Source organism: Setaria viridis, chromosome 1 (genome assembly GCF_005286985.2).
Source record: "Setaria viridis chromosome 1, Setaria_viridis_v4.0, whole genome shotgun sequence".
Classification (NCBI taxonomy): domain Eukaryota; kingdom Viridiplantae; phylum Streptophyta; class Magnoliopsida; order Poales; family Poaceae; genus Setaria; species Setaria viridis.
The window spans coordinates 30043909-30112104 of NC_048263.2; the positions used below are offsets into that span (position 1 = coordinate 30043909).

A 68196-nucleotide genomic window follows, 5' to 3' on the forward strand; every position below is an offset into this window, starting at 1 on the left:
CCTGAAGCCCTAGTGGCAGGAGGTTACATAGGCCTGCGGGCTTTGCAAACTCCTACGCTCTGCGTGCAAGAAGGACGGCCCGACAGTCCAACTGGAGTGCACACAACGTCCGAATGGAAATCCATCTTCCGAAAGATGGAAAGACTAATTATCGCAAATACATTAAGATTTGTGCACGCACTCATGGCCATCTAATCCGCTTTGTCTTTCTCCTCTGCCTGCCTCTAGCCGCCGCGCTTCACCCCTGTCGCCCTCTTGCGGCCCGCCTTGGGAACGAAGGGGTGGGGGGTGGGCGAGAACGGCTCGGCGGCGAGGTCGCCGCCGGCCGTGGGTGGTGAACGAGACAGCGATGATTTAGGGTTTCAGGTTTCTGGGAGGTGGGGCTCCAATGGCCGCCGGCTTTAGAGGAGAAGGTCGGGAGGCGGCGGTAGGCTCGGCGACGGTGGTGATATGACCGACGGCGGAGGACGAGACGGCGCAAGAGCGGTGCTGGCCGGGCAGGGCAGGGTGGCCGGTGGCTGGTGGCTGGTGGCGGGCGTGACAACAAGCTTCGGATTAGGAAAAGCGGGGTAGAGGGCGGCGGTGGACAGTGGGCGGGCGGCTGGGTGGTGGAGGCGGCGGGGGTGGGGAGCTGCCCGGGGACGAAGATGAAGCTAGGAAGGAGAGGATGGGCTGATGTTGGACTGAAAGTTCACGTCCCTATCTATCCCACGCTATGAACAGGAGCAAATGCCCCGGCGATGGAGTCGCTGCAGTCTGCAGGCTGGCCGACATCGATATGAACGGCCAACCACACAGACATCTTCAGTGGCGCCAACGAGCGAGCCCCCGCTAAGCTCCTAGCCACGTACGCCACCGCGCGGCTACTCCATCGCCCCGTCGAGGCATTGAAGGACGCCAGGTCAGCAGACGGCGAGGTGCAAACCCCACTTGCACGAATGCAGACACCACTTGCAGAAACAGCTGATCCTCCCTCCGGTCGCGGCTGCACAATTTCAAGACAGACAAACGCTGGAGTCATCTGTCCCGATATGGACCTCGTCTTTTTTATGCTCCATATAATCTTGCTCGATGAAGTGGTTAGTACGATTTGAGAGCTGAATATTTCGTTGTAGGAGATTAGGTCGTGCAATAGTCAGGCGTGCTGGTCGAGTGGTCGACCAAATCCCGGGAACGTGCTGATAGTCCCCTCTGCTGCAGCGAGATATTTCCTCTTTCCTGCATCGCCTCACTGAGCAACCAGAGCTTCACAGAGAGAGAGGAGAGCGACCGGAAGGGCCAGCCGATACGCGATGCAGAAACGCGCGTTGGTGGTGTGCGCGGCGGCCGCCGTGCTCGGCCTCGCCGCGGCCGTGCTGGGGTTCGCCGCGGAGCGTTTCAAGAACAAGGCAAGTTCTTAGCAAGCGGCACCCGTCTAACTATCTGCTCCTACTCAAACTTTGCGTTCTTATTCCCTTCTCCGTGTCTGCTGTAATTAACCTGATCGGATCATGATTCAACCTCCCGGCGGCCGCGCAGGCTTTCGTGAGGTCCGACGTGTTCCGCTGCGAGTACCGGCGCACGCCGGCGCTGGGCTGCGGCGTCCTCGCCGCGCTGCTCTCGCTGGCCGCGGTGGCGCTCGTCACCGCCGCCAGCGGCTGCTTCGGCCGCTTCGGCGCTGCCGCGCTCCCGCCCGAGAGGCGGCGCGGCTGCGCCAGGAACGCGTGCGCGGCAGTCTCGTGGTACGCTGCCCTCCTCCTACACAGGCTAGAGGCTACGGCCCTCCGATAGTCCGATCACACGCTGCGCCGCGGATCTACCAGCTTTGATTAATTCTTGCTGCCGAGCTGCAGGCTGTGGGTGCTGTCGGCGGCGGTGAGCTTCCTGTACGGCGCGTCGCGGAACGCGGGAGGGACGGGGGGATTCACCGCGGTCAGGCGGCAGCCCGGGCAAAACGGCGGCGGCGGCGGCTTGGACTTCGTCTGCAACGAGCTCCGGGACGGGGTCTTCGCGTCGGCGTCCATCCAGGCCGTCATCGCCATCGCCTGCGCCATCACGGCCTACGTCGACGCCCTCCAGCAGAGGAACCGGACGCCGACGCTGGGCGTCGCGATGGGGCAGCCAAACCAGGCTCCCGTGGCTTACCCGGCTCAACCTCCGTACGATGCCTACGGCGCCAACAAGCAACCTGCAGGGACAGCTTGAGCCTGATGAGGTCGGCTCCAGCGTGTTTTTGCCTTTTCTGTGGTGCTGTGCTAGTTTACGTGCCAACTGGCTTTGTAGCGTTCGCATCTCCTCATCGTGTACTTACGACTTGCCAATTTGTAAGTGTGACTGATCACTTGGTATACGCCTCTGTTTTCAAGTTTGCTAATAAGAAAAGTGTAAATTTGAGCCAACAAGTCACATACAATACATTTATACCATCATAAACTCTTCAATGAATCACTCTGTTACATGTGTAAACCTTCATTGAATCTAATGATCTTGTTTCTTCTACAAATGCATTATTTCATAAAGTAATTTTTCTCCAATTAATGAAACAATAAGCAACAAGTCAATGGCCGAGTGTAAATTTGTTTAACCTGCCCATCCATCCATTCAAGCCCTAGAACTAGGATGGCCAATTACCAAAAAGAGAATAAAAGGAAAAGGATAGGTAGCAAATATAATCCCGTTCCCATCCTCAATGATTTTTACAAATGCCACACTTTTCAAATACCTAGGACAAGAAATTATGTAATTAAAATTATTATTGTAGAGTCTTGATTGCAACTAATTCTGCTTTTGTATAGGACAAGCAATGCCGCTTCCTGATCACAATAAATAAAAAACACAGATCAGTGGTGTGGGGAATATCGGCAAAACATTACAGGGTCTGCTTGTGGTAAGTTCCTTCGTGGTCAGTTTATTCCAAGATGAGATGATTGATCGATCTATCAACAATGAGCTAGGGGCATTTACCAGTGAGAAACTTCTGAAGGAAATTGCGTTAATAACGTGTTCTGATGAGGAACAGATGATGAGATCAGAGGAGTCTGCTAAACATATAGAGGAGAGATTAGTACCTTGCCCGGAGAAGATTGGGTTGTTTCTCTGGATAGAAAAAGGGTGATGCTGATAAGGACAAAGGTTATCTCAGAGGCTCAACAGCGGTTTGCCTTGCATGGTGACTGGAACATTGACTTGGAATGCAAAGAAGCACCTACAGTAAATGATGTGAAGGAGGGAAAGGAAGCTGTTGGGTCAGTGGGGATGATTAAGCAACAAGCAGAGAAGAAAGGGAGAATAACACCGAAGAAGATATGGGGTCCTGTTCAAGTGGAAGAGGACAAGGAGAAGGGCTGATGATGGAAAGAATGGAACGTGCTCAAGTCTTCGAGATGAAGGTTAACCTGAAAGATCCAAACCAAGGTTAATCTAGAAGTTCATGGACCTAAGTGAGTGCGGGAATAGTTTAGGTGCCCCTAGTGCAGTTCACTGATCCGCAATTTGTGTGTGTCGCTGCTCCTATACATATTATTATTTATAATAATCTAGCTCCATTCACAAGAAATTATGTCCAATGTAGAATGTCACTGCATGTTGATATATTTTCTGCATAATGCTAAGCAAATATCTGTGGAGACAACAATGCTTCGGTTATGATTCTTTTGGGCTCAGTGAGTCTTGCTTTGTTTTTTCTTCTTCCATTTATATTATTATTTGGAGTACCAACTGATGTGAGCAGGCTACTATTGCAAATATTGTTGTTTTCACCTTCCATGAAATATGTTGTGTCCGTGTCTGTTCTTCTATTGTTGATAGGATGAATGTCAATGCCTCCTTTAGTATGCCTCCATGCAATATCTGTTTATGATGATGGCTTCATTTTAGAATGGTCAATGTCTTCACTCTCTCACATTTTAAACCTATTTAATTTGATGCAGTCCCTATGTATTAGTTCTAGGTTCTTCAACTTAGAAATGTGTTTGTAGAGCTATACTGTCAAAATTTGAAAATTTTAATGGAAATTTGCTGCTTCTTTTTTTTATGTGTGTGTGTGTGTGTGTGGGGGGGGGGGGGTTATGCCCCCTTACTTAACACATAGCAAAACTATTTTGATAGAAGTCTACTTGTATGAAATGTAACTTATAATTAAAGTTTGGAATAGTTTCACTTTTTTATGATTGGTGTTGGGGATCGCCCAAAAAGATAGTCACCCTCAAGGTCGTTCTGCTCAGTGTCAATAGCACAGTCTATTAGGATATTTAATCTCGGGTAAGACCCCTTAACCTCGGATGGAAAACATAATGCTGAGAAGCAACCTTAGCCTCGCAATCCTAAATTTTGACCCGAAGCCAGGAGACATTCGCTGATCTTTTTAACTAATTAAAGTCTGACCTCGAGCAGTCGAAGCTAACCACGAGTATCGAGTTGTCCGCTATCTTGTGCAAGATCGCAGTTTTGGACCAGGGAGCAAAGCGCGAGGTTGTGCGTTTCCCGAATGCGAAGCTAAGGTGATCCGAGCCCCGAAGCTAGGCTGGCTTCGGACGTAAGGTCAAGAAGCGTGGAAGCGTTGAAACAGTCAAGACGGAATTCACGGAACTATGTGAGAGCGTGATTCCCGGAGCTATCGGGAGGCGTGAGAAGCGTGATCTCCAAAAAACTTTCGTGTAAAGCATATTCTAGGAATGTAGTAGTTGGGTAGGGGTAAATGTGGAATGTAAAGTGCCCTTCAAGATACTATAAAAGGGGAGCCCTACCCCGTTGTAAATTTTACGTTCGCTCTTTTATGGAATGAAAGTATAAGTGTTCTTCGTACCCTTTTGTGCCTGAATCTTACCGAGGTTAGCGACCCAACAACTGGATGATTAGATCTTTTGAGAAAGAAAATCGCACCATGTGTCCTTCTGTTAACTTGAGATCACCCCCTTTGTTTTGAAGACTTACTTCACGACCTGATGCTACAAATATAAAGGAGACAATATTCGTTCTATTTATCATCTACATGTTGAAGTGCATTTGAAGAAGAAAAATTCCAAACAAAAAGAAAGAATTTAAGGTACATGTCCTACCTCCACAGCAACGTTCCGATGGTGATGCAATACCTCACTACCGGACACAGTCAAATTGCCGAGTGCCAGGGGCACTCGGCGAAGGGCAGAATACCCTCGGCGAACCGTTTGCCGAGTGTAACACTCGGCAAACGGCACACGGCAAATATAGAGTCGGCAAACACTAGTTCGCCGAGTGTTTTGTGTCGGGCACTCGGCAAAGACTTTGCCGAGTGCCCAGAAAACACTCGGCGAACAATTATTGAAAAAATAAAAAAAAATCATACACGGGCGCCACTGCTCCGCCGCCGCCGCCGCCGCCGCCGCCACCATCCTCTCCTCTTCTCTTCAGGCCCCGGCGCCGGCGGATCCGGTGGAGGGGACGGGCGGGCGGCGGATCCGGGGGCCGGGGGCCGGGCGCCGGGGGGGGGGGGGGGGGCGGGCGGATCCGGGGGCCGGGGCGGCGGGCGGATCCGGGGGCCGGGGCGGCGGCGGGGGCCAGGGCGGCGGATCCGGGGGCCGGGGAGGTGGGCGGCGGCGGATCCGGCGGCCGGCGGTGGCGGATCCGGGAGCGCGGGGCGGCGGGCGCCGGGCGGCATGCCGGGCGGCGGGCGGCGGCGGGGGGCGCCGGGCGGCGCGCGGCGGCAGGGGCCTTCGGGGAGAGAGGAGGGAGAGAGGAGGGAGTGAGGGGAGGGGAGGGGGCGCGCTAGGCGAGGGAGGGGAGCCGGCGGCGGCGGAGGCGGGCGGCGGCGGCGGAGGCGTGCGGCGGCGGCGGCGGCGGAGGGCGGCGTGCGGCAAGAGGAGAGTGGGGGCCGGGAGGGGGCCGAGGAAGATAGAGAGTGGGGAGGGGGCCGGGGGGGCGGCTATTTGTTTTGTGGTGGGGGCTCTTTGCCGAGTGTCCAACGTAGGACACTCGGCAAACTTTTTTTGAAAAAAATTTATAAAATATCCAACAGTTTCAAAAAAATACCAAATTTTCACACGGACCAATATAGGTTCTCTACTGACTATACAAAAAGTTTTGTAGTCAAACCGAACTCGACCGTCACTTCGACTCTAAATTTTATCGAATCCTTCTCAAAGTTACTATTCTTCTTCTGAGATGCTTCGGTTTATAATCATCGTACATGATGAAATGTGCAAAACCTTCTCAATTTTTTTCCACAGCCTCCACGTATTATATCATCACATCATGGCAAATCTCATAATTTTCAGACTTTGATTGTTTTTTTTACAATTTAAAAATACTACTGCCACACGTTCATGGTCGTGTTTCCTGAACAAGATGTTCGAAATTTCTTTTCATTTCATGGGTTAGGTCTCAAATTGGTCCAAATAACATGAATATCATTTTTCTACTCATTTTATTCCATAATTTGAATCACTTGCAGTTCAAATTTGACTTATACCAAAAATTCCCTTGAAATGCAATTAATTAAATAAATATAGCAAATAAATTCAAAAATATACCAAATTTTAACATGGAGTACCACATGTTGTATGTGGGGAAAAATTTCATGGTGAAAAGAGAAAAAAAATTATTTTTTTGCCGAGTGTCAAGAAAAATACTAGGCAAACCCCCCTCTTTGCCGAGTGTTTTTTTTGACACTCGGCAAACCCCCCTCTTTGCCGAGTGTTTTTTTTGACACTCGGCAAAGAGGGGGCTTTGCCGAGTGTTTTTTATTTGACACTCGGCAAAGCCACTATTTGCCGAGTGTTTTTTTTTGCCGAGTGTTTTTAGCTTAGCACTCGGCGAAGAGCTTGTTTGCCGAGTGTCCGAAAAAAAACACTCGGCAAAAAGAAAACACTCGGCAAATTTAAAGTTTCCCGTAGTGCCTGTTGTTCTCAGTGCTGGCCCTTTCTTTCGTTCGTTGCACAGAGTAGAGAGTTGTAGACCTATTGCAAGTATTTGTTAGATAGATTGCATTTAGTTTAGCTGAATCTTTCATTTGATACATATATACTGCACTTCAGTGATTGCCACAAGGTGCTCCTCTGTCGACTGATACGAACCATGTTCTTTAGCCTACAATAAAAATATATGTTCAATTTTCAACGAATTTATAGATCAAACATATAAACTCTAACAAAATAAACTATGAAAATATCTTACAATCTCGTTGCTGGTACTTGTAGTTGCAGTGGTTGTGGACAATGTGATGTACAGTCCATGTCTTTCAGCATAGTTGATCTCGTTAATACCAACTTAGCTTCAAGAACATGCATGAAGCTTCTTATGAGCAAAATAAAAGGTGTCACGGAGTGCCTATGCCCCCCTGCCCCCCACCTCCCCCCAACACAAAAGAAATCATATTATTTAAAGGAGTTGTACATGCACATTGAAGGTATTGTAAAAATAAGGTATTTTAGAGAGTTCCACAACTAAATTTTCAGCTACACCTATTCTATATATAAATTATAGAAAAAGCAAAAGTTTCACTATAACTACAAGTCAACCAGTGAAAGACATGAGGTTCCCAAGGTTGATGATTACACTGGCTTTTGTTTCTTATTATCTGTGCAGTTATGTTTGCTGCTGGGAAAATCTATGCTTCAACAAGAGCAATGTACATTGTAGCAATTACATAGGTACCCAAAGGTAAGCATCTGATCATCAACCGTTAGCTTTGGTCGTCCAAAAGAAACTTAAAATTATCTTTATGCAACACTTGGTTCACTTTAATTACATAATTTGCAGTCGACCAAATAAGTGAAAATCAGTCATCAATGACGGACAAAAAAAATCAAAGGGGAGAATATAGTTGCAGTTGTATTTGCAAGCACTGTTCGATACGAGAGCCCATAAAAAATCGAAATAGCACATTAATTATTGCCGTCTGAAGTATGTCTTCCCAACTTTCATCATTAAATAGGATGAAAATGCTAAATCTAAAAGCATGGTAAATAGACACAGCACAGGATATCATACGATATTTTCAAGAGTATGAGACATTTGACGATGTTAATGAAGCCAGATAATCTCTGGATGAAGTATGTCTTCTCAGTAATACTTACTGGCTGCTATGGACGTAACATCTCCACAGCTCACAGCCCATCGAATGATCGAAACCACATCAGTTGCCCAAGCAATGAGCAGGTGCAGTGGTCAATTGTTTCTACCTCCGATCCTGTCGGTCTGCAAATGCCCCGGCGATGGAGTCGCTCTGCAGGCCGACATCGATATGAAGGGCCAGCCACACGAACATCCCAGCTGCACGTACGTTTTAAGACGGACAACGCAGGAGTCATCTGTCCCGATATGGACCTCGCGTCCATCCCTCCATCTTTCTCGATGAGATCATCCATTAGACTGATCGGTGGCTCTGTCACAGTGGGAATTGAATATTTCGCTGCAGGAGATCAGGTCGTACGTTAGTGTTATGTGCTGGTCGACCAAATCCAGAAACACGTGGAGCGAGTCCTTTTTATACCCCCAACAAGGTAGTCCATTTAGTCCTTTGCTGCAGCAAGATATTTCCTCTTTCGTGCATCGCCTCACCGAGCACCCAAGCTTCACAGAGACAGAGCAGAGCGACCGGAAGGCCAATCGATACGCTACGCGATGCAAAAACGCGCGGCGGCGGCCCTGCTCGGGCTCGCCGCGGCCGTCCTGGGGTTCGCCGCGGAGTACTCCAAGTACAAGGCAAGCTAGACGCCCGCCTTACCATCTCTGTGGTGCGCACCTTCTCCTCCTGCACGGGCTACGCCGCGCGCGCGCTTCGGGTTAGTTTTGATTCGCGCTAGCTCCGGCCTGCAGGCTGTTCGTGGTGCCGGCGGCGGTGATGTTCCTGTCCGGCGCGGAGCGGAACAAGGGAGGCATTCACCGTGACCTTTCGGCGGCCCGGGCGCAGCAGCGACGGCCGCGACTACGACATCGTCTGCGCCGGGTTCACGGACGAATCTTCGTGTCGGCGTCCATCGCGGCCGCCGACGGCGTCGCGTGCGCGATCGCGGCCTACGTCGACATCATGCGGCACAGGGACCGGACGGCGGCCACGCTGGGCGTCGCCATGGGGCAGCAATACCCGGCTCAACCTCCGTACGGTGGCTACGGCGCCAAGAACCTGGAGGGACGACAGCGAGAGCCTCATGACGTCGGTATTCCACCAGCGTGTGCGTGCGTTTGCTTTTCTGTGGCGATGTGCCGCCACTGCTTCACGATTAATTGTGTGCCGCTGTATTATGTGATAGTGTACTTCGCTAATTGACTTTGTACCTTTCGCAACTCCTCATCATGGTTATTTGGCAAATTGTAAGTGGGATTCATCACTTGGATATATTGTGTTTTCAAGTTGTTAACAAGAAAAGCGAAATTTGAGCCAACAAAACACATTAGTAACGTAAACTCTTCAACAAACCAATTTGTGAATTTGATTAAATTTACAATTTTTTGATGAATCTAGTAATCTTGTTTCTTCCACAAATACATTATTACATAAAGTGTAAATTTGCTCCGATAAAACAGTAAGCAACAAGGCAATGGCCTAGTGCAAAATGGTTTAACCTGCTCATTCATCCATTACCAAAAACGAGAATGAATGAAGGATGAAAGGATAGGTAGCAAATAATGCCCCGTTAGGCCGTTACCATTCTAAATGTTTTTTTACAAAATGTCTCACTTTTCAAATACCTAGGGCAAGAAATTATGTCATCTAAAATCATGGTTGTAGCGTCTTGATTGCACCTAATCCTGCTTTTGTATGGAACAAGCAATGCCTCTTCCTGAATAAATGAAAAAAGAAAACAGAGTGGTGCGTGGAGAGTATAGGTAAAACATTGCAGATTGTAGCAATTACATAGGCACCAGGTAAACTTGGAATTATCTTTATGCTACACTTGGATCAGTTTTATTGCACAATTTACAGTCAACCGAGTGAAAAAAAAAATCAAAGGGGAGAATAGCAAAACAGTTAACAGTTGCACCTGTATTTACAAGAACTGTTCGAATGAAAGCCCATACAAATATGAAATTGCATGTTATTGCTATCTAAAACATGTCTTACCAACTTTCGTCATTAGGATGAGCACCCGGGGCACTGGGCAACTGGGCATCAGCACCCGTCGCCTGCTCTGCCGCTACGTCTGCTAGCACGCGTCCCCGTGCGAGCGGGTCCCACCACGTGCTCGCAGCTCATCTCTTTTCTCTGTTTGCTCCCCCTGACTCGCGGTCCGCCGAGATGCTCGCGGGCAACGGGTGGAGCACGGCCATGGCGCAACGGGTGGAGCAGCAGCGAAAGCATAGCTTGTCACAAAAAAAGGGACAATTCAATCCATCGAGCATGCAGGCCTATTTGCTTCAGCTTATTCAGTCGGCTTATCAATCACCAAACAATGTTTTCCTCTCACAACAAATCAGCCATTTCAGCTTTTTAGCCGGCTTATAAGCTAAAGCGAACAGGTCATTAACTTCTTTGAATCTGAATCATGTCCGGAGAGGCTAATTGAGCCGGGATGGAAGCCCGTTGGGACAGGATTCACTTCAAGCACGACGCTGGCATCGGAGGGCAAGAGCTCGAGCGGGTTCACAGCCCCTAGGCAGCCGTCGCAGGTGGAGGCCGCATCTCACGGTGGATGAACGAGGAGCGCAGCGGCCGCGCGGCGTGCGGAGCTTGCGGCCGCCGGGCGCGTGAGGACGAGAAGAGCAGCGCGGCACGCACTGGCAGAGCCAAGGCGCGGCCACCTGGGCTGTTGCCCGGGCTCCCCGGCTACTTGCGCTTTAGGCCCAAAGGTCAAGTATAGAGCAAAAGGCTAAGTATACTTGCTGAAATTTATGATGATGATTTCTCAAACCATGATCGTGGAGTCATAAAGGGATAATTGGAGACCTATATTCTTCATGTAAGGAGGCATGCTGCCTTTGCTAATTGCAAAGATATTGCAAGTTTGTCCTAGAAAATGGTTGAAACTGAAAAATATTTGCTTTTTTCATTGGTCTACAAGCTCATTGGCATTGTTGGTGCTGGTGTCAACAGCAACTGTTGAAAGGGCTTTCTCGGCTATGAAGACTATCAAGTCTAAATCCCGCAATAAGATTGCTGATGATTGGTTCAACAACTTGATGGTGTGCTATATTGAGCGAGAACTATTCAATTCACTTGATGAAGCTACTATTCTTCGACGGTTTCAAAACTTCAAGAGTCGCAAGATGCAATTGCCTTGTAACCCTGCTCATGTGCAGCCGTAGTTACCAAATAGCATTTAGGTTTATCTTTTGTGTTTTATTATCTAAGTCTTGAAATTGTGTACTGAAAAATTATTTTAATATCTTAATTGATTTTCTAATATTATATGTATGTTATATAATATATTCATGTACATTGCTTGTCATGTTATATCGACGTATTGTCTCGCTTAGGCTCTCTAAAATTCCTAGCTCCACCACTGGCGGCACGGGAGAAGGACATGACCGGAGGCGTAGGAGGAGCAGGCCCGCGCGCGAGTGGCTGGAGCGAGGTCGTCGGAACGCGCCGTCGGATTTGGGAGAGGTACAAGTATGGGAGAGAGGGAACATTTGGGACCCACAAAATTTTGGAATACGCGTTCTGTAGCTCATCTGTTGAGAGACTCCTCTACAACACTTTGTTGCGTTGCTGCGTGGGGGCGCCTGCTGCGCACGGAACAGTGGTGTTCTCGGTCGGAACGGGTGGATGGATGGGGTGTCGCGAGTTGGCAAGATGAAGTGGGGGTACCACCACGGGCCATGGCACCACCTGACCTACCGCGGTTCCACCACACCGCCCGCGCAGTTCGTGCGTACTGTTTGTCTGTTTCATCGAGTGGGACTCTCGTTCATTTTTTCCAAAGAGGAAGTACGTACTCCTAGTTTTGTGAAATGGAAGTTTGGTTCCAAGTTCTCTCTTCGCTGCAGTCAGGTGGATTCTACTTCAGCTCGTTCGGTTAGCGTCATGAGCTCGTCCGGCAACCAACCAGAACCGGCTGGTTCATCCGGCATTTTTCCGGAGCGGATGCACACCTCCATATCTAATATCAAAGTATTGTTATTTTCTCAACTTTTTCGTAATCAACCCGTAGTCCTGAGAGTTAATCGTAGATGATTTGCAAAAAAAAGTCACTCAGTTTTTTTGTAATGGCCGCTGAGCGCGAGGACGGGGATGGAGCAGCAGTCGAGCGTCTGGCGGAGCAGCACGGCCGGCGTGGGCATGGCCGGTGCCGGGCCCGAGGGGTGGTCCTGTCGCAGCTATGCCACCGCACGTGGGGGATGGGGGTGCCGCGGCTTCCGACGAGGGCAGATTGGCGGCTTTCCCGATGGTGGTGCTGGGACTCTCCGCAGTGGCGATGCGTCGCATCGCCGTCATCCTTTGTTGGAACCTAAAACTAATCCCGACGGGGTCACAGGCATAGCATAGTGGTGGAGGAGTTCCCCCATGATATGCAGCAGATCTCGCATGGCCATAGTGATGTATACCACCACCAACCAGTGTGGATTCGCTCATATGCCCAGTAATAGTCCTCAACTAGAGGCAGCACTGGCTGATGTCATCTTCATCAGCAACACTCACCGCCACCTGCCAGAAGAGCTGCCGCTTCGACCTCAACAAGAAGCTCTACTGCCCACTGCTGCATCACCAGGAGGGCAATCCACAACTAGGAACCATATGTGTCGTTGTCAAGATCAGCGGATCAGGACTTAGACTAGTGAATTTCTTTTATGCGCGTGAGCCTCAGATGGTGGCACGGGAGACACGGATTAGACTGGTTCGGGCAAAGGGAGCCCTACGTCCAGTATCGAGGATGCTCGTGTTGCCCGCGCGGGGATTCTGTAGTAGGGGGTTACAGACGGGCGAGAGAGGGACTGGTCCCAGGTCTCTTGTGTTCGAGGTGGAGTATTGATCTTTCGAGAGGCCGAATCGGTCGATCTCTCGATGCCCCCTCCCCCGGCTCTAAGTTTCCCCTTTTATATCGCAAGGGGCCGGCCGGAGTTACAATTGGGCCCGGGTAAAAGGTAAAGAGTAAGGTGGTAAAAAGGCCTGGCGGGAAGGAGGGCAGGGGCCCATGGCGCCCGACGTACTGCCGACCCTGAGCGCGCGCCGCCGTGCATGCTCGAAGGGGCCGCCGCTGGATGCCAAGTGTCGTAGCTCCTCGCAGGTAGCTACTTCGACGTTCGTAGGTATCGGGGTAGATCATGATGAGGGGGTTTCATCGTCACCTTGCCGTCCGTTAGGGAGGACGGTGGATACCGCCGCTCTGATGATGGTCTGTAGAGGGGGAGCTCCATGCTTGTACTGCCGTTTGCGCGGGGCCCGAGGGCGTGCGGGGCCCGAGGATGGGGCCGCTCCTAGCTTACCTCCGGTCGCCGGAGGTCATGAGTACTTTGTGACGAATGGGGGCTGGCCGCCCGTACTGTAGCTCGTACAGGATGGTTGTGCGCGGGTACTTGCGCCGGGTCGCGTGGGGGGCACGGTCGCCCTGCGCTCTGCCTTCTCTACGGTGCATTTATGGTGAGGCCGACGGGGGGTCCTACCGGATTTGTCCCGTCTACGCGGAACGTATTCGAGGAGGATTCTGACCCGTGGGCCTCGACGCGCCCGACTCCCTTGCTCGGGGTCGGGCGAGGCGGAACCTTCGTGGTACAGGGTCGGGGGCTCCCGACCCTGGGGGCGCGGTCGGTCGAGGCGGAAATCCTGCGGAGGGAGGTCGGGCGCTCCCGATCCTGACGCTGGGGTCGGTCGAGGCGGAGACTTGATCACACTTTGGTGGGCCCGGGCCTTCAGGTTTGCTTCCTTAAGCCACGTATTAGGGGGCCGTTGATATTTCCCCCCGACAGTAGCCCCCGAGCCTGTGGTGGAGCAGAAGTGCTCCTCCGTAGGCTTCTTTCGCTGTTTTGCCGTCGGTTCCTTCATTATGGCACGCTAGTTTCATTTTTGCCACGCTTGAGGGAACCTGTCAGTTTGTGACCACACGTGTGGTAGCTTTTTGCGAGGCTAGCCCCCGAGCTCCTGCTCGCTGCAGGAAACCGATCGGGAGGCCAGGTCAACTTTTTGATCGTTGCCCCTCAAGCGTCCGTTCGCTAGGACGGAGGGGTTGAGCCGGGCCACGTTATCCGCGTAGGACGAACCGTGGTGCTCGTTTGAGCTGCAAACGGGTAAGTTCGAGTGGAGTCCCGATCCCCGTTCGGGGGGGGTCCGGCTCGGGCCAAGCTAGTGGCGTACTCCAATTTCCTGCCAGTCGGTTCATATAGTTCTCGGATCCATTCGATTGGATCTGAGGGCTCGTTGCCTTTCCCCGTGGAAAAACCATGAACGTTATACTGAGCGGGACTCGAACGTGAGATTGGGGCGCCCTTGGCGTTTGCTCGCCTGGGTGTTGGCCGCTAGCGGGCCCGTCCCTTCTCACCCCTTGCTCGGGGATGTCCTGGGGCAGCTGTCGAACCCGTGTTGGGCTAGCTTTCGAACCCCTGGACCGTATTGGGCCGTAGGGGCGTTTTCAGCCCCGTATCCCTTTCTTACCTTGTCGCGGGCGTTGGGCCGGTGCAGGGCGGTTGGTATGCCAGGGTCGATCGTGCGGAGCGTCGTGGGCGCAAAGCCCGGGGAGTGGAGTTATGGAAGCGCCGTCCCGCGGATCGAGGAAGATAGGATGTTTCTTCGCGGCCGATCGTGCGCGCGTTTTTCGAAAAGAAACGGGCGTGACAGGAGCGTACCTGGCGCCGCATTTATGGCGGCCGGGGCGTCGGTTTGGCTTCCCCGGTACTCTTCCTATAAAAGCTGGAACACGCCGCTCCGGCTCCTCTCCTTTCGCGCTCAAGCCTTCTTGCCTTCTAGCTCCTCCTGCGTTGCTTTCGCTTTCCTCGCTCCCGTCGCCCTTCGCCGCGCGTTTCGCCTTCGTCTTCGTCGCGCCCTCTTCCTTCCTTGGCGATGGCTTCCTGGGGAATCTCCCACTTCACCGCCAAGCGCGCCGAAGGTCTGGTGCGGAAGGGGCTCCTTTGTGAGAAGATGGCGGCGGACGAGTGGAGGCTGCCGGGGATGGAGCAGGTTCCGTCGCCGCCCGCCGGCTACGTCGTCTCGTTCGCCCATTTTCATGAGCGGGGATTCGCCTCCCCTCCGAGCCGTTTCTTCCGCGGGCTGCTCCACTACTACGGGCTCGAGCTCCAGCACCTCAACCCCAACGGGATCCAGCACATTGCGGCGTTCGTCGCGTTGTGCGAGGGATTCCTGGGGATCGAGCCCCACTTCGAGCTGTGGAAGTACTTCTTCGCGGTCAGCCTCTACCAGAAGACCGGGAAGGCCGGGGGCCAGCATCAGTCGCCTCCGGTGCCGATCGGGTGCGCCGGCATCCACCTCCGTCATACTCGCTCCAAGGAGTATATGACGGTGAAGACCTCCGTGTCCCACAAGGGGTGGCACAACCAGTGGTTCTACGTGAAGAACTACCCAAATTCTCCCCTGCCGCCGTTCACCGGCCGCACCATCGACGCGGCGCCCGACGTGTGGGCGTACGGGCCGGTGGAGAAGGAGAAGAAGAAGATCTTCGACCTCCTGCAGGCCATCGGGCAACTAAAGCGGGAGGGACTTACTGGTGCCGGTGTCATCGGCGCCTACCACGCCCGGCGGGTGGCGCCGCTGATGCTTCGGATCCGACCCCTCGGCGTCATGACCCCCGACACGCCGCCCGAGGGCACCGTCCTGGCGATAGGCGCGCTCGCCGACTCCGAGATCCAGCAACGGCTCCGGGAGGCGCTGGAGGACAAGGACGTCGAGTACCCAGTCCCCGGGCACCCGCCGATGCGCCCGGAGCCGGGCTTCGTGGACCTGGTAAGGCGTCTGGCTCACTACCTCTTCCCCCTGATGTTCTGCCGTCTTGTTGTTCCGACGTTGATCCTCTTTTTCGCTTCGCAGGGCTCACTGACCCGGGTTAAGGACTCTCTCCCGCCGGTGCCGGAGGATGCTGCACGGAGGGCCCTCAACCGCGCTCAGGCGGAGAAGGACAAGCGCCGTAAGGACAAGGAGACGGAGAAGCGGCGGCAGAGGGCCGCCAAGGAGCTCCTACGGCGGCGGAAAGGGGCAGTCGTGTCTGACGACGACGACGACGATGAAGAAGAAGAAGAAGAAGAAGAAGAAGAGGAGGAGGAGGAAGAATGGGAACTGTTTGCCCCCCGTGCGGGGGCTTTAGTGATTCGCGACGCACCCCCGCAGACGGCGGCAGGGGGTGCGGCGGCGGGAGCGCCCGTGCGGGATCCGGCTCCCCCTGGTTCTAGGGCCGGGCCTCAGGGGTCGGCGCAGCGCGTGCTCCCGGAGCCTGCGCGGACCGCTCCTCAGGGGGCGACGCGGGGCGTCCCCCGAGGGTCGGCACAGGATCCTCCCCAGAGGGGGACGCGGGGCACCCCTTCAGGACCGTCCCAGGGCACTCCCCAGGAGCAGGCGCGGGGTGCTCCTTTGGTGCCGGCGAGGGATGTCGCCCCGGCGTCGAGCCGGAGCGTCCCTCAGGGGCCTTCAGAGCCCGCCCCTACCGCAGCCTCGGATCCGGCGCGGGGCACCCCCCAGGAGTCCGCTCGGGGGGCTCCTCGGGGATCCGTGGGGGCTGCCCCCGCCACCGTGTCTGCTGGCGGGGGGCAACGGGGCGGCGACAAGCGGCCACTGCCAGACGCCCCGGGGTCGGCGTCTGGTTCCGAGTCGAAGCGCGTTCGTCGCCCCTTTACTTCGAGGGCGTAAGTTGACTCTCTCCGCAGGTCATTTTTTCTTTCTCCTTCCATATGTTTCTATTTGACGTTTATTCGTCGCCGTTGCAGCGTTTCCCCCCGTGGCGTCAGCCCGCGGCTGGCGCCCAAGAAGATGCTGCGGTCGTCGTCCTCCTCTGGGGGACGGGCCGCCGCCCCGCCAACGGCGACTGGCGGGGTTCCTGGCGTGGCCGCAGGTCTCCCAGCGGAGGTGGCCGCTGAGGGGCCGGTCGTCGGGACGGCGGCGGGGTCAGCCGCCGGAGGGGGAGCGGACCCCACTCCGCCCGCGGCCCCACCGGTCGTTCTTCCGGCCCAGGCCGCGATCCCTCCGGGCCCACATGCCGGGGAGGTGATTGACCTTGACACCGACGAGGCTGAGGATATGGAGACGGCGGTGGGCGGGGCTGATGCCCCTGCTGACGTGGCGAGGTCGGAGGCAGAGGGGGCGCTGGTCCCCGAGGGCGCGGCGGTGGTGGAGGTACCGGTGCCGGAGGGCGAGGTCTCCGCCTCGGCTTCTTCCGCGGGGGTGCTTCCGGCGGCCAAGGTGGATGTGCCCACGGAGGTGCCGTCGACGTCCGCGGTGCAGGCGCCAGAGTCGTCGGTAGACCCGGGGATCTCTGGCGTCGTGATGTCGTCGTCGGCGACGATGTCAGAGTCGGGCCCCGTTCCGCCCTCGGCTTCCTCCGTCCCCGGGGCGTGGAGAGGGCACATTCTCCGCTGGTCGTCCCGCGACGATCCGCCGCGGCGCCTTTATGCACTGGACGACGCTGCTGAGTGGCATAAGTGGCAGGTGGTGCACGGCGGCGTCGCCCGGGCTCAGGCGGCGCTAACCTCGGCGTTAGGGGCCTTGGCCGACACCGTAGTCCCTGGCAACCAGGTATGTTCGTTTCCGCCGCTTGGTGATAAGCTCTTTTCTTTTTACTTTCTTGTCTTACCATCATGCTACTTTGCAGGCTCTTCAGGAGGCCAGTCTGGAGAAATCCAACTTCCTCCGGCGGCAGCGTAAACTCTAGGAGCACTACACCGCCGAGAGGGAGCGTTCCAAGGGTCTGGCCCTGCAGCTCGGTGCTGCCCAGGGGGCCGTTCGCGACCTGGAGGGACGCGAGCAGGCGGCACTAGAGGGGGCGCGGCGTGCCGAGGCCAAGCTCCAGGCTGTCGCGGAGAAGGCCCGCCTCGACCTTGGGGAATTCCAGGCCGCCATGGAAAAGGCGCGCCATGACGCCGAGGGGCTAAGGGCAGCTGCTACCGAGCGGGCCCGCCGGGACGCCGAGGAATTGGCGCGGCTGAGGGGGGAGAACGCAACCCTTCGATCGGAACGCGACCAATTCCGTCTGCAGGTGGACGGGCTCCAGACCGCCGTGTCCCTCAGCGTCACCCGGGAACACGAGCTGCAGGCCAAGGCCGACGGTGAGGCTCTTTCTGCCTTTGTATTTCCGTGCTGTCGGCGTTTCATTTTCTTTAACTTGATGAGGTTTCCTGATCGGCTCCTGCAGAGGACCTTGCCAAGTTGCAGGCTTCGCTCGACGAGGAGCGCGGCGAACATGGCGCCTTGCGGGATGTGGTCCGAGTCATCTGCGAGGACTTCGGCGTCGCTCCGGAAGAAGGGTCGAGCTCGCTGCCGGCCCGTGTTCTTGAGGTGCGCCGTCGCCGTCGTGAGATTGCCGTGGACGCGCTTCACCTTGGTGTACGGCGCGCCTTCGGGGTCTTCGGCTCTCACTATGCCGACATTAATTTTGTCGGGATGAGTGAGGGGTATTGCATCGGCTACACCGACGCCGAGCTGGACGAGATCGACTCCGCGGTGACTGCGCCGGCGGAGGCCCTCGCAAAGCTTCTGGAGGATGAAGCCGTTCCCCCAGCCGACCCTGAAGCCAATACTGCCGGCCCCGAGGCCCCTGCCGCCGCCGACCCTGAAGCCGCCGCTGTCGCCGACCCTGAAGCCGCCGCCGTCGCCGACCCTGAAGCCGTCGCTCCCGTCGATCCTCCTGTTAATTAACTGCATCGGGCATGTGCCCAAAAGACGTTTGTATTTAAGTCAGTCGTTTCGAACTTGTCTGCGTTGGCCATACGGGCCTGTTCTTATGACTTTTTTATTTTGCTGAGGAAACCGTTTCCCTTTGTTATTCCCTTGGTTTTTTGGAAGCGCTTGGATGCATTGCCGGGTGCGTCAGTAAGTTTTTGATGAGCGAAGGTACCGTAGCCGCTGGGGCGTAGGCTTTTCGCAGTCCGATCGCAACTTGGCTGAGTACCGTTCATGCATCCTTATCTTTCTGTATCCAAGGGTTTTTCGAAAGGGAGTGGCCGGTTTTCTGAAAGAAGAAAAAACGTTTTCTTTTTGGCGGTGCCCAGCGGCTGGGGTCGGAGCCCCCGATAGCCCCCGAGGGGTGTTTGATCCTGGGGCCAGGCCAGGGTCGGATACCCCTGAGCTTAAAAGAAAAAACCTTCTTGTTTCGTGAAGGTCAAAGCTGGTAGCCCCCGAGGGGTATGCGACCTTGGAGCGAGGCCAGGGTCGGATACCCCTGAGCTTTAAACGAAAAGGCCTAAGCCAAAGTGGCTCAGGGTTTCTTTTTAGCAGAAAAACAAAACTGGTAGCCCCCGAGGGGTATGCGACCTTGGAGCGAGGCCAGGGTCGGATACCCCTGAGCTTAAACGAAAACGGGGGCAAAACGATGTATAAATTATGAACAAGAGCTATGGATAGAAGCGTCTTAGCTGTTCTATGTTCCAGGCGTTGCTGAAGATTTGCCCGTCGGGAGTTGCCAGCTTGTAGGTGCCTGGTCGTAGCACCTGTGCGACGATGAACGGGCCTTCCCAAGGGGGAGTCAACTTGTGCCGACCCCTGTTGTCTTGGACGAGGCGGAGCACTAGATCTCCAACGTTGAAGGCGCGGCCTTGTATCCTGCGGCTGTGGTAACGCCGCAGGGCCTGCTGGTACTTAGCCGAATGCAGGAGGGCTACGTCTCGTGCCTCGTCGAGTTGGTCTTGTGCGTCCGCGAGCGACGCCTGGTTTCCTTGTTCGTCGTACGCTTTTACCCTTGGTGATCCGTACTCCAAATCGGTGGGCAGAATGGCCTCGGACCCGTAAACCATGAAGAACGGGGTGAATCCCGTTTCCCGGCTGGGGGTCGTCCTCAGGCTCCAGAGGACTGCTGGGAGTTCCGCCACCCATCGTCCGCCGAACTTTTTAAGGCGGTCGAAGATCCGTGGCTTGAGACCCTGGAGTATCATGCCATTGGCCCGTTCGACTTGCCCGTTCGTGCGGGGGTGCGCAACTGCCGCCCAATCCACTCGAATGTGGTGGTCGTCGCAGAATTGGAGGAATCTTTTTCCGGTGAACTGCGTACCGTTGTCGGTTATGATGGAGTTCGGGATCCCAAAGCGGTGGATGATGTCGGTGAAGAATTGTACCGCCTGCTCGGACTTGATCTGCGCCACAGGCCTTGCTTCGATCCATTTGGAAAACTTGTCGACAGCGACGAGTAGGTGGGTGAAGCCCCCGGGCGCCCTTTTGAAGGGTCCAACAAGATCCAACCCCCAGACTGCGAACGGCCACGTGATGGGGATGGTTTGCAACGCCTGTGCGGGCAGATGGGTTTGGCGGGCAAAGAATTGGCATCCTTCGCAAGTGCGGACTACCTGGGTAGCATCCGCGACCGCGGTTGGCCAGTAGAAACCTTGCCGGAAGGCATTGCCTACCAGCGTCCTTGGCGCAGCGTGGTGACCGCAGGCCCCGGCGTGGATGTCCTGGATCAGCGCCCTTCCCTGCTCGATCGGGATGCAGTGCTGGAGGATCCCTGTATGGCTTCGCTTGTAAAGCTCTGGGTTGATGATGGCGAAGGATTTCGCTCGGCGCGTGATCCTGCGGGCTTCGGTCTTGTCAGTTGGGAGCACGTCGTGGATAAGGTACTCGAGGTACGGGGCTCTCCAATCGGTCGGGGGGTCGGCCCCCGCCGGGGGACCCGCCTCGATTTCCATAACCGTGGGGTCGGGGGGCTTGGCTTCCGCGGCCGGGTCGGGCGGAGCGGCAGCGTTTTCCTCGGGGTGGGTGTTCGGGTCCAGGATGGATGGCGTATTGCCGACCTTTCCTGGCTCGGATCCCGACCCCAAGGCTGGGCATGCCTCGCCGACCCCTACTGGCTCCGGGTAGCGGATCGAAGGCTTCAGCTGGTCGCTAACGAAGACGCCATCGGGGGCGGGCGTCCGACCGGACGCCGCCTTTGCGAGCTCGGCGGCGGCTTCGTTGAAGCGCCTTGCGATGGGGTTGAGCTCCAACCCGTCGAACTTGTCCTCGAGCTTGCGTACCTCGTTGCAGTAGGCGGCCATTTTTGGGTCATGGCAGCTCCATTCTTTCATGACTTGTTCGACGACCAACTGGGAATCGCCTCGGACGTCCAGTCGACGGATGCCCAGCTCGATGGCGATGCGAAGCCCGTTGAGAAGGGCTTCATACTCAGCGACATTGTTGGATGCAGGAAAATGGAGGCGAATCATGTACCTGATGCGCACGCCCAGTGGCGAGACGAAGACGAGGCCTGCTCCGGCGCGGGCCCTCATTAGCGACCCGTCGAAGTACATTGTCCAGTACTCCTGCTGCTCCGTTGCCGCTGGGGCTTGTACTTCTGTCCACTCGACCACGAAATCGGCAAGTATCTGGGACTTAATGGCGGTGCGGGGGACGTAGGTAATACCCTGATCCAATAGCTCGAGCGCCCACTTCGCGATCCTTCCTGTCGCATTTGGGTTCCGGATTACTTCACCAAGCGGGAATGAGGAAACAACCGTTACCGGATGGGAGGTGAAGTAGTGGCGCAGCTTCCTCTTCGTGATGAGGATGGCGTAGACCAGCTTTTGGATTTGCGGGTACCGTGACTTGGACTCGGACAACACCTCGCTGATGAAGTACACCGGGCGTTGCACCTTAAGAGCGTGCCCCTCCTCCTCCCGCTCCACCACTAGGGCCGCGCTGACCACCTGGGTGGTCGCCGCGACGTAGAGTAAGAGGGTCTCACCGTCGGCCGGCGGAACCAGGATCGGGGCCTTTGTCAGGAGGTCCTTGAGCCGGTCAAGCGCTTCCTGTGCCTCGCTGGTCCACTCGAAGCGGTCGGACTTCTTCAGGAGCCTATAGAGGGGGAGTCCTCGCTCGCCGAGGCGCGAGATGAAGCGACTCAGGGAGGCTAAGCATCCCATGACGCGCTGCACTCCCTTCATGTTCCAGATCGGCCCCATGCCGCTGATGGCCGCTATCTTCTCCGGGTTCGCTTCGATGCCGCGCACGGAGACGATAAAGCCTAGCAGCATGCCCCTCGGGACACCGAACACGCATTTCTCCGGGTTAAGCTTGATATGCTTATCCCTTAACCTTTCGAAGGCTAACTCCAGGTCGGGAACAAGCTGGTCGCTCTTCCTGGATTTGACCACGATGTCGTCAACATAAGCCTCAACGGTTCGCCCGATGAGATCTCCAAAGCACTTAAGCATACATCGCTGGAAGGTAGCCCCCACGTTTTTGAGGCCGAACGGCATCTTGACGTAGCAGTAGGGGCCGAAGGGGGTGATGAAGGAGCTGGCGAGCTGGTCGGCCTCCTTCATCGCGATTTGGTGGTAGCCGGAGTATGCGTCGAGGAAGCTGAGTGTTTCGCACCCGGCTGTCGAGTCGACTATTTGGTCTATACGCGGCAAAGGGAATGGATCCTTTGGACACGCTTTGTTGAGACCGGTATAATCGACACACATCCTCCATTTCCCATTCTTTTTCGGTACAAGAACAGGATTGGCCAACCACTCGGGGTGGTGTACTTCCTTGATGAAGCCAGCCGCCAGGAGCTTTTCGAGTTCTTCGCCAATGGCCCTGCGCCTTTCTTCGTCGAAACGGCGCAAGCCCTGCTTCACCGGTTTGGAGCCGGCCCTGATGTTCAGGGAATGCTCGGCGACTTCTCTCGGGATGCCTGGCATGTCCGAGGGCTTCCACGCAAAGACATCGCTGTTTGCGCGGAGGAAGCCGACGAGCGCGCTTTCCTATTTGGGGGATAGGGCCGCGCTGATTCGCACCACCCTTGCGCTGGAACAACCAGGATTGAGGAGGACTTCTTTGATACCTTCGGTGGGCTTGAAGGGGATCCCTGACTGCTTGGCGTCGGATCGGTCCTCAGCGGCTTCCTCAAGCTGGGCCTCCATGTCGCCCGAGACGGTGATAGCCGCGGCGTATTTGCAGCACTCGACGTCGCACTCGTATGCCTTCTGGAAGGTCGTGCCGACGGTGATGACTCCGTTGGGCCCCGGCAGCTTGAGCTTGAGGTAGGTGTAGTTGGGGATTGCCATGAACTTCGCGTAGCATGGGCGGCCCAGGATGGCGTGGTCGGTTCCGCGAAAACCCACCACCTCGAAGGTGAGGACCTCCTTCCTGTAATTGGAAGGGGTCCCAAACGTGACGGGCAGGTCGATCTGCCCGAGGGGCGTCGCCTGCTTCCCTGGCACAACGCCATGGAAGGGGGCCTTGCTAGGACGGAGACGGGAGCGGTCGATCCCCATGGCGTCGAGGGTTTCAACGTAGAGGAGGTTGAGGCCGCTTCCCCCATCCATGAGTACCTTGGTAAGACGCGTCGTGCCAATGATGGGGTCGACGACGAGAGGATAGCGCCCTGGATGCCGGACGCGTCCGGGGTGGTCGGATCTGTCGAAGGTGATGGCCGGCGCGGACCAATCCAGGAAAGTCGGGGTCGCCGGCTCGGCGGCGTAAACCTCCCGACGCTCTAGCTTGTGCCGGCGCCTGGTGTCATACGCAGCCGGTCCCCCGAAGATCATGAAACAGCCGTCCACTTTAGGAAAGCCGTCTTCCTTCTCCTCGTCGCCCTTCTTATCCTCACCGGGCTTCCGTTTCCGATCGCCCTTCACCGGGTTGCCCACGAAGAACCTCTTCATGAGGTTGCAGTCTTTGTAGGCGTGTTTGACGGGGAACTCGTGGTTCGGGCACGGTCCCTCGAGTAGCTTGTCGAAGAAGCCGGGTGTGCCCTCGGGGGGCGGCTGCCCTCGCTTTCGTTCGACTGCGGCCACGAGGGGGGCCTCGCGCCGATGTTTGCTCTTCTTCTTTTGTTGCTGGCGGTTGGAGGTGCCTTCGCCGGCGTCCTCCTCCCGCTTTGCCTTGCCTTTGGAGCGATCAAAGATCGCTCCAACAGCCTCTTCGCCGGAGGCATAGCTTGTGGCGATGTTGAGGAGCTCCTCCGTGGTTCGTGGACCTCGGCGCCCTAGTTCGTGGACGAGGGGCCGGCATGAGGTCCCTGCTAAGAAAGCTCCTATGACGTTGGCGTCGGCGACGTTGGAGAGCTCGGTGCGCTTTCTGGAGAAGCGCCGGATGTAATCCCGGAGGGATTCCTCCGCCCCCTGGCGGCAGCTCCGGAGGTCCCAGGAGTTGCCGGGGCGAGTGTACGTCCCTTGGAAGTTTCCTACGAAAACCTCCTTCAGGTCGTTCCAGTTACGAATGCGTCCTGAGGGGATGTGCTCTAGCCAGGCTCTCGTGGAGTCTGCCAGAAACAGAGGTAAGTTGCGGATGATGAACAGGTCATCGTCCGCCCCGCCGGCCTGACATGCGAGTCGGTAATCGCTAAGCCATACTCCAGGGTTGGTCTCCCCTGAGTATTTGGCCACGCTCGTAGGTTGCCGGAAGCGCGGCGGGAAGGGCGCATTCAGGATGCGCGCAGAGAAGGCTCGAGGTCCAGCTGCTCCAGGGCTCGGACTGCGATCCTCCCCGCTGTCGTAGCGTCCGCCACGGTGGACGTGGTAGCCACGGTCCGCCCCGTCCGCCCTGTCCGCGCGGGAACGTCTCCGCGCGTTCAGCGTGTCACGGGCGTCGCGAACGGGACCGACACGCTGGTGGATGGATCGGGCCTCGCCTATCGCGAGTGGCGGTGCTCGCTGGGCGGTCGCAGCCGGATTTGCCTCTGGAAGGGGTTGATGGACAGATTCCCCCCGTCGCTCCGGGGGGGGCGCCTTGGGTTGCCTTACTAGCATTCTGGCCGCGTCATCGAGACGCGGAACTTTCCGCCTGCTGGACGGCAGCGCACTCGAGTAGGTTACGCATCTCCTAGCGCGCCCGTCGCTCCTCAGGCGTCGCCGGCTCGGGGAGCTGTCGGAGCAGCACCGCCGCGGCGGCGACGTTCTGACTGGCACGGGCAAAGAGCGGTGGACGCTCTCCATCCGCACAGATGCGCTCCTGGACGTCGCGCGCCCGTTGTCAAGCCCCTCCCTCGTGGTGGGGGTGCTCTTCTTCTCGGCGTGCGCCCATGTGCTCGTCCGGCAGTAGGGAGCCCTCTGGCGCCCTGGGTAGGGCCCCAGTCGTAGCTGTGGCGCGCGAGGGGGGAGGCCGTTGCCTCCCCTCGGCGCCATCACCGTTGGACCCCTCGGAGTGCGCGTCAGCCATGAAGCACTCGCGCGAGGGGTCAGGGTTCTCGTTACTAGAGCTAGTGTCGGAGGCTGCCCTCGCCACGCCTACGAGCTCGTTGCTCGCGGGCGACGTGGCGAGGGACCGCGTTAGGAGGCGGCCCTGAGCCCCCGCGGCGTTGCGTAGCCCGAAGGGCCATCCTTCCGGTGAGGCCCTTCCGGCTGGTGTCCGGCCTCTCGTCGTCGTCGTCCTGGCGGTGGTGCCGAGGGCAGCAGGACGAGCGGGCAGGACGTGGACAGGGATCAGCTCGATCCCGTTCCCGGTGGCCAGAAAGTCCAGGCTCCCGAAGCGGATCAGGGAGCCCGGAGCGAAGCTGCGGTCGCGATTGGCCATCTGAGACTTGGTGATGTACGCGCAAAGGTCCCCTACTTGGCGCGCCAACTGTCGTTGTCAAGATCAGCGGATCAGGACTTAGACTAGTGAATTTCTTTTATGCGCGTGAGCCTCAGATGGTGGCACGGGAGACACGGATTAGACTGGTTCGGGCAAAGGGAGCCCTACGTCAAGTATCGAGGATGCTCGTGTTGCCCGCGCGGGGATTCTGTAGTAGGGGGTTACAGACGGGCGAGAGAGGGACTGGTCCCAGGTCTCTTGTGTTCGAGGTGGAGTATTGATCTTTCGAGAGGCCGAATCGGTCGATCTCTCGATGCCCCCTCCCCCGGCTCTAAGTTTCCCCTTTTATATCGCAAGGGGCCGGCCAGAGTTACAATTGGGCCCGGGTAAAAGGTAAAGAGTAAGGTGGTAAAAAGGCCTGGCGGGAAGGAGGGCAGGGGCCCATGGCGCCCGACGTCCTGCCGACCCTGAGCGCGCGCCGCCGTGCATGCTCGAAGGGGCCGCCGCTGGATGCCAAGTGTCGTAGCTCCTCGCAGGTAGCTACTTCGACGTTCGTAGGTATCGGGGTAGATCATGATGAGGGGGTTTCATCGTCACCTTGCCGTCCGTTAGGGAGGACGGTGGATACCGCCGCTCTGATGATGGTCTATAGAGGGGGAGCTCCATGCTTGTACTGCCGTTTGCGCGGGGCCCGAGGGCGTGCGGGGCCCGAGGATGGGGCCGCTCCTAGCTTACCTCCGGTCGCCGGAGGTCATGAGTACTTTGTGACGAATGGGGGCTGGCCGCCCGTACTGTAGCTCGTACAGGATGGTTGTGCGCGGGTACTTGCGCCGGGTCGCGTGGGGGGCGCGGTCGCCCTGCGCTCTGCCTTCTCTGCGGTGCATTTATGGTGAGGCCGACGGGGGGTCCCACCGGATTTGTCCCGTCTACGCGGAACGTATCCGAGGAGGATTCTGACCCGTGGGCCTCGACGCGCCCGACTCCCTTGCTCGGGGTCGGGCGAGGCGGAACCTTCGTGGTACAGGGTCGGGGGCTCCCGACCCTGGGGGCGCGGTCGGTCGAGGCGGAAATCCTGCGGAGGGAGGTCGGGCGCTCCCGATCCTGACGCTGGGGTCGGTCGAGGCGGAGACTTGATCACACTTTGGTGGGCCCGGGCCTTCAGGTTTGCTTCCTTAAGCCACGTATTAGGGGGCCGTTGATATTTCCCCCCGACAATATGCATAGGATGATAACGAAAAATCCACTGGAGCATGTCGCTGCTGATCTGCACAGGTACTTTTGAAGTCATAAGAATTAATGATAAGAGAGGTAAATTAATGATAAGAGGGATTTTCTTGCTCCACTTATTTTGTAATATGATTGAGGAGCTTATCGTGGTCACTCGAATACTGTGGTACTTCTTGGGAGCACACTTTATGATCACTCAGGTGCAGTGCCTTCTCTTCTACAATTTGTGTTTGTCTTAGTACCACGCCCTCTCTCAAATGCCTAACAATAATTATGGTTTTTTGTTATGAAGGATTTTAGCCCAACTAATGGACAATTAAATCTTAAACATGATTTGTCCTTATAATTTGAAATTTTCAGCCGCAAGATAGTAGGTCGACTGCTATACTATCTGAGTAGATAGTATTTTTGAAGCACTTGCATCGCCAACCACCTCGATCATGGTGATTTAGCAGAGTTTGAACTTGAATTTTCAAACTTCAGGAAAAAACACGCACGAAGATCATATATATGACTGTTTGTTTACCTCAAATGAACAATTTTTTTAAAAAAGGAAGTGCACATATTTTCATCTACGTACAACTAAATGTGATCAAAAACTAGCGTAGCTCAGCTTGGTGTGGTGGAACATGCCTACCAGAGTTTGAGTCTTCGACTCGGCACTGGTGCTACATTTTTCTAGATTTAGCGATGTGCCTGTCGACAGCGAGGCACCAATGGTGACTTCGTCAATCTCGACGATTTGCCGGCTCAGTCTTTTGAAGGTGCTCATAGGGGTAGAGTTGGTGTGTATTCGTAGGGGCGAGTGTGCGTATATGTATATGAGCATCTGCATATATACTGTGTGATTTAAAAAAAATACAACTAATTGTGATGGCTAGATATTTCTCCACTTAAAACGATATTCAACATATGCAAAAACCCTATAAAGCACAGCATTGTAAGACTATTCTTGTCCAGATCGGATACATACAGGTTGATTTGACCCGCTACCCTGTAAAAGAGAACCTGCGAACGAATCATGTCCACACAAAAACATTCTGGAAACACGACCATCACAAAGAACCAATCGGATATGGAAACGAAAATCCAGCACCGGGGTAGACCGTTCCACGAGCTAATTTTTGCCAGCATCGAAAGCACACCAGACAGGTCGCACATCAGCCCGAATATCTCTGTCCGTTTCCTGCTGAAATGTATTCTGGGATTCGAGGCTGGACACGCCGCAACAATCTCTGTCCAGCTCAGACAGCTACGCGGCGGGTAGTGGGCAAGGAGGTGTAATTAAGCTGAAATGTGGCGGTGACCGGCGAGTTTTACGGGCTCTGGTCTCCGCTGATCGGCGGTCAAGCTAAGGCAATGCAAGTGTGTGGATGTAATTAATGGACTAATGGTGCTGTAAAACTGTTTTTAAAGCCCTGGGGCCTCAGCCAGCTGAGCATCCAACTCAAAGTTCACAGTTCCGACACCAGTACAAAACCACCAACCGGCAAAACCAAGGAGATTAGAGGGGCTGCTGTGCTCTGCGCTCCGGCAGAGCAGAGGTACCCAGTTCTCTCTCCCCTCCTGATTATACTCTTACTAGTATCTTGTTGTTATGCTGTTACTCAAACATTATTGGCAATATATATCGCTGGGAGTCAAGTCTGAGCATTCGACATAATTCATCCTTTCCGCTTCAAATAACTGACCAGCAGATGTATTCGACATGCTTGCAAGCTTGCTCATTTTCCGCCAGGAACTTGCAAGTTTGTACGAGCAACGAGCCTGCTATATAGTATGCGCATGCACGATGTAGTTTCAGAATTGCACATATAGTACATAGTATGCATCAAGTTTATGCTTTGCATTTTGTAGGTGACAAGTGCCTTATGTGTTTCTCTAAGCACCTGGCAAAATTCGCGATGCTTATTCAACTGGCATTGCTGCTCCTGTGCTATGGAGTTGGAAACGTCCATTGCGTTCACGAGAACAGCAAAGATCTGCAGTCACTTCTCGATTTCAAGCAGGGCGTCACCACCGATCCTAACAGAGCCTTGAGTTCTTGGAACACCAGTGTCCATTACTGTAGATGGAGCGGAGTCATGTGCACGCCTACGCGACCATGGCGGGTATCGGCGCTTAACCTCACTGGCAAAAGCTTGGCAGGAGAGATAACCTCCTCTCTCGTCAATCTGACGCTCCTTAGCCAGCTTGACTTATCTTCTAATAGCTTCTCTGGCCAGTTACCTCCTCTTGGTGGTCTCCAACTGCTGCAGACAATTTATTTGAACGACAATTCGCTAGACGGGACTATTCCTGATGCACTCACAAACTGCTCCAACCTAGTCAATCTAGACCTCAGCAATAACAAGTTATCCGGTGTTATTCCGCCTAAAATAGGACTCCTTTCCAATTTGGATTACTTGGACCTCTCCAGTAATAATCTCACTGGGGTCATCCCTCCAACCTTTCCAAACCTCACCCGTCTGTCCTCTTGCAGACTTAGATCAAATCAACTGGAAGGAAGCATTCCAGATGGGCTTTGGCAAATGTCAAATATGGGGCAGTTGATCCTTCATGATAATACCCTTTCAGGTGAGATTCCACGGACAATTAATATGTCTCGGCTCCAATTTCTAGGTTTACAGTGGAATAGGCTCGGCAAGACTCTACCATCCAATTTTGGGGATGCTGTTCCTAGTCTTTTAGAGCTAGGATTGGGTGCTAACATGTTCGAAGGTCATATCCCAGCTTCCCTAGGCAATGCTTCGTCGTTAGAGTTGATTGACTTATCAGTAAACCATTTCACGGGTCAAATTCCTGCTTCTTTGGGAAAGCTTTCTAGCCTAAACTTTCTAAACCTTGAGTCAAACCAGCTGGAAACAGGGGATAGCCAAAGCTGGGAGTTCTTGCATGCATTGAGTAACTGTAGGGATCTACTCAGGCTTTCGCTCTATGATAATAGGCTGCAGGGAGTTATACCAGATTCCATTGGTAATATATCAGTCGGTCTTGAGCGTCTATTTTTGGGTAGAAACTACCTATCTGGTATACTCCCGAAACCTCAGTAACTTAATTAAACTGGGGCTAGGTGATAATAACTTGAGTGGCTCTATTGGAGAATGGATTGGAAATCTAAAAAAACTACAGGGCCTTTGTCTGTCCGCAAACAGTTTTACTGGGCCAATTCCACCCTCCATTGGCAACCTTACTCAGTTGACACTGCTCTATCTACAAAACAATGAATTCGAATCTCTCATACCACATAGCCTGGGAAACCTATCACAACTCTCTATACCTATCACAACTCTCTATTTTGAACCTTAGCTACAACAACCTACAAGGTTATATACCTCTCGGGGTTGGTAACCTTAAACAACTAATTCGACTACATCTTTCATCAAACAAGCTCACCGGGGGAATTTCTGATGGTTTAGGACAATGTCAAAACTTAGCAACCATCAAAATGGACCAAAATTTTCTTACAGGAGGTATTCCATATGATGGTTTTGTGTACCCAAAAACTTCTTTGAAGCAATTTTTCAGTAAATATGAGATGATACTAGAGAACAAATACAAGAAGGAGTGGCAAGCAGATGAAGAATCCTCCCATAGGACTCCATTAACAGTAACGAAGTTCTACATGGAAGAGCAGCTGGCCAAAGCCTACACAATAAACATGTTCAGAAAATTTCAGGATGAGTTGAAAGCCACAATGTATTGCGATGGTATGCCAATTAAAGTTGATGGTAGGCTTGTTACTTTCGAAGTAAAAGAATGCTCGTACATAGAAGATGGAAAGGACACAGGGAGCAGGACATGTGAAGTTTACTTTTGTAAAGAAGAGAAGGTTGAAATTGAGTGTGAATGTGGTTTCGTTCAGTTCATTGGCGTCCTATGTAGACATGCATTATCTGTATTGAAGTTGCAGGGGATATTTGAGATCCCATTAAATTATGTTCTTGATCGCTGGAGAAGGGACTATAAAAAATTGTATTCTAAAGCAATCAAACCCAATGAAATGCCCCTTAGTGGAATTGTTGACCGCTCTGATTATTTGTTCAGTCAATGTAGTCAGTTGCTCGATCTAGGGTTTGTATCTGAGAGTAGGTACCTTGTTGCTCTGAAGTTACTGAGAGATGCAGAAAGATCTCCCCTGGATGATGGACTACCAGCTAGAGACAAGCAGTCAACACTTCTTTCATTTGAGGTTGATGCACCAGAAAATGGTCAAGGCCTTTTTAATCCCCAGTTTTCAGAGAGCGTAAAGAATTCTCAGTCAGCTCATGCAAAGCGTCGCGGTCAGCCACCGAAGAAAGTGACAGAATCTAATTGTGAAACTGTAACTGAGCCAAATAAAGAACAGGTTAGTCTTAGTTACCTTTTTCTTCTCAAGGCATGACTCATGAGCCTCAGAGCTCACACTTCAGTTTTAATTATATTAATACACTTTTTGTGGTTCATGTATATTCTTATTAAGCAGGATTTTCTGCGGTCATCATTTGTCACAGACGATACAAATATGATCCAAGGGCCGCCCTCTGCCTCCCATCTTGAAGGTCCTCACATGGGAGTACAAGGAGGCATTGATTTAATGGTACATAATTTTTTTTTTGTCTGCCACTGCTATTAATACTCGCATATATTTGAAAATTCTTGCTGTAAACTTGCACAGGAAGGAATACCAAATCTCTCATTTGGTAATCATTTTGGAATGGATATTAATCACCAACATCAAGTACCCAACCACCAAAGGATGCGGCAGAACAATTTCATGCAGGTTTCTATCTTACGATTGGCCACATGTTTATAACATCATATAATGTTCTTTGTTTGCAACTACTGAGTTCCTATTTTTTTCTCAACAATGGACTCCCTATGCATCTTTGCCATATAGAATTACTGACACCTGGTTTCAAACATTTCAGGTCCAGGCAGAACCCCATGGGTTTGCGAGTCAGTGGGTTCACCACCCAATGTTGCAGGTATTTCTAGTCGGTCTTGGTTCTTGACTTTGAAGTTTATCCTGGGTATCTGTGTGAAAATGACTCGTATGACCATGTTGCAGGATAATCCAGTGCTAAGAACTCCTACGCGAAGAACAGGGTAGAGCGTGTTCTTTGCTTTAATATTTCAGTAGAATTTTAGGTAAGGGCTCAGCTTATCCTTTTTCTTGACCTCATAATTTTTCCTTCATCTACCAACATCCAAGAGTTTTATTTTTTCTATTTCGGTATTCTTTTATCTTTGAATTGTGCTGCTCATGCATATATTCTGTGTGAAGTTTCAAGGCCATTAATTTCTGCTCTTTCCTTTTCTTTTGAAGTCACTTTCATGTTTATTTTGCATTGCTATGTAGAAAGTACTCAGGTGTAGGGAGGGCGAGTGATTATGATGTCGAGTTCTCATACTCATGTGATGTATGTGATGAGAAGAGCAGATCCTTGTAAATTCTGCTTTTTTTTTCACTGTACGTCGTTTGCTGCTGTCAATTGTCATACCATCTTTTGCCAGTCATGCATCTTTGGATGTAAATTCTCACCATGATAATTTCTCTAGACCTAAGAACAACAATGATTTCTCAGCTTTACATGTAGTTATGACTGTCCAGATGCAGTCACACACAGCATGTTTTTGAGCCTAATTGCTGCTAGTATCATGTTGTTGTTCTTTTTTTGACCAAGACTTAATTTACAATGTGAACTCTCATACACTGTACGTTTGGGGCACCTAGAGATCTGCATGTAATATAATACCTTATTTCAATTAGGCTGTGTTTGGACGATGGTAGCCGCAGCTTGCTGCGCTAAGGTTTGGTGCGTCGCAGTTATTTAGCAGCTGTTTGGCTTCTGACGAAGGTTAAGCTCGCCGCAAAAAACTAGGCACGGACCCGTAGTTTGCTGCAGAAATCGACGCCAAAACTGCGGCGCGTTGCGGCACGCCTTGGCTTGGTAAGGTTGCATGTATTCCCAATACGTGTCGGATTTCGTTCAAAAAAAAAAATACGTGTCGGATTTTTTTCGTAGCTAATCCTTTTTAAGCTGATTCCAAAAGTGAAAACATAATTGCCTGCTTTCTTAGAGAGTCTTTTACAATATGCAATTATATAAAGCGTATATCACGAAGGAGGATTCTTGTCATTGAAGCTATGTATTAGCATCGAGGTTCTACTCCCCCCGTTCCAAATTATAGATCGTTTCGACTTTTCTAGGTACGTATATAATCTAGAAAATTCAAAACGACCTACCGGGCTATCAAAGAGCTTCCTGCTGAGCGTGCCCCGGGCCCGGATGGGTTCACGGCAGAATTCTACCGGGCGACTTAGACGGTAACCAAGAGTGACATCACTGCCTATTTCAATGCGTTCTTCCGACGAGCCTATGCCCAGTTTGGCCGTCTCAACACTGCTCTCATCACGCTCGTGCCCAAAAAACGGGAGGCGGCGTCGCCGGCCGATTACCGCCCAATCAGTCTGGTTCACAGCTTCGCAAAGTTGGTCGCTAAACTGCTCTCCAATCGGCTTGCGCCCGAACTGCACAGATTGGTGGACGTCAACCAGAGCGCGTTCATCAAGAATCGTTCCATTCATGATAACTTCAAGTTCGTTGAACTCGCGGCAAAGACCCTGCATAGGAAACGGAAGCCCAGCCTGCTTATCAAATTAGACATATCGAAAGCCTTCGATACCGTCTCCTGGCCATTCCTTTTACAGGTGCTCCAAGCGTGCGGCTTTAGGGGTAAATGGCGGGAGTGGATAACGATCCTCGTGTCCACAGCCTCAACTCGGGTCCTCCTTAATGGAACCCCTGGAAGATCTATCCGGAATGCTAAAGGATTACGGCAAGGAGACCCCCTTTCTCCTATGTTGTTCATCCTTGTTATGGAGGTTCTCCACCGCCTACTGGCCGCGGCTGCCCAGCAGGGGGTGCTCTCCCCCCCAGCTAACTGTGGTATACACCACCAATGCTCACTGTATGCTGATGATGTTGTCATCTTCGCGGCGCCGCGCGTCCAAGACGTCATCACGATCAAGATTGTGCTTGACTTCTTTGGCCAAGTCTCTGGTCTCCGGACAAACATCCACAAAAGCCAGTTGGCGCCAATCTACTATACTGACGAGCAGATTTCCAGAATCCGGGACATTCTCCCCGCACAGATTGCTACCTTCCCCATCCAGTACCTTGGCTTGCCTTTGACGGTTGGACGCTTGAAGAAATCCCACTTCCAACCCCTTATTGATAAAGTTGCTAGCAAGATCCCCGGTTGGAAGGCACACCTCATGAACAAAGCTGGGAGGCTAACGGTCGTCAAATCAGTGATGTCCTCAGTTTGCACACATACACTTCTTGCGCTTGACGTCCCAGACTGGGTGCTGCGTGAGATCGACAAGAGCAGAAAGGGTTTCCTTTGGGCTGGGAAGAACAAAGCTGGGGGGGCACTGTGCCATCTCCTGGCCAACTGCGTGCAGGCCATGTAGGTTTGGGGGCCTAGGGATTTCGGACCTCAAACTCTCCTCTCAAGCTCCTCGGCTTCGCTGGATGTGGCTAAAAAGAACGGATACGCAGCGCCCGTGGATCCAATTAAGCACTGATTATGACAGGTACAAGAACCTACGCAGTATCTTCCAAGCATCGATCCTGGTTCAACTAGGGGATGGTAACACAGCTCTTTTCTGGGAGGACAACTGGCTGGGGGACTCCTCACCGTGCTTCCTCGCACCAGACCTTTGTGCTATGGTCAAGCCTAAAACAAGAAGAACCAGAACCGTAGCGGCTGCCCTGACAAACAAGGTGTGGATTCGCGACATTGTCGGACGAGCTACAGTCAGCGGCATTAGGCAGTACGTCCAGCTTTGGCATACGGTTGCCACTGTCCATTTGCAGGCCGGAGTCGAGGATGTCATCTCCTGGCAATGGGAAGCCTGTGGGACATACTCCGCCCGATCGGCATACCATATGTTCTTCCGTGGCTCCACTGTCTTGCCGATCTTCAGGACCGTGTGGCGCGCTTGGGCACCTTTGAAAGTCAAGTTCTTCATTTGCCTCGCGGCCAAGGGCAGGATCTGGACCGCCGCAAGGCGCAAACGACATGGGTTGCAGGTTACTGATGAGTGCAATCTCTGTGGCCAAGATGCTGAAACGGTGGATCACCTATTCAGTCATTGCGCCTATTCCCGTCAGGTGTGGCTTCAGGTTGGGCAAAGGACCAACAACCAGCTACCGAACCTCACCCCGAATTCCAACTTGATCGATTGGTGGCTATCTATCCGTGCTAACATGACCAACGTCAAAGCTAAAGGCCTAGATTCTACAGTCATGCTAGTCTGGTGGCGGTTATGGAAAGAAAGGAATGGCCGAGCCTTTGCTACTGCCGTTGCTCGAACACCGCAACAACTCCTACCGCTCATTGTTGAAGAAGCGTCGCTTTGGACTCAAAGTGGTGCCCGAAACATGGAAGCCTTTGGTTGGAAGCCTCCTGATTATTAGCTAGCGCTACGATTTTTATGTCTTAATTCCGGCTACTAGACGCCCCTTTTAACAAATGTAATCCCTGTCTATTTCCACTACCATGTGCGAGTGCCCGGTTAACTGCCCGCGTTGTACAAATTTTGTATTTACCTCCTCTTAATTAAATGATGCGCAGCTCTCCTGCGTATTCTAGAAAAAAAACGACCTACAATTTGAAATGGTGGGAGTAAATAACTAGATATAGCTGTCATATAGCTGATTTCTGAATTTCCCGCAAAGTCACAAACAGATAGCTTTTATGGCCCCAAAACTTGGTTAGCATCACTACTATATCCTCAGCTCAGCTATCCATTTGTCATAATAGGTTTCCCTGTGTAAATTTCAGGTACAATGACTTCTCTGGCTCCTGTAACGACTGCCTGAAATACTGAACTAACCTGAGGATACGGACGCCGTGGCACTAAAGGCAAGAACTTGGCAGAGAGAGGGTCCAATGCACTAACTTTTTTGTTATCTGGTACTGTTAGCTGCTGTCGCCAGGCTGAAATTTTCAAGCTGTATATAGCCATTAGCCCCATGTGTACATCTTCCAGCGCCACAGATTAGACTATCAGAGGATTTGGAGCGCTCCTGCAAAGTTTTATGGTCTGAATGTCTGTGGATACGGCACTGCAACACGCAATTAGGATTTTTCCTTTGCCCTCTGGCAGTGGTTTTTGAAGCCTGTAAGCTTGCCACGGTCACAAGTATTATCAGCGTGTCCGAACATGCGTGCACCAGTTCCCTTAATGCGCGCCAGCTTTGATATTGTGACAGTGGTCAGTGGACGTATTGTTAATTGGGTGCTTATTGGTTACACTAGTGAGTCTCCGGGGAGTACCGGGCGACAGCACAACACGCGTCGACACATGCCCTTACTCCTTTTCTCTCTTACTTCTCTATTCTCCTTCATGCATACGAGCACAATACTCGTCGAAGCTGCTTCCCATTATCACTCAAGGTGACAGTGACAGATGCAATCGTGACAGGTACTTGAAATAGTGGACTTCAGAAATACAAAACAATATGAAGTAGTTACGCTTTGTTTTGTGAGGGAAAAATCTAATGTTTTCTATGCAAGTGCAGGGGAAGTCTTGGTCTAGTGCTACTCGCACGCCTCCACGGGGTTAAACGCCGCAGTGGTTGCATCCATGGAGGAGGCGAAGGTGGTGGCGATAAGCAGGAGCGTGGTGCTAACCACGGTGGCTGTGGCCTCCGCGATGCTACTGCCGCCGCCGGTGTTGCCCACGGCGGCGGCGGCGGCGGCAGCCGAGAATGATCCACGCGGATGCACCAGGAGTTGCGGCAACATCAGCATCCCGTACCCGTTCGGCATCGAGCCCGGCTGCTACCACGCCACCGGCTTCAACCTCACCTGCAGCCACCACCACTCCGACCACCACCGGCCGCGGAGGCTGTTCCTCGGCGACGGCACCGTGGAGATGCTCGCGATCTCCGTCCCCAACGCCACGGTGCGCATCAACAGCGCCGTCGTCAAGTTCCCCGGCGGCGCCGCCGGCGCACGACACGGCACGTGGGGAGGCGCCCTCGGGGAGGGCGGGCCGTTCTACCTGGCGGAGATGAGGAACAAGCTCGTGGCGAGCGGCTGCGACGCCCAGGTCCTCCTCACGGGGGACCCCGACCAGACCGTGAGCGCCTGCTCCGCGTTCTGCAACGAGGACCGGGACGGCGGTCTCGTCATCTACGTCGCCGGCCACTGCTCCGGCGTCGGCTGCTTCCAGGCGGAGATACTGGTGGGGCGGAGATACTGTCCTTTTTTTAATTTCTTAATAACATTTTCTTGTTCTACAGCACGTACCTTGTTCATGCTTTTTTTTACATTGTATTTTTCTAGACATTGACGAGTGTGCACATAGGGATATCTACCCATGCTATGGAATTTGCATAAATATGCCTGGAACTTTCCACTGCAATTGTCCTAGTGGAACCTCTGGGGATCCTCTGACTAAAGGAGGGTGCACCGCAAGCTTCCCAGGTGACTGCATTCACTATCTAATCCTTGCTAAATTGAGCAAGTTCTCTAAGTCCAAAATCCTAATGTTTGCGCTTAAAAAACATTCTTCATTTCTGGCGATTGGGATAGGAGTTGGTGGTAGCATAAGTCTTTTGCTTTTGGCCATTGCTACCCCATTTATATTGCGTAAAATCAAGGTACAAAAGGCTAGAAACATGAAACAGAGATTTTTCAAGCAAAATCATGGAGTGCTACTCCAGCAGTTAATGTCACAAAAGGCAGACATTGGTGGAAGGATGATTGTTTCCTTAGCGGAGCTTGAGAAGGCTACAAACAATTTTGATGCATCTCATAAAGTTGGTGGTGGAGGGCATGGTGTTGTGTATAAAGGACTTCTAGACCTACAAGTTGTGGCAATCAAGAAATCAAAGATCATAGTACAAAGAGAAATTGATGAATTCATAAATGAGGTTGCAATTCTTTCCCAGATCAATCACAGGAATGTTGTCAAGCTTCTTGGATGTTGTGTTGAGACAGAAGTCCCACTGTTGGTTTATGAGTTCATATCAAATGGTACTCTTGCTCACCATCTTCACGTCGAAGGGCCGAAATCATTATCATGGGATGACCGATTAAGGATTGCTCTCGAAATTTCTAAAGCTCTCGCCTATCTACATCCAGCTGCTTCAACACCAATACTTCATAGAGATATCAAGTCATCTAACATACTTCTTGATGATAATTTAACAGAGTCTTTGGAGCTTCAAAGTATATCCAGGTTGATCAAACTGGAGTGACTACGGTCATCCGAGGAACCATTGGCTACTTAGATCCCATGTATTATTACACATGCCGACTAACAGACAAAAGTGATGTTTTTAGTTTTGGTGTTCTTATAGAATTACTTGCTAGGAAGAAACCATTTGTCTACCGGACCAATGACGGTGGCAGCCTTGTTTCACATTTCGCATCACTACTCGCCGAAGGTAGCCTAGTTGACATAATAGATCCTCAAATCATAGAAGAGGGTGAACAAATCAATGAAGTTGCCACACTAGCAGGAATGTGCACAAAATTGAACGGAGAAGACCGGCCTACAATGAGGGGGGCTGAGATGACACTCGAAAACCTGAGAATCACAAAAATGGAGGTTCATCACAACACAACTTCAAGGAGAAAATACGAGAAGGATCAAACTGCATCTCGTTACATGTCATTGGGAGGACTCGCTGTGGAAACAAGCAGACAATTCACCATGGAAGAGGAGACATTGTTGTCAGCAAGTTATCCACGATGAGACACTGTTGTGGCCTGAACACTAATGCTACTCATATTCATTCCCAATACATAGCAAAGCTAAGGAAAACCGCCGCTATTGTTCCCTTCTAAAGCGCAGGAAATAAATGGAGAGAGGGTGCTTGTGCATGTGTTTTATCACGATAGCTGCATGAGTATTATAGTGACGTCATCACACTTGATACTTCCTCTGTGTACTGTGGTTAGTAAACATGGTAGGCCTCTTGCAACATTCATCGGAGTGAATTATCATGGGCAATCTGTCTTGATGGGGTGTGCCCTGCTTTGTGATGAAACAGCAAAAACCTATTCATGACCACTAAGGCTTGGATAGCATGCTTATCTGGGCAATCTTCCGAAGGCCATTGTCACCGACTATTGTAGGGGCATCCAAAGTGCTGTAGCTGAGGTTATTCCTGGAGTCCATCATAGAATGTGCTTGTTTCAGATAATGAGCAAGGCTGCAGAGCGGTGAAGTGGGCTGTTAGAGAGCTATTAACAAGGCAATGCATAAGGCTGAATATGATTCTTTAAACTCCCTCCGTCCCAAAATAAACGCACATCTCGCTTCTCGAGAAGTCAAACGTCTTTTAGTTTGACTAAGAATATAGAAAATAGTATCAATATTTGTATCTCCAAATAAATTTATTAGGAAAGTATACTCAATGCTCAATCTAATGATACTTATTATACATCATAAATAGTAGTATATTTTTGTATAAATTTTGATCAAACTTAAAAAGTTTGACTCCTCGAGAAGTGAGATGTGCGTTTATTTTGGGACGGAGTAGATGAGTTTGAAGGAGAATGGAATAATTTAATTACATGTAATGGGCAATGACTTGTTAAGATCACTTTATGAATGTGGAGCTTTGCAGGAACCACGTCCACATGTACACAAATCAGAACCGGCACAGTAAAGCAGCTAAAACCATATATCCATAAACATCCTCTATCATAAATTACCCAAACATCCAGTAACCATTGCTTAAGAATTTGAAACCGGCCAAAATTTCAAGATTGGGTAATGGGTAATACCATAAAGCTGCCCAACCGATCTGTATTTCCACTTCCATAGCAACCAGTTGATGTTTTTGTTGCGATTACCTGCCTGAACCACAGCACAGCACCAAACAATACGAATGTCAACATCTTTACAGCAATTCTACCTTACTAGTTGGAAGTCACCCTAACGAAGTCAGCCGAGAGGCACAAAATAATGGTTGCAATGCCTTTCGATTTGCGCACGGCACACTGCCATTAGTAGCCGAGATCTCTTGAATTTTCTGCCTGACGAAATAATATATATATAGGCCACCTATCTAAACAAGAGTGATGTTTCCAAATGCTCTTCCAGCTACTGCCGTGCTTCCTCTTCCTCTTCCTCTTCATTGTTCTCTGTTTGTGATGCTAGCTTCACAATGTCTTCGACAAGGATCTTTCCTTCTGTAAGCGTACAAAAAGAAAATAGTCAGAAATAACAAGAAAATTGTACAGATGCTGCAAATGAAACAGCACATAGATATCATGGGTGAACGAACCTTTGTCTTTAGAAAGGTTGCTGATGAGCTCTTGGACTCCTTCCTTTCCTATGGTGTCCTTGAGATAGGCCGCTGCTGCCGCCACCTCTTCAGCAGTTACCTTGCCATCATGGTCCCTGCAAATCACAGTGCAAATTAGTTCAGAATGCTGAGGACCTACATGCAAAATGGATGACAGCTTGATAAAGTAATCTATCCCACATACATTTGCTATTGGGATCAGAAATACCATGCTTTTACAGTGACTTCCACAAGGAAGCTATGAGTCATCACACTAGTGTATTTCATAAAACAATCTTCTGAACATTGTCAGGTAAATCACAGAAACAGATGCCATAGAACTGTGTGATGCAAGGCAATAGAGTTACCACTGACCGCAATTTAAAGCAAAATAAGTTTACTATGAGTAAGAACTTACCAATAACAAAATGCACTGACTGACAAGCACGCAACATAAAACAACTCTGTACATACAAGTGACTTACCTATCAAGCAGTTGCCAACGGTTTCCTATTTGTGCGTCCACATCATCGATCTCCTTTTCTAATTTTTGAAGCATAGCATCAACCTGAATGCAGCAAAGGCCAAAGCTATATGTGATTCATGTGAATAATGAACACCTAAATCATAAATATATATTAAAAAAAAGAGGATATAAAAGCATACAGATGCCAACGCATACTGAAGATACAAAAGCATGCAGATGCATGTTTCATTTGCAGCATTTTTTAAATTGCCAAAAAAAAGGATATTTAATTCAGGTAGACTTAAAATTCAGAGTCCATTAGTTGACAAGTCTGCAAACAACAGTTTCCGCTCCTTATCTCAAACTTTTCAGATATTTGTTTATAGTTTTCACAGTCTATTCAAGGATATTTAGGCAGCAGAGTTCCAAGAGTAGTAGCAACAAAATATGGGAAATATAAACAGATTTTAGCAAGTGAGTGCTCAACTATTGTCTATAGAATCCATGGAAGGATTTCTTACCTTCTCAATCAGTGCTGATGAGACCTTTTCTTCGGCAGCAGCCTCAGCATGGTGGTCTGACTCCTCACTAGCAGCTATGTATGCTCTCTTAGCTTCTTCTTTGCCCTCTGTGCCCTCCTTTTCGAGCATGGAGTTATATAGTTCTATCTGCACTCGCACAAAAGTCCATTAAAGCTCAAGGGTACATCTTATATATACAATACAATGGAAGATGGCTGCATGATTATTTGTTAGTCTAATGCGCTTCACATTATACCTCCTTGTTGACAAGGCCCAGGAACTCTTGGCGCTCCTTGCTTACAGACTGAAATACAAATAAGTTAGAAAAAGGTCAGATGAAAGGAAGGGAGATACTAATGCTACAGAATTACAGTGCAATTACTGTCAACGTGTATTAAAAGAAAAAAAATAAAGGTTGACTAGGAGCATACAGATGCAGATGCGAGCACAGCCAATGCTCGGCTAATATTGCAGAGTTTTTCCTTGTCAGACTGTTTTGCCTTTTGCAGTTCTTCTTCTTCCCTAACAGTAGCTTCAGTCATTTCCTTCAAAGCTAAATCTTCAGAGGCACCATCTGGTTTTTTGAGCTTTGCCTTCTCTTCTTTCTCTTGTTTTGCTTTTTCTTCTTTCTCCTTCTTTTTCTCTTCCTCCTGAACGTTTTTGGGATTCAAAAGCATCAATAACAGGGTTGCATCAATGCGTTAACAAAATAAAATAATCGAGTCAAAGCTAAATAAATGCTACTGCAAACATTGGATAATTATCGAGTAAATTGTGTTAGCAGATTTGTGAAAGAGAATATAATCGACAATATTACAGTGTGAATCTTGAAGTAGGTTAGACAAGAAGAGTTTACACAAATTGGAAGCACTCCTCAGATAGCAATACAGATAGGGATATCAATTGCCAAGTTTCATTTATAATACCATTTTCATTTTAGGTTCTCTCAATTGAATATCTTCTGGCTTGCCATGAAATTGCATAAACCATGTAGTGAGAAACTTCAATGGATATACAGAGGCTAGACATATTCCCAGTAAGGGATTCTAGTTCGATTTCCCTACCAATCCCTAGGGATTCAACCTAATCCCTATCACCCAAACAAAGGCTAAGAAATTGAGTTCATCTGAACATCTACCACATGAAAAGGTATGAACAGGAACTCCTATGAGGTTTAAACATAAGATCTAACTAGGGGTTCAAGCATGAGATATAACTAGGGTGCAGCAGGGTATGCAACATTGGTGCACAAAAGTAATCACAAAATCTGAGACAGTTCATTGGGCTGTCAGATAAAACTAGATCTGTGGCTTAACTCTTTAAGAAAATATGATTTTGAACTAATAATGAAACATAAGTTCTAAAACTATGGGCCAGCACAAGCCCATTCCCACCTCCCACCCCCCAAAAAAGAAAGAAAGATGCAGGCGCACCACACAACGGAGAGAATTTCTCTTTCAAATTATTAGTACAGTGGTTTTATATCCCCAAATATTATGGCTGCATTGGCAGAATAGGAGGTTAAAAACCAAATGTTTAGTTGTTATAATATATGTGTTATATTATATCTACTAACAATAAAAAAGATTGTCCTATGTATACATCACCTTGATAAGTTCTTCCTGCATCTCAAGGAATTCCAGTTTTCTCCTCCTCTCTGAAACAGAATCTTCAGATGGCAGTACTGTCCCAACTGTATCCACAACTTCATCTGGTAGTGAAGATATTGTTGCTACAACAGCCTCCTCAGGTTTCACTTTCCCAGATACAGTAAAAGCTCTGACAGCATTTCCAAACATAAGAACACAAACAGAAATAGCATGACAGCTGGGAAAATGTCTACTAAACTTACCTTGAAAGTATGAGAAGTGAAGATGGCACAGAATGATTTAGTGAGAGATCCAACCAGTCTTGGAGCTGGGCAAAAGATGATGCAATGAATGTTACTAACATAATTTTGTATGCACTTACATGGCATCAGTTAGATTTTTTTTTCTTCTGTTTTTTTTTAATATATAGCTGTCTTGAACTCTTGGCTAAACTCAGACCCATGTAAACCTTTTTCTTCTGGAATACGCAGGAGAGCTGCGTATCATTGCATTAAGAAAGGAGATAAAAGGCTCATATAGCCATACAACACCACACACACCAACACTACACACACCTCACAGGTTCTAGGTTACATACGCGCCCATTAAAATTCAAAGCGCAAGCTAAGTGCTGTAGTAACACTAACTTTCCTTTGACAGTACACAGACTTGAACAAGCATGCAATAAGGCCATAAAAAATGTCAACTAACAAAGGTTAAAGAAAAATATAATAGCTACTAGGACAAGTAAACATGACACTTATTTGGAAGAACAGAAATCAGGACCTACACGGAAACGGATGGAGTATGGCTACTCCATTTCATAGTAGTTCCAATTCTAGCCACAAGAGGTTAAGGCTATCTTGGAATGAGCAATGTTAGCTTTGCTTAAGGTGCATTGGAAAATCTGGAATTGTTAGCAAATATATGTTGTTGCAATTAAATGCTAGAATCTATCTCGGAAAGACAGGAGTCTTTGAGTTAAACAAGAATGGACAGCATAATAAATAGCTGAAAACAAGAAATTAAGTGCACATCATCAGATTAAGTGAGATAACCTGTTGTCGCATCTCTTCGGTTGACAGCAAACCTAGGAGACCACGTTCCCGGCAGGCTTGCCGAAGCTCCTCTTCAGAAAGAGACTCAACACCCTCAGCTTGAATCATCTTATCATCCTTCTTAATGCTGCAAAGATAAGTACCATTACCAAAAGAAAAGGTAGCATTTTAAGAAGACAGTTCAAATGGTACTGTATTAAATCAAACAGAAAAAGGATATAATAAAGGGATAAAGAACTAGCAAATTGTGTAAACAAAAAAAGAAATCATGACACTATCTCATATATATTAGAAAACAAACCTAGTGCTAAACCTAAACTATTATTCGACCCAAACACAATTTAAATCCACTCCAGAGCAGACAGTCAACATGATTTAGAAAGCCTACTAAGCTTGCACGTCCATTAAAGTACTGCACATTCTCTTGGTGAATGAAATAAGCTTTTCATTTGATAATTGCCAAATAAGCTTAATGAATGACAGACCAAAGATATTGTTTGATCTCCAAAATTGACCATTTCTGTTCTATTGGCATTAGGTACATAACACCATAAGAATATATACATGCTCCACTAAATCAGCATTAAGTTTTACGGTTCTCAATTCAAATACTTACTCTTGCAGTTTTTTGCGAAGCATGAACCTCAAGTAGTTGTCAGTACCAAAAGGTCGGATACCCATATATTTGCACATATTTACCAAGCGTGGTCTGCAAAAAAAAATATGAATAAACTGTTTAGTCACTAGTGTAATTTTGTTGACCAATTTGCACAGATGATAAAAGAATGTCTAACCTGCTCATATTATCCAAAGTAAGTTCATCATTGAAAAGCTTCGCAAAGCTCAAGATTTCATCATTGGAGACACGTTCACCTCTCCTAACCTAATTACAATTTAACTATATTATCCAATCAAAAATAGCAGAGGCAGTTTACAATACATAGAGTAACGAATGGAGCACAGAAAGAATCTATACCTTGTTCAAAAACTCGTCTAGATCTTCAGCTGTCTGTTTTATGTCTCCACTACGTGATGTTTGAACTTCTTTTGCCATTTCTTTTGCTGTATCTTGCAAAAACTTTGCATATTCCATCCTTGCTTTTAGTTTCCTTTTCAATGCTTCCTGCACAGGAAAACGAACCATGTCCTTATGATCAGTTCACTCTATGATAATGTCTATATTTATGATACAATTGGCACAGGAGTTATTCACACATGAGATGCACAAAAATGATTAATCTTACTGCAACAAGAGTGACAGTAGGGTATGCTGTTCCATGGAACTAATGTACTACCACAATGTGTGGACTAATGTACTACCACAATGTGTGGCAGCAAGTTTCATAGATCATGTAGTATTCACATCCAGAAAAATGCAGCACCAAACTAATATAATCTCAGGTAGTTAAAACCAGTCAAACACATACCTCTTCTTTCATTTTGTCCTGGAAAGTTGATGGAAGCATGTTTGGAAATAACTTGAGGAACACTGGCAGTAAGAATTCCATGAAAGGAACAAGTATGAACACAGCAAATGGTACCAGCCTGAAGATATCAGCTGTTGTGCGTGTCAGCTGTCGCCTCTCTCTTCTAGAAAGGCCTTTTCCACTAGCAAGTTTCACCAGCAATCTTGATGAGATCCTAACATCCGCCCAGAGTAGTTTTGTCCCTAACCAATAATGCTGCAGTGTAGAAACAAATTCATCCTTCCAGTGCTTAAGCTTTGCAGCCCAATCAGCCCTTGACAAAGAAAGAAGTAACGTTTCTTAAGTTAAGAAAGAAACAGACCATTCTTATCTATGCATTTAGGTACAAAAGAAAAGAACTGAGACCTGCTCATCGAAGCAACAGCTCGGAGAGCAGGGCCAATACCCAGAAGCCTTGCCCAGAATTTCTGTATAACTGATTGGCTAGTCTTCAGAGATTCTGGTACATGCTTAGCTTTGGCTTTAGCTTTTGCATTGCTAAGACCTTCCACAGCCTGATCACATTCTTCTGGGGATGCCTCTTTTTTCTTTGTATTTTGCTTTTGATCCTCACTCTGTTCATCACCAATATCCAACTTAGGTTGCCCTGCAGTTGCAGTTGATGATGCGCGGAGTGACTGCAGCATAGATCTAGCTCCAAACGGCAACCCAAAGTCATTCCTTCCAATTCCACAATAAGAAAAAGCTATCCCATGAGCTGGGCGTCGCAGAAACCCATTAGCAAGACCTGCCAAATTCCTCTTAGTCAAGTTCACACTATATTGCTCCTTCTCAGAGTTTGAATCCCCAGAGCTTCGCTCCAGAAATCGCTGTGCTATTCTTGGCTCAGCCTCCAAACCAGTTCTTCCATGTTGGAAGGTAGAGGAAGATGAGAGGATAGGTGTGTTAACATGATCCAAAAGATATTTCCTTCTCCTAGTGATTGCTCGTGAAGCCATCTTCTCACTTTACAGTTGGGAAGTCCAAGTTCATGCCTTTTAAGGTAGAATCCTGAAGTAATCCCATTGTTCAAACAGAATTATAAGCTTTGACTATCCACATAAAGGAAGAAAATATTGGCAAAGAACAAAGATGCATAGTGAAAATAAGACTCAACAACCATAACAACGATTTCATAATTCCAAAACAGGCAAAAGTAAACTTTTTTCAAGAAATTCTAGGATGTTGTGCCAATAGAATTCTACTGAATTTTATTAAACATAATTATTCAAAAAACAAAACAGTAATGCATATATTTCCACATATAAAGCAACTAGCAACTAAGTTTTACACCCAAAGTCAGTTGCTCAAGCCGTAAGAAAGAACCAATAGGCTCAGTTTCTTAGTTCTGATATAGTGTGATTAATCCAAGCTTGGCATAGTCCGTCCAATCGAATAGGCATTACAACAAGCAACTTTACAATGTTGTTTTCTTTTTGGGGGGCATGTGACCTCAGCATTTAGTTCATGTAATTCTCAGCTAGGCAAATATCTAGAGTCTTCCCACAGATGCTGGTAAGAAGTTAATACTTTATCACTATTAACTATCATAGAAAGTGATGAAACTTCGTGAACATCAGTAACAGATAGACTAAAAATCAGTAGCCAACCACTCCAAGAAATTCCTAGTTCACTTTGACAAATCCATCCAATTTGGCCAGAGTTTTATGTGTTTATCTGATTCCAACGAGGGATCTAACGATTATCCACATATCAACACAAAAACTAAACATATTTGTAAGGAGGCGATGATTCAAATCAATGTATTCCCACACTTTTGCAATCAGCAACAGTTCAATTCAGACATTTCAGTTCATGCTACAATCGCAATCCACATTAATGCACCCATCCTAAACAGCTGAAGAACATATGAACAGGTGGGTGGGGTCATCTTACTAGAATATGTTTGAAATTCATCATAAGTTCATAACTTAAGCGCATGGTCAAGCAGAATGTTAATACTCCCAATTACCATCATTCATCAGCGACCACCCCCACAGTGCAGTTCATGTGCAAGCAAGGATGGCTGGAATCATGGAAGCGCAAACATTAAATAATTACGGCGGCAGAAGGAGCAACGAGCCAACGACGCGTATCACTAGTACGTCACCGCAATCTTTTATTTAAAAAAAAAAGGTAAATAATTGGCTCATTGGGATCGATAAGCAGTTAAGCACCGTTTAAATTCGGCCCCTTTCGCTACCGCAAAGGCCCCCAAATACCCAAAACTCACCGATCGCCACCACTGAAATAATCCCCCTAAAAATTCACAAAAAAAAAGAACAAAAATACAACGAGCCCCGCGCGGAGTCACTGGTTGATGATCGCACTGATCAAACCATCCCAGGCTCATCACCAAGCACCGAAGGAATCGGAGAGAAAACTCCACCCGCACCAAACGGAACTAGAAATCAATGCCAGCCAAAAATAATCGGGGAGGGATACTGGGAAAGGGTCGCCTCGAGCGAGACGGCGGGGGGCTCACCGGGCGAGGGACGCGGCGCCGAACGAGGGCGGGTGGATGGGCCGGCCCGGCGAGCTGCGCGGGGTAGGGTTTAGATAGGGCTTTGGACGAGTGGAGAAGAGGGAGAGGAGGGGAATGGGAAGGGGAAAGAGGCAGAGGAGGAGAGGAGGGGCAGTTGCAGGGAAGGAGGCAGGGGAAGCAGCCGTGTGGAGGAAGAAAGAAAAGGAAGGGACTGGAGTTGCCGCAAGCCGCCGCACGTCTTGCAGTTGCAGAGGACGGACGGCCAGCGGGCCCAAGTCCTCTGCTTTGGAGTGGACTGGTGCTGGCCGTGTGATCGAACCAACCGGAGAGGCTACGATTTGAACGGAAAGTTCTCAAACTGCAAACCAAGCTCAACTAGCCCGCATTATCATGTATGCTTGCGTACCATATCGTTGTTTATTGACTCCCATTGGATTGGACGTCTCTTATTTCAAATTAACAAAATTGGAATTTTTGAAGTTGTTGCCGAATGTCGAGTAATCAGTTCCAAACTTCTTGGCAGCCCGTATAAAAAACAGGCGAATGACTTTGAAAATTCTCCAGGGCGATTATCAGTACTGATACGTGGCCGCGCAGACCGTTATACTACTTCGCATTGGGTGCCCTGCCCAGATGGCATATCCCGGGCAGGCATGCCCGGCTGGCTGACTCACCGATCGCCGTGACACCTGTGGGCTGCGAAAGTTTCTTCTCTTATTTTTCTCCGCTCGCTCGCTGAGCGTACACGTGCAGGTGCAGCATATTTCTTTTGGCATATGCTTCATCTTCCTTTTCGGCGCACACCACAAACCGACGGAATCCTTCAAATCCAAGCATATTCCACCCGTGCCTTTCCGTATCAACTCATCCCCATCTGTGTTTAACCTCAAGACGCAAAATTCGGACATGCCAGCCGTCCAAAGGGAAACTGGGAAAGGATCCCCGAACCCGTGTAGAATTTACAACGTTCACGTGCCGTAGTTCATAAGAAGGAAGTGGTACGTGCTGAATATTCAGAAACTTAATACACTGTTCAGTTTTTTTTCCCGTTTGGATGAAGATAGCTCAGAAGAGATTGGGCCGGAGGCACAAGCCTAGATACAGTCATACGGGCTACACAAACTGCATTCTCCTTCGGGACCGCATAAAACCTGAAAAGGAACTGGCTTCTATTCCGTAACTCGGCAGGATTTCTCACTCATGTTTACTCACATTTTGCTAAAGGGAAAGGAGGAAATCTTTGATGACGGCCTCGCGGAACTTTACAGCTACCTTTCTTCAGCATGTTTCCTGCGTCAGGTAATAAAACGCGACAGTATGAGACTCACGGCAAGACAGATTCTGATGCCAAATCACAGGCATAAGTTGACATGGAGCTTCTCTCTGGAATTGGATTTGGGGTTGATAACTGATGCTGTTCGTATGATAAGATCAGCCAGAGACGTACCATGGAAGCTTGAAGGTGTCTCTCCAGCGAGCTGGCTTAGCACAGCTTGCGTCTATCTTATTCAGCCGCACAATTATCTCTGCGAATGTCGGCCTGACAGAAGGCGTTGGATCCCAGCATTCTTGAATCAGCCTGCAGCGTGCCAAAGAAACATCATGAGCAGCCAAATGGCACGACGATAGACAGCCTTTCGCCTAGACGCCTAAAGGCCCTATACTCCGCTAAAATTTAGCACCTGTCACATCGGATATTTGAATGCTAATTAGGAGTATTAAATATAGGTTAATTACAAAACTAATTGCACAGATGGAGTCTAATTCACGAGATGAATCTATTAAGCCTAATTAGTTCATAATTTGACAATGTGGTGCTACAGTAACCATTTGCTAATGATGGATTGATTAGGCTTAATAGATTCATCTCGCGAATTAGCACGGGGGTTCTGCAATTAGTTTTATAATTAGCTCATGTTTAGTCCTCCTAATTAGCATCCGAACCTCCGATGTGACACTGCTAAAGTTTAGCACCTAGTATTCAAACATCCCGTTAAGTAATATCCAACCATGAGCCTAATCGTTTTAGCATCCTGCTAGGGCGGTCTAGCTGGCAACAGCTAAACTTGCTTGATCAAGTGAAAGCAAAGCTAGAGCGTGTGATCCACTCACTCTTTCACATCATTGGGATAGTATTTGGGTTTATTCTTGAATTGTGGTCTCAGCCCCTCCAAACAAATCATCTTAGCTGCCTCCTCTTGTGGCTTCGGGTGAAAAGGAGTACCTTCGATCATCTGGAACATCAATAGAACGGACAAGTAATGTAAATGTGGAAATTGCGAAGTTAACTTGGCATTTCTGCTCATCGAATGACGCATCGACCTAGATGCAACAAATAATTAGCCATGACTCCTTGCAAGTAGATTGGATAGTTTCGTGTACCTCGTAAAGAACGAGACCAAATGCAAATACATCTACACTTCTGTCAAATCGTTCGTTTCTGTACATCTCTGGAGCAGTGTATACACCTAGGCACATTGAGAAAAGTAGAAAACAATATAATGTATCAGCAAGACTATAAAACACATGGAGTCACCAGATAACAGGCATTGTTCCATTCGCATGGGGGTAGAGGGAAATAAAACGTTTGACACTAGTTAAAATGGTCATGTAACAAATACTTACGTTTTAGACATGTAATGTGTCTTTGACCATTATTTTCTATTAGATATATTTATAAAATCTAAAAAAATTATGAGACTATGGAATATCTTTCAAGACTAATCTATACATGCTGCTTTCAAGTTCTGAAACCTAATGTGCCAAATGTTATTGATAGTCAAAGTTTCAAAAGTTTGATCAAACCTTGCCCAAAACATTAAGTATCTCTAATCAGGTGTTATAAAAGAAATTTGGCATGAAATTGATAATAGGAACAAACTAGCACCACATCCGCAAAGAAGGCACTAACAAAACTCATGGACTTACATTTCAACAATAATGTCATAGTAAAAAAAGAGGACTGATTAGAGAGATCAGCATCAGTAGTATAGCATATGGATTGGACTAAGTTTTCCAAGATGATGACAACTAGTTCCATCGAAAAACCCAAAAAAAAATTTCCAGCAAATGAAAAATCCATCTGAATAACAGAGTGAGTACTACATACTGTCTAGCTGTGTCGTTGGCTGAGCCATTTGTAGTTTATCTCCGGAGACTTTAATCAAACTCAGTGATCCAAAACCAGCAACCTTAAGTTGTCCTTCATCATCCCGCACGATGTTTCTGCAACCTTACCAAAGTATCATAGCGTATAGTGTACATGTAGCAACGCATATTTGAAGTCTTGAACAAATCCATTGATGAAATAATGCTTAATTAGCTTACTTTGGTGACAAATTGCCATGAATGATTGGCTCAGGCTTGCACTCGTGGAGATAATTCAGTCCCCTGAACAAACAAAGAAATCTTGAAGAATTTTTTTTGGGTACAATGGTAGAGCTTGATAGTGTTATTTCAATTGAGTTCAACTGAAACAACACAAAATTTAAATATGAGAATACAAATCTATAATGCCACAACTAAAAAATCTATCCTATCATTGTGATCAATAAACCGGAAGAGAGTATCTTATTTCCAGGTGAGTAATGAGTATATGTAGTGTTTCAATCAACAGTTTGCAAGATAAATAGAACTTCAAGAAAGGACAAACATATACAGAAAGAGATAATGTCCTGAGTACTCACACACCTCGCAATGTCAAGAGCAAATCTTATAGCTTTGTAAGGCTTCAGGCGACCTTTGATCTCAAGATAACTTGCTAAATCACCCTAGTCAAAAAAATCAGGGGGGAAAACAGATATAGTCGTTGATGACAAAAGAGTCATAGGATATATGTGGAAAGGAGCCCTACTTGAAATGCATTTGTCTTGTTAAATTCGTCACAGTTACTTACTTTCTGATGGTACTCGGAAACAATCATCATTGGTACATTTTGTGTGACAGCTCCCACAAATTGGACCAAATTGGGATGCCGTGCTTTTTCAAGTAAGGTAAGCTCGTGTTCGAATGCATTTCTGAATTGACATAACAACGGAACTTAGAAATATTGCATGGAAAAAGAAACAGGAAATTCAAAAGTTAATTAATAGGTTAATTCACTGTGAAAAAGAATAACAAATAACAATGCTTCAGATTTTTTTAGGTTATTTACAGATTAATTATATGGCAAACTCTCTTATAGTATCAGTTATTAAATACGATGGATAAAAAGTCTGAATACGCGCTAAACAGCCCAACATCTCAAATTTGGATATGCATCCCTAATAAAAACATCAGCCTGCTGAAATCATGGTACACATGAAAGATAGTTTCACTGGGTGAATGAGAAGGAATAAATCATAGTAGTCATTATTCAACACTATTTGGCACAAAGCAGTGTATTAAAAGAATGAACCATTATAATTATTATCGAAGGTTACTGAAGATAGGCGTTCGTGGAGGCAAGTATTACATGCTATCTGCATCCGAGAAGCTGTCTTTGTCAAGTATCTTAACAAACACTTTTGAGCCATACCATTTCGCCAGATAGGTACCCTGTAAAAATAGTATGGCAAGTAGCACTGTCAAAATTCTCTGAAAAGTTCGTGCAAACAAGAACAGAGCAAACTCAGCAAAGTGAAGAATAAATGAACAAAGTTAATAAAAAACACATGCCTTTGTGACCTCCTCCCCTCTTCGGAACTCAAGTTCAAGTGGGTTCAGCTCATACGCTGGAACCTGTTTAGGATTTGACACGGCCATTGGAGTCTTTTTGGTTTTCTGGGGAGTAAAACAAGCACATGTTAAATATATGTGTATCTGTGAAAAGCAAGAGAAGAAGAATAGCTCTGAAATTTTTGCGCAAGTGAAATATAGTACCGGAACTTTTGCTCCTCGTGCTCTCAGAAGGTTATATACTTCAAAATGGCCGTAATGTTTTGCGTCTGCCGCCGGCTGAAAATCGTGCAAAAAAATGCAGTCAAGCAGAGACCAAGTTAAGTTAGATAAGTACTGCCTCTTATCATGCAGGTCTAATCAAACTCGTTGACTATTCTCTATCAATACCCAGAGCTCCATAGGTTAAACCATAAAGTTCGTTCAGTTAGCGTCGCATTGATCTAACATTGCTATGCAGCCATAGTTTTAGCATGAACTGAAGTACACCGAAACTAACAGGTCTATCAGTCCGTGTATACTGTATGCACATGCTCCGGTTCAGAGAACTGGACAAGACACCACAACCAGAACGATCACGTTCCTGGACGAGGAACAGAGAGAGTTAGCGATGATTGATGAAGCGGCAGGTACAGTTGACGCACCGTGCTTCCCCAGCGGTCGCGGGCGTTGATGTTGGCCTTCCAGTCGAGCAGCAGGCGCACGACCTCCCCCTGCCCCTCGCATGCGGCGATGTGCAGCGCCGTTCGCCCGTCGAGGTCGATGCTGTCGACGTCCACCCCGCCCCTGAGCAGCTCCTCCACCCCGCCTGCGTCCCCCTGGCACGCCGAGAAGAGCAGCCGCATCGTGGCGTCCAGGTTCTCCGGCACCGCGAGCTGCTGGTGCGCCGACGACCCGTCCGGCCCACCCCGCGGCGTCGGGTCGAGCGACGACTGCCTCGCGATCGCGAACCGCGTCGGCCCCGCCCCGACGCCCCCCGGCCCGCCGCCGCGCCTCGGGGTGTGCGGGTCCAGCGATAGCTGGCGCCACAGCTTCGCCGCCCCCGACGAGAGCTGCCGCGAGATGGTCCGCGTCATCTTCTTCGCCGCCCCGTCCATCGCTGCTAGCTCGCCGGCCCTGGGGCCGCCGCGGGAGGGGAGGAGAGAATCCGCGCCGCGGAGGGGTAGTGCGCGTGGGATCTCGCGACCGCGCGACGCGAGGGGTGGGTGCTTTTGGGGATTGGGGGCGGATGATTGGGCGTGGGCGGATGCTCTGCCCCCCCGAATAACCAATTGGCCGACGACTCGATCGACGCCAGCAGTACAAATTTACACGCAGCAGCGCTGGGTGTTGGTTGTACTAATGGTAGTTAAGCTCAAGCAGCAACGGGATGGAAATATATATGGAAAATTGTTCTCTTGTGATGGAAATAAGGAATTGTTGCGAGCAGCGCGGTGTGGGAGTGCGGGGGGGATAATGGAAACGCCGAAGGGGCGAGTAACCGCTCCGGTGCGGGGGGAAAAGCGCGGTGCGGTGGGAGGGGTTTTAAAACGCGGCCACGTGTCGTCTACTGAGATGCTGAGGAGCCAGACTCACTGAGAGGCGGGACCGGAGCGGGGCTTGGTCAGGTTGTCAGTGAGTGTGAGTGGGGACGGTGGCCTGGGTGTCGGTCCGTGTTTTCGCTTCGTGAGAACGCTTACCGACGACTTTTTCATCTTCTCTTTTGTTTGCTTCGCACTCCAGTTGTTTGTGTTTGTTTATTGTATCTTTGCCAACCTGGAATGCTGGATGCCTGGATGGGCCATCGGACCAGCAGCCAGCCTGCGACTTGTATACGTTGAATTTTCTTGGCGTGTACTATAGTTTTCTCCTGCAATCCACGAGACTTTTTAAACGGAAAATGATTAAATGTAATCCTTTGGAATTATGCGAACAGTTGCTACAGTAGCTGAAATTATTGAAATGATAAGGTGTTCGATTCTTATCCTAGTGAAAACTTTTTCTTTTGGAAGTAAAGGCCTAGTGAAAACGTTGATCTGCTAGAAAGAAACACAGGTGAACACGTTAGTTGATCTGCTAGAAAGACGTTCTGAGTAGTGCCATCACTTTACTGTTGGTATTGGCCTATTGGGTCCTGTTGAGATTTGGTGGCTTTTGCCGTAGCGGCATCATGGTTCGGTGGCGTTCTTACCTCTTTTATGCCATCACAAACGAGATGTGGACAGCAGGTTAGGCCTGCCACCAGTATACTTAGAATGTGGGTAAAAAATTCCATAAAAATAAAGAGGGTACGGGAAGAGTACAAAATTAATTAGATATGTATATATATGTAGTACAAAGTTAATTATCCATTGGATATGAGTAGGATCGGGGAGGGTAAGGAGTGGATAATAATTATATGGATTTAGGTGTGAAAAAGAGTGGGATTGCCATACCCTCCCCAGTGGCAAGCCTACAGCAGGTATTGGAGGATTGGTCCTTCTTTTTCATGGAATCATCAGAAAAGGTAGAGATGGTGCGCAGCACGTAGCGCTTTGGATCGAGGGATCGAGGGCGCCTGATCCCCCCCCCCCCTAAAGATTCTTTTTTCGGCGCATCTCATCATAATTGGCTGCCGACTGGGGCTATCTAACCAGCGCGCGCTGGGATAGCTTCCAGCCATCGAATCCCGACAGCTCCCCACCTTCTCCAAACTTTTTATTTTTGGAAAAATTTAAATCCCGCAACTTTCTATTTTTGGAATATTATAACTTATACACATAACTTTGATGTATGATTTTGTACTAACAAATTTTTACGAGAGAATTTTTTAGTACAACTTCGGTAGCATACAAAACTTATGATCGACTTTCATTTTTGGTAATTTATAACTTACACGCACGATTAGTACGTATAATTTTTCCCTAACAACTTATGTGATAAATTTTGTAACGCAGTTTTATAATATACATAACTTATACACATAACGTTATTTGTACTTTTACTATATACATATAATTTATACGCATAACAATATTTACTTAGTACAAATTGCATTGAAAAAATAATTGAAAAGGAAAAGGAGAAAAAAACGGACGGCAGCAGCACGTAGCCGGTGGGCCCCTCGCTCCTCCCGTCACGCGCCACGGAGCGCGCGAGCGCCAACTCAACGTTGCGCTGCCGACTCGCCGTGTCTGCCATCGGGTTAGCTGATGATGAGGCATTTTTCTCGTGCACATCAGATTATCATTCAAGAGCACTGGGGTCCTCTCTTTTAAGTTTGGCGCCACTCTTTCCGAACCACAAACTACCGTCATCGCATGTGGTTTGGACTTCCTCGTCATCATCATAATAATGGAACGGAACCCAACACCGAACCAATTCTTCCCCGTAGCCATGTCGGCCGCGCGCGTCGCCGTCGCGCGCGACCGCGAGCCAGCCGGCGCCGGCGCGTTGCGGGCTCGGCGAAAGCGCCAGTCGTCGTCCTGTCTCAAAGGTGGATGGAGCGCCAGCCGCTGAGCCACTCGTAAATCGTAACGCAACCGAGAGTGTATGCCAACCAACCTCGTGTAGTCGTGTTCCCCTTCGCTCTCGCAGGAAACCGGCAAGCGAGGAGCATCTCGAGCATGATCCACGCGGTGTGGGGGCTCGGCTACCGGCTGCCGCCCGGCGCCCGCCGCCATCGGCACAGTTCGTCTTCGATCGGGCGAGTCCCCTTGTCCTCCGTCCTTTGCTTTATAAAGCAAAGGGTCAAGGGATATATGGATATGGATATTATTGGCACCTACGACGTACGAGTGGTCTGCGATGATGCATTTGGTGGGGACGTGGTGGTGTTACGGGCGTGTCCGTTCTTGCAGCAGATCGGGACGCGCGGGGAGTGTGACGCGCACTCGTTCGTACGTGCCGAGAACGGTGGGCCAGGGAAGGTGAGAATGACTGAACTGACTGTTGTCGTCCGGTACTCTGGTTCCGCTCTTCCACGAGTCATCCTCCAGACGGTAATTACTGAGGCGATCGACCTTTCTGCGCATTCTTTACTGTTTCAGAAAATCTCAAGTTCTCAACGAGCACACTATGTCCATCAATCTTTTGTTAGGTGTTTGGATACTACGATGCTAAACTTTAGCAGTATCATATCGGATGTTCGGATGTTAATTAGAAGGACTAAACATGAGCTAATTACAAAACTAATTGCACAGATGGAGTCTAATTCGCGAGATGAATCTATTAAGCCTAATTAATCCATCATTAGCAAATGGTTACTGTAGCACCACATTGTCAAATCATGGACTAATTAGGCTTAATAGATTCATCTCGCGAATTAGACTCCATCTGTTAGTTTTGTAATTAACCTGTATTTAATACTTCTAATTAGTATCCAAACATCCGATGTGACGGGTGCTAAACATCCAAACAGGCCCTTACTAGTTTTTGAACGAAACTCTCTCCATCAATCTGCGTCAATGGCGACGAAGACTTCGCTTCCAGGAGGCTTCGAGTCATGCAGATGCAGTGCAGAGTGCACGACATACAGTGCGATACGATGGAATACCTCCATTAGTTTTTTTTCAAAAAAAATCCATCAGTTTTGTTTCGGGACTTAATATGGCTGGCTAAGCTGGCCCAGCAAGACCATATCGGGCTTGTTGTTTTCTTTTGGGCCAGGCTTCCCTCAAATGGCTCTACTATTTTTCTTTTTGAGAAACTCAAATGGCTCTCTACTATGGACTATTAAACAATGGTGTGGGTCAAAACCGGCCCAAGACAGGCTTATGAGTGAACAGTAACACAAAATGATTTACTACGGATTCATAGAGCCACCTGGTAGGTTTTCTCAAACAGTTTCTCCATCAATTTTTTATAAAAACCTACTAAAGAGGTAATTTAAAAACGGCTCGAAAAATCAGGCAAAAACCCTACCAAGGGAAGGAGAAAAAAAAATTAGCTTCACCATCATATCGAGCCCATACGTTAAGTGAACATAAAATTATACCTTTAGCTAGCTAAAAAAATTGCAACCTGACTAAATTTTAGTTGGGTCTTAATCCGCTCATTCACCGTCATTCCGAGCCCATGCATTAGAGGGTTGTAGTCTTACCGTTCGTTTTTTTCGCTACGGAAGTCCCGAGACATAGTCTTGTCATTCTTTTTTCTTCACCATAGAAGACCCGACACGCGGCCTTGCCATTCTTTTTCTTTTTAGAAGACCGGTGTTCCCGGTCCACGACCGCGGAATCGACTTTTAATATCGGTCCCAAACTCCCTTTACTACCGATTGTTCAACCGTACCGTTAATAAATTGGTACTAAAAGCCTGTTTGTTTCACATGCTTATGCATAAGCAACTTAAAATAAGTAAATAAGTTGCTTACGAAACCAATCACTCTTGCTTATGGAGTTACTTATTATAAACAAATAAGCAACTCTTGAGTTGCTTATGGTTGCTTATGGGAACTAAAAGGTGCACTTTACACCTCCTGCCCTCATTCAATGCACCCTATCTCTCTCTCCCCCCTCCCCCGTCACCACTCACCAGCTCGCCGGCCGCCGCGCCACCCACAGCCGCCGGCCTCCGCGCCACCCGCCGCGCAGACCTGTCGCCGCTCCCGGCCGCCACCCGCCCCCGCGCAGACCCGCCGTCGCTCCCGGCCGCCGCCGGCCCCCGGGATCGGGCATGTGCAGGAAGAAGAAGGGTGGGGAGGCAAATTGGAGGGGTAGCAACACAAGGGGCAAATATGACAATGTCCATCTCATAAGCAAGGGTATCCAAACAGCTAGACTAAAAATAAGCAACTCCAAATAAGCAACTTCAAGTTGCTTATAATAAGCAACTCAAACCAAACAGGCTCTAAATGGGTTCTTAGTACCGTCTCACCTACACAGCTACACATCACATGTGATGGAGATAGATATACTTTTCTTTTAAAGTAATCCGTGGAGAGGCCTTTAGTACCGGATCATAACACCACCTTTCCACCTTCTTTGGGATTTCAAAATTGGACATGGTACTGTTGCTCAGACCTCCAAGATTGAAAAAACAAAACCCCACATGGTGCACCTAACAAAATCTATTGCAGGTGCAGCAAATTAAAGAGATAGCGCCACCGCCAGTGACTTTGGTAGCTCCTGCTGGGTGGATCTCTTTAATCCGCTTATATTCACCATCATAACAAACATTAGAGGCTTGTGGTCTTGTCATTCTTTTCCTTGACTACAGAAGACCCGAGCTCCGAGGTCCATTATAGTACGCACAAACCTCCAGAGATGAAAAGAAAGAAACAAACACGCGCGGTTAGCTGCACGTAATAACAAAAGCCATTGCACGTGACGTGCAGCAACAGAGATAGCGCCACCGCCGCACATGACATGAGGCAGCACCAATCTTTGGTCGGTAGTCAGGCCCAGAGGCGCGACGAAAGGCGGGAATCCTATCCATCTTCCGGAACGTGGGAGGATATTAACCTTCCAATATTTTAGATTCGTGCCACCTATCACATTAGACACGGTTCGGCGTGCATGTGGAGCAGCAGCAGGCGCACAGCGCAGCATGCAGGCTTGCAGGGACACGTGTCATGTCGCAAGTTGAGGGAGGTGGGTGGGATTCGAATGAGATTTCAAACTTCAGATCATGTTTTCTCGTACATTCAATTTGAAATCCATTTGAATCATAGCATTTTTAAATTAATGGGATAGAATGAGATCCAATTTGTTATTTTATGTTTTTTAATTTACTATTCAACATTTAGTTCAATATTTTTACTACTCCCTCCAGTTCTACAAAGCATGTCATTTTGGACATGATCTCACATACCAAGAAGTTATTAATTAGGAGTCTAATTTCCAGCACGTGAAGTGCCAGCAACCATTCATAGTAATACTCCAAGCAAAAAAGATGGACTTGAACATTGAGTCGGAGGAAAGTTTCTTTGCTGGGTTCGATCTAAACCTGGAGGCTCCATTGGAAGATGCTATGGGTAAAGCTTTTCCTTCCTTTATTTTTCATTTCCTGCACAATCATTGTTTGAAATTTACATGTACACAAGTTCTGAATTGTAATATGTACTCTACTGTCAATGCTTTTCTAGGTGGATTTGATTTGAACTTAGAACCTCAAGATGATGGTATTGAAGATGTGATGGACTTGACCTTGGAACCTCAAGACGACGATGTTGACGGTGGGATTGACTTGAACCTTAATAACATTTTTTTAGGAAGGAAAGATCTTTCTGATGAAGATAGAAAAAGGGTCTACCAAACTTTGTTGGCAAGAAGCACGGACGACAAGCTCAAGGGACATGTAACCGGGGAAGTTGCCGAGCAATTTGGAATTCATATACACACGGTTTAGCGTATATGGGATCAAGGTAAACCATCACTTGATCAAGGCATTCCGGTTGATGTTTCTAGTAGAAAGCGTGGCAGAGTAGGCCGAAAGCCTATTCCATTGGATTTAGAAGTGTTACGAAATGCTGATCTTAAGGACAGAATGACGTTAGAACAAGTCTGTGCCATGTTGCATTGTAGTAAAAAGAAGCTGCTGGAATACATGCGTAAAGGTCTCATTAAGCGACATTCAAGTAGTATAAAGCCACACCTAATGGATGCAAATAAGAAAGCAATGCTACAATGGTGTTTGGATATGCTTGATCAAGATAGCTCGCCAAATGATCCAAAGTTTAAGGGATTGTTTGATGTTGTTTTCATTGATGAAAAATGGTGCTACCTTACTAAGAAATCTGAGAATTATTATTTGCTTCCAGAGGAGGATGATCCCTTAAGAACATGTAGAAGTAAGAACAACATTCCTAAATTAATGTTCTTATGTGTGATTGCTCGGCCAAGGTTTGATGAGAATAGGGTATGCATTTTTGATGGAAAGATTGGATGCTTTCCTCTAGTTACTTTTGAGGCTGTTAAGAGGAGTAGTGTTAACCGGCCAGCTGGGACAATGGAAGTGAAGCCGATAGCATCAATTAAAAGAGATGTCATTAGAGAGTTCATGATAGAAAAGGTTCTTCCTGCTATTCGAGCTAAATGACCATATGAAGATGTGAATAGGCCTATCTACATACAACAAGATAATGCACCTTCTCATATAGCACTTGATGATCCAATATTCTTGAAAGCTGCTAAGGAAGGTGGTTTTGATATTAGAATCATTTGCCAACTAGCAAACTCACTGGATTTTAATATCTTAGACCTTAGATTTTTCGTGCAATCCAATCAATTCAATATAAGAAAGTTGCCAAAACAGTTGCAGACCTTGTTCCAGTCGTTCAACAGGTACAATGTTTTTCATATTTTTACTTCAAGCTCTACTCAATTCATTATTACTACAACTACAATTGTTTCCATGAAACAGGCCTTTCAAGAATACTCTCCACGCAAGGCTAATCGAATTTATCTCACACTACAGCTAGTGTGGAAAGAAGCAATGAAAGTACAAGGTTCAAACAAGTTCCAAATCCCTCACACGAAGAAAGTAAGCCTCGAAAGACAAGGTCGCCTTCCTGTTCAGATTGCTTGTGAGCCTGAATTAGTTGCTGAAGCCACTGCCAAGCTTGCTGCATGGAACATGTAGAAATATTTAGAACAATATTAGTATGTTACCTTGATGGTAGTTCTATGTAATCTGATGGGCATTAGCATTAGAACAATATGATTATTTACCTTCTGCGTTTTGTTCATTTTCCTCTTGTGAGTCCGGCAACTCCGTGTCTCCGGCCATGGAGTCCGCCACAAAAAGAACTTCATCGGAGTCATCAACAGGGTCGTTGTTGACCTCGGCGACTTTGCGCTTGCTCTCAGCCAAGTCGTCAAGAAACTTGATGACACGCTCAGATAGCAAGATTGTGTCACCATCCATCTTGTGTTCATTGAGGTCGGGGATGAATACGTTGCAGTCGAAATAGTCGAGACCGTACATCCAAGATGAGATCATGTATTCGCAGTGAATGAGACCACAACGATGACCTGGTCTCTTGCACGAGCATGGACCTTGACATCGTCCGCCTAGGCAAACTGGATGTCGAGCTCACCCATAGCCTCGGAGTCGTCGATGTCCTTTGCCAACTTGCCCATAGTGTCGGCGTCGTTAGTGTTCTTTGCGAGCTCTCCCATGGCGTCGGCATCGTTCAGCGCATCGACATCGTCCGCCTGGGCAAACTAAAGTCGAGCTTGTCCATGGCTGCGTGGACGCGAACAACAAGCACTGGCGCCGGACGCGAGCGACGCACGCGAGAATAAGAGAGGAGTGGCCGCATGGGAGAAGAACGTTGCCTCGGGAAGACGAGAGTCAGCGAGCAACGCACGCGCGAGTAACTGACGCGGGAGACAAAGCACTAGCATTACTGTAGAATAGGCTCAAAAGTGAGAAACGACTAGTATTTCGCCACTTCCGCCACCACCTCCCAGCGACATGCTTTGTAGAATCGGAGGGAATATATGATTTCAACATTTTAAATATGTCCTTTTCAACATTTTTGTATACTGTTTCACCATTTAATATATTGTTTCAACATTTTTAATATACTGTTTCAACATTTTTAAAGAAAATGCTGAATTAGTTTTTCCAAACTGTTGGATTAGTTTTTTAAGATGTTGATTCAGTTTCACAAAATGTTGAATCTTCTACTACAAGTATCGTGTTGGAAAAAACAAAATCAAATATTAAGATAATGCACCATGCATGCATGCATGGTTTTTTTATCTGCATGCATGCGATGAGCGCTGGGCGCCTGAAGCCAAAGTTTTCCAAATGGGCCAGGCCCAGTGGGCGGCCCGAGGCCCGGCACGAACACGGGCCCGGCACGAGGGGAATAGTGCTCGGGCCGGCCCGGCACGACGATAGTGCCGGGCCTGGGCCGTATTCCCGGCACGCTGGGCCAGCACAGCCCGGCACGATTTTTGGGCCGGCACGATGCCGGCCCGACACCCCCGCGCCCCTCGCCTCCCGACCGTTGATCTGCCTCGTCCCGTCGCCTCCCGACCGTTGGATCGAGCCGTTGGGGAGGGGGTATATAACCCCCGACGCGCCGGCCGCCCGCTCGCCCCGCAAACCCTAGCTCCTTTTGTTCCCTCCGCCCGCCGCTCTCTCGCTCTCGCTCTCGTCCTCTCCGCTCTCGCTCTCCTCTGGCTCTCCGCCTCCCGCACGCCTCGCCGGCTCGCCGGTCGCCGCCTCTGGCTCTCCTCCTCTCCGCCTCCGCTTTCTCGTCTCCTCCCTCGCCGGCGACCGCTGGCCCCCCTCGCCTCCCGACCGTTGTGGTGTTGTCTGTTGGTGTTCTACTGATTCGTTCTTGTTTCATCTTCTTCCTCCCCCAACCCCCTCCTCCTCTCGCCGGCGTCGGCCGCCTACCGGCGCCGCTAGCCCCCCTCGCCTCCCGACCGTTGTCTGTTGGTGTTCTTCTACTGATTCGTTGGTGTTCTTCTTCCCCCAACCCCCACCTCCTCTCGCTCCTCCCTGGCTCCGGTGTTCAGATCCGTTGTTAGTTCACCTTGCCGTGCGCTCTGGTGATCCGGATTCGTTGGTAAGCCGTTGCGTTGTTGTCTTCTTCCCCCCTCTCGCTCTCGCCCACTCCTCTGTCCTCTATCCACTGTCCTGTTGCCTCCTCTCGCTCCTCCCTGGCTCTGTGCTCCAGATCCGTTGTCCGTTGACCATCGCCGCGCGCTCTGGTGCTCCGGATTCGTTGGTAAGCCGTTGCGTTGTTGTCTGCTGGTGTTCTTCTACTAATTTGTTGGTGTTCCTCTCGACCTCTCCTGACTCGTTCTTGTTCCCTGTGTCGAGGTTGATCCGTTGAGGGACCAGAGCGTTGGCGATGGACGGCGGCGACGATTTCCAGGAGCACACCATCAACGACGAGCTTCGGATGATGGGCCAGCGAGGTGATGATGAGAGTGACATGGAGGCAGAGCGGGACGAGCTCTTCGGTCGTAGCGCTGTCGATCCAATCGACATAGCTGCGACTGAAGCACCACCTGCTGGTCAAGAAGCACCTGATGCTGATCCAGACATGGTGAGCAGTGGCACCAAGAGGTCCCGTTCCACCACCTCTGAGTGCTGGAAGGACTTTGAAAAGATCTTCTAGGACATCAATGGGAAGAAGGTAAGGGTCTCTGCCAAGTGTAATCATTGTGGCATTATATATGCTGCAAGATCTTCCATTGGCACTGGCCATCTCAACAGGCATGTTGAGAAATGCCCAAACAGGAGGGCTAAGGTTCGTAATTCCCAGTCTCTGATCCATTTCAACCCTGACGGTTCTGTCCGTCAATGGGATTACTCTGCTGAGGTAGCTCGTACTCAATTATGTCGTTTGATTGCTAGACTAGATCTTCCTCTGTGTTTCGGTGCATCTCCTGCTTTTGAAGAGTATATTAAACTTGCTCATAATCCTAGGTTTTCTGCTGTTTCTACGCAATCAACTACTAGAGATATGTGCAAGTACTTTACTCATTGCCGTGCTAAGCTTATTGAATCATTTATTGCCGTTTCATCTGTGTCTATCACTTCTGATATCTGGTCTGGTAATGCTAAGGAAGATTACCTTAGTGTGGTTGCTCATTATGTTAATGCTGATTGGCAATTAGAGAAGAGGTTAATTGGTTTAAGGCTTATTGATGAATCTCACTCTGGCCAGAACATTTCTGACCGTGTGACTAGTGTGCTAGAGGAGTATGGTTTGATTTCAAAGGTGTTTTCTGTTACTTTGGATAATGCCTCTGCTAATACTACTGCTATGGAGAAACTTAGTCCTAAATTAGCTGCTTATGTTGGAACATTGTTCTTACATCAGCGTTGTGCTTGTCATATCATCAATCTCATGGTTAAATCTGCCATTAGTCTGATTGAGCCATATCTAGATGCATTTAGATCTGCAATATCTTTCATCAATGCTTCTAACCAGCGCATTGCTGCATTTAAGAGATTTTGTCTAGCTGTGAATGTTCGTCCTAGAAAGTTTGGTTTGGACATGGAGGTAAGGTGGAACTCCACTTATCTCATGCTCAAGCATTTGCTCCCTTACAGACAGACATTTAATGTTTTCATTGAGACTAACTATCCTAGGGGTGAAAGAGATCCTTTACTGTTGACAGAGGATCATTGGACTGTTGCACAGAGTATGTTATCCTTCTTTGAACTCTTTTATAATTGTACTGTTGCACTATCTGGTGTTTATTATCCTACCTCTCCACTTATGTTGCATCAGCTCATTTTGATTGCTAAGCATCTTAGACATTATGAAAATGATGAATTGCTTAGGCATGTTGTTGTTCCTATGAAAGATTACTATCTTAAGTACTGGAGAGACATTCCTATGCTTTATTCTGTTGCATTCATATTGGACCCTAGAGCTAAATTGAAAGGTTTTCAAAATGTCCTCAGGTTGTTATCTAGTCTTACTGGTACTGATTATTCTGCTTACTTCACTGATGTTAGAGCTGAACTGTCTACTGCATTTAAACTGTATGATGACAAGTTTGGTGCAGTAAAATTGCAAACTCCTCCACCTCCATCCACTTCTGGTAAGAAAACTAGTGCTTGGGATGACATTTTTTCCACTGGTTCAGATTGTGGTGTATCTGCCTTTGGAATTAATGATCTCCCTGGTACTTCTTTCTCCACCCCTCCTCCCTCTTTGCCTCTTGCTTTGTCTAGAAGGTCATCTGCAAGTGCTTTGCTGCAAGCAGCAAGCACTTCTGCAACTGCTAGTGGTATGGCTATGGGCAATGAACTCTCTACCTACTTGGACAGTGACACTGTCACCCATTTTGATGATAACTTCAGCATCTTATCTTGGTGGCATGAGCATAAAAGAACTTATCCTGTTCTGTCCATCTTGGCTAGAGATGTTCTTTTTGTTCCTGTTTCCACAGTTTCATCTGAATCTGTTTTCAGCACTACTGGCAGGATCATTGAGGAGAGGCGGCGTCGATTGAAACCGGAGACGGTCGAGATGCTTTCTTGTGTCAAGGATTGGGAGGCTGCAGAAGCAAGACTTCAGAACTTAATAGAGGATGAAGAACTTGAGGAGAGTTTTGCTAATTTGTACCTAGATGTCGATGAGAATTCAGAAGTGTAACACTGGCCTGTAATAACTTAAGTTTTAGAACTATTATTTGATTGAGCTGGGCTGTACTCTTTTTTCCTATCCAGGGTTTTTTCTCACGAGGTGTGAGTTTTACCTGGATAGGTTTTTAATGAGGCAGCCATTGCACCAGCTCAAACTTAAAATTTATAATCTCTTGTCTCTCTGCGATGTTGATCTGTGATGTGTTGATTTGTGAATTGTGATTTGTGAAGTTTGATAAGATCATTTTATTCTGTTCAAGTTAAAAGCTATAGCCTATAGATCAATGACTTGTGTAATTTTGTTGTGTATGTTGTGTTAATAAGTATAAGTGGTCATCAGACCTTAGTGCCTGGCCCGACACTAGCACGTTAGGGCCTACCGTGCCACCGTGCCGGCCCGGCCCTAAAAAAAGGCCGTAGTGCCGGGCCTGGGCTGCCTGTTGGGCACGACGGCACGACACGGCACGGCACGACAGAGGGGTCGGGCCATTTCGTGCCGGGCCATTTCGTGCCGGGTCTTTTCGTGCTAGGGCCGGGCTAAGGCCGGGCGGCCCATATGGAAATCTATACCTGAAGCCCTGAGCCTTGCATGCGCGCATGGGGCGCTGCATTGTCTGGTGGGCTATATGGGCTGTGCGATCAAAGGATATCGCACCGAAGATATGTAGGCACCCCCACGAAACGCGCCCAATGGCCAATGCCTTTCTAATGTGCAAAGAAAAAGGAGAACGACGGATTAGCCTAGCCACGGGCCACGGCGGCGCACCTATCCGCCGCTCGCGAACTGCTAAAACCCCGCGCCGCACGCTTTGTCGCTTTAACCTTTGGGTGGGCGACGGCAAAGCCAGGGCGTGCCGCGCGCGGGCGACGAGCGCGCAAGCGTGCCGCGCCTCGGCCTCGGCTTCGCCTCGCGCTCGACGTCAACGAGATACCGGAAGTAATCCGCGCGGTCCCGGTCGCGCACCCGGCCCGACGCGACGGCAGGTCACACCACCCGTGATCCCACATCACCGGTTCGCGCGCGGATCACACGCGCAGCGACAGCTTCCCCGGCTCGGCCTGCGCCGCTGCGGGGGCAGGCCCGTCATTTCGCCCGGCGCGGCGACGCCCCTTCATAAACCCTACGGCTAAACCAAGCCCACCAACCATCCGGCCACCGAGGCATACCGAGCAAGTACGCCCACTGGCCACTGCCCCCCAGGCCAGCAAGCCCCCGCCACCCCCCGAGCTCGTCGTGGGCATGGACATGTCCGTCGCTTCCTCCCACCACCTGCGGCCGTCGCCGGCCGGTCCGGCGCGGCGCCCTGGCTTCGCCGCTGCCGCCGCGCCGCGCGTGGCGCTCCGGCCCGGCGGTGCGTCGCCCCCGTCACGCGGCCGCTGCGCCGTCGCGGCTGCGGCGTCGGGCGCTGGGGGCGAGGCGGCTTCCGCCCCCGCCGCGGTGACGGCGGTCGCCCCCGCGGCCGCCGCCGCCAGGGACAAGTAAGCGCCCCCCCCTCCCCCACGCCGAATCGTGGCGTCCTTGTTTATAATTTTTCGCGCCGCGCAGTGGTGGCGCGGTTACTGTTCGTGGACCCTCCGCTGCCCTTTTTTTTGTTTTAGAAAAAACTTGTTCCAATTGGGCTGGTCGGGTTTCTGGCGGCAAATGCAGGGTGCGGCGGCACACGATTTCGGTGTTCGTCGGGGACGAGAGCGGCATGATCAACCGGATCGCCGGGGTCTTCGCCAGGAGAGGCTACAACATCGAGTCGCTCGCCGTGGGGCTCAACAAGGACAAAGCCCTCTTCACCATTGTCGTCTCCGGGACCGACAAGGTGCTCAACCAAGTCATCGAGCAGCTCAATAAGCTTGTCAACGTCCTCAGTGTGAGTTCGCCACCCTGAAATTCCAGCAGAGTCATGCGAATTCATACTTGATTACTTGAAATTTCCTTTATAATTTGGTGTCTTGGGGTTCGAGCACATGGTGAGATTGTGTTCTGTGAGTATAGCTTGCTGAATGCCCTATCCCTTTCAGTCTGTTACAACACAATTTCCACTTTCGTGGAGCATCTTTTCTTAGTATAGTATACAAAACCTTTTGCTTTCCTGATTCGGCTGTAACCCTTTTTTGATATTCTGTTACTTTTCCCCATAGAATCACTGCTTCACAGTCATGTCAACATCAGGGACATACTTCGGGGGGTGTTTGGATACGAGGTGCTAAACTTTAGCAGGGTCACATCGGATATTCGGATGCTAATTAGAAGGACTAAACATGAGCTAATTACAAAACTAATGGCACAGATGGAGTCTAATTCGCGAGACGAATCTATTAAGGCTAATTAATCCATCATTAGCAAATGGTTACTGTAGCACCACATTGTCAAATCATGGACTAATTAGGCTTAATAGATTCGTCTCGCGAATTAGACTCCATCCGTGCAATTAGTTTTGTAATTAGACTATTTAATACTCCTAATTAGTATCCAAACATCCGATGTGACAGGTGCTAAAGTTTAGCACGGTACTATTTAATACTCCTAATTAGTATCCAAACATCCGATGTGACAGGTGCTAAAGTTTAGCACGGTGTTCCCAAACACCCTACTTCAAATGTGCATCGATATTATACGCATTGTCATGCACTTCCTTTGCGTGCACATATTCCTTTCTAGGCGGCGCCTGAAATGTGCATGTTATTATTCTGGTTGTGTAATGACTCAACAGTGACATTGTCATATCATGTTTACTGGGTTAATCATCACAAAAAAAAACATGACTTCGATATTTTGATGCGGTAGTTAATTAGTTCAACTTTAGTGTTATCCTGTTGGCAAGTCTATATTCTATAATATAAAGCAGCCTTAGAAGTGGAATGTTTCTGAATTTTCTTGGCTCTTGGCAATGTTGATTTATTAGGGAAAAGTCTCTGAAAATTACTATATGGATCACCATTCCTGCACTATT

General features: G+C 49.3%; 7 protein-coding genes, 1 long non-coding RNA gene and 1 pseudogene across 9 annotated transcripts in view; 7 read left to right on the top strand and 2 right to left on the bottom strand.

Moving 5' to 3' along the window:
* The first annotated feature begins 705 nt into the window (after positions 1-705).
* Positions 706-3641, top strand: LOC117841470 (uncharacterized). Of its 2 annotated transcripts, XR_004637301.2 has the most exons (4): positions 706-1388; positions 1519-1721; positions 1833-2303; positions 2775-3641. XR_004637301.2 is itself a non-coding variant. In XM_034721860.2 (3 exons), the coding sequence occupies exons 1-3, from the start codon at positions 1293-1295 to the stop codon at positions 2182-2184; spliced, it is 651 nt and encodes a 216-aa protein (XP_034577751.1). In that variant the 5' UTR covers positions 882-1292; the 3' UTR covers positions 2185-2445. The 2 variants fall into 2 exon arrangements, 1 of the variants encoding a protein (XP_034577751.1); XM_034721860.2 differs by lacking the exon at positions 2775-3641 and having other exon boundaries at positions 882-1388; positions 1833-2445.
* Positions 3642-7951: 4310 nt separating this feature from the next.
* Positions 7952-9292, top strand: LOC117864343 (uncharacterized). Its single transcript, XR_004642389.2, has 2 exons — positions 7952-8690; positions 8773-9292. It is a non-coding gene; the product is annotated as an uncharacterized lncRNA (long non-coding RNA).
* Positions 9293-27977: 18685 nt separating this feature from the next.
* On the top strand, positions 27978-29737 carry LOC140222803 (uncharacterized). Its single transcript, XM_072293935.1, has 2 exons — positions 27978-28224; positions 28538-29737. Exon 2 carries the CDS (start codon positions 28552-28554, stop codon positions 29731-29733), a length of 1182 nt encoding a protein of 393 aa, XP_072150036.1. The 5' UTR covers positions 27978-28224; positions 28538-28551; the 3' UTR covers positions 29734-29737.
* A 166-nt stretch (positions 29738-29903) lies between these two features.
* Positions 29904-32428, top strand: LOC117861077 (uncharacterized). Its single transcript, XM_072293930.1, has 5 exons — positions 29904-31028; positions 31146-31259; positions 31338-31442; positions 31591-31647; positions 31731-32428. Exons 1-5 carry the CDS (start codon positions 29904-29906, stop codon positions 31770-31772), a joined length of 1443 nt encoding a protein of 480 aa, XP_072150031.1. The 3' UTR covers positions 31773-32428.
* Positions 32429-36017: 3589 nt separating this feature from the next.
* On the top strand, positions 36018-37214 carry LOC140220058 (wall-associated receptor kinase-like 1). Its single transcript, XM_034744565.2, has 2 exons — positions 36018-36158; positions 36256-37214. The coding sequence occupies exon 2, from the start codon at positions 36321-36323 to the stop codon at positions 37029-37031; it is 711 nt and encodes a 236-aa protein (XP_034600456.1). The 5' UTR covers positions 36018-36158; positions 36256-36320; the 3' UTR covers positions 37032-37214.
* On the top strand, positions 37030-39180 carry LOC117861095 (wall-associated receptor kinase-like 9; annotated as a pseudogene).
* Positions 39181-39460: 280 nt separating this feature from the next.
* On the bottom strand, positions 39461-47803 carry LOC117861066 (uncharacterized). The gene is made up of 15 exons (XM_034744535.2): positions 47567-47803; positions 45448-46092; positions 45043-45355; positions 44592-44738; positions 44410-44498; positions 44232-44324; positions 43616-43742; positions 42821-42885; positions 42576-42747; positions 41400-41618; positions 41225-41272; positions 40969-41115; positions 40467-40549; positions 39982-40097; positions 39461-39886 (listed from the first exon to the last, which is right to left on the bottom strand). Exons 2-15 carry the CDS (start codon positions 46038-46040, stop codon positions 39798-39800), a joined length of 2301 nt encoding a protein of 766 aa, XP_034600426.1. The 5' UTR covers positions 46041-46092; positions 47567-47803; the 3' UTR covers positions 39461-39797.
* Positions 47804-48547: 744 nt separating this feature from the next.
* On the bottom strand, positions 48548-53702 carry LOC117861072 (integrin-linked protein kinase 1). The gene is made up of 12 exons (XM_034744537.2): positions 52867-53702; positions 52427-52501; positions 52223-52327; positions 52020-52102; positions 51462-51582; positions 51257-51336; positions 50894-50956; positions 50676-50791; positions 49949-50034; positions 49679-49800; positions 49014-49145; positions 48548-48856 (listed from the first exon to the last, which is right to left on the bottom strand). Exons 1-12 carry the CDS (start codon positions 53317-53319, stop codon positions 48835-48837), a joined length of 1458 nt encoding a protein of 485 aa, XP_034600428.1. The 5' UTR covers positions 53320-53702; the 3' UTR covers positions 48548-48834.
* Positions 53703-66397: 12695 nt separating this feature from the next.
* The window catches only part of LOC117861103 (acetolactate synthase small subunit 1, chloroplastic), a 5497-nt gene continuing 3698 nt past the window's right edge, over positions 66398-68196 (top strand). The window contains exons 1-2 of the mRNA XM_034744594.2: positions 66398-66730; positions 66900-67113. Of these exons, the coding sequence (XP_034600485.1) occupies positions 66492-66730; positions 66900-67113 (453 nt within the window). The 5' untranslated portion in view covers positions 66398-66491. The remainder of the gene's footprint in view (positions 66731-66899; positions 67114-68196) is intronic.

Coding starts and splice junctions, on each gene's coding strand:
- LOC117841470 (XM_034721860.2), top strand. CDS start 1,293: ATGCAGAAACGCGCGTTGGTGGTGTGCGCGGCGGCCGCCGTGCTCGGC. Junction 1,389..1,518: donor CGGAGCGTTTCAAGAACAAG/GCAAGTTCTTAG, acceptor GCGGCCGCGCAG/GCTTTCGTGAGGTCCGACGT. Junction 1,722..1,832: donor GCGTGCGCGGCAGTCTCGTG/GTACGCTGCCCT, acceptor GCCGAGCTGCAG/GCTGTGGGTGCTGTCGGCGG.
- LOC140222803 (XM_072293935.1), top strand. CDS start 28,552: ATGTGTTTCTCTAAGCACCTGGCAAAATTCGCGATGCTTATTCAACTG.
- LOC117861077 (XM_072293930.1), top strand. CDS start 29,904: ATGAATTCGAATCTCTCATACCACATAGCCTGGGAAACCTATCACAAC. Junction 31,260..31,337: donor AAGGAGGCATTGATTTAATG/GTACATAATTTT, acceptor AAACTTGCACAG/GAAGGAATACCAAATCTCTC. Junction 31,648..31,730: donor TTCACCACCCAATGTTGCAG/GTATTTCTAGTC, acceptor ACCATGTTGCAG/GATAATCCAGTGCTAAGAAC.
- LOC140220058 (XM_034744565.2), top strand. CDS start 36,321: ATGGAGGAGGCGAAGGTGGTGGCGATAAGCAGGAGCGTGGTGCTAACC.
- LOC117861066 (XM_034744535.2), bottom strand. CDS start 46,040: ATGGCTTCACGAGCAATCACTAGGAGAAGGAAATATCTTTTGGATCAT. Junction 44,499..44,591: donor TAGACGAGTTTTTGAACAAG/GTATAGATTCTT, acceptor AATTGTAATTAG/GTTAGGAGAGGTGAACGTGT. Junction 41,116..41,224: donor TGGGCCTTGTCAACAAGGAG/GTATAATGTGAA, acceptor GTGCGAGTGCAG/ATAGAACTATATAACTCCAT.
- LOC117861072 (XM_034744537.2), bottom strand. CDS start 53,319: ATGGACGGGGCGGCGAAGAAGATGACGCGGACCATCTCGCGGCAGCTC. Junction 51,583..52,019: donor TTCTCGGATGCAGATAGCAT/GTAATACTTGCC, acceptor ATGTCAATTCAG/AAATGCATTCGAACACGAGC. Junction 50,792..50,893: donor CATGGCAATTTGTCACCAAA/GTAAGCTAATTA, acceptor GTAAGGTTGCAG/AAACATCGTGCGGGATGATG.